Here is a 72,089-nt window from a genome sequence, read left to right on the forward strand (position 1 = left end):
ACTTAACCAGGGGGTTGTGAGATTTCGCTGGTCGGCTGATGCCGAGGAGGCCTTCTGTCTGCTGAAACAGCGACTGTGTAGTGCGCCAATTCTCGCAAACACAAGGCTGGACAAGCACTTCGTTGTGGACACAGACACGAGTGACCATGGGCGGTGCTATCACAGGTGCAGGATGGGGTTGAGCGTGTCATCTCATACTTCAGCCAGCGTCTGGATAAGGCAAAACGTAACTACTGCATTACCCGCAGGGAATTGTTAGATGTGGTTGTGGGCCTAGAATTTTTCCGTCCCTATGTGGATGGTTAGCACCCTTTTTGCTGCGTTCCGACCACGTGTCGTTGCAACGGCCCATGCATTTTCACGAACCAGAGGGCCAGCTTGCGAGGTGGTTGGCCAGGCTACAGGAGTTTGACTTCCAGATCATACACCACCTAGGGTGCGGTCATAGCAACCCCACTGCTAAGACGCTGTGGTCCAATTGGGGGAATTTGAAGCTCGTGCACGGCATTCTATGTCGGGTTTGGGAAGACCCAGCGGGCCAGAGCAGTGTTACCCAGTGTGTGGTCCCTCATGAGTTTGCACACTGTTCATGGGGGGCCGGGCGCGGGACATTTCAGCATTACAAAAATGTTACGGAGGTTGCGCCAGTGAATCTATTGTCTGGGTTGTCGTATGGATGTAGAGTTATTTGTGCATTGCTGTGAAATCTGCACCACAAAGAAGGGTCCGGCAAAGCGAGAGAGAGCACCGCTTATGCCGCTGCAGTCCGGCAGCCCAATGGAGTGGGTGGCAGTCAAAGTATTGGGACCATTCCCTGTAACTGACGCAGGCAATCGCTTTGTCCTGGTCGCGGTGGATTATTTCACAAAGTGGCCAGAGGTGAAGGCTGTACCTGACCAAAGCACGGTCACTACAGCTGACACACTGGTGTCTTGAGTTCTAAAGGTTTTGGGGTTCCCGAGGAACTGCACAGCGATCAGGGTAGAAACTATCAATCGGAGATCATGGGTGAGGTCGGTTGGGTTTTGGGCATGTGCAAGACCAGGAACACTCCACTTCATCCTCAGTGCGACGGGCTGGTGGAATGGTTAAATCACACACTGGCCACCAGTGTTGTATAAAGTATTCGAGACCCATACTTGAGTAAAAGTACAAGTACTCTATCAAAAAATTGACTTAAGTAGAAGTTGAAGTGTTCTTTAAAAAATTTACTTAAGTAGAAGTACAGAAGTATTCAGCATTTTTTGTACTTAAGAATTGCAAGTAGTTTAGTCTAAAATTTATTACTCACGTACTGAAAGTAAAAAGAACAAGTATTGTGTTTTGAATTAATTACAGAAAGCCATTAAAGTTTGATTATAAATTGTTTTTATATATCACTTACAAATCAAAGATGTCAAAGATCACAAATACAAGTGTTCTGTATGTACTTAAAAAACTGGGGTTAACACTTCGTACACAAAAAACAGATAACCTATGTCCCGCTACGTCGTAGGTTTGACGCAGAAGTACAAATTCGCCTTCATTTAGCTGAGAAAATGAGGTGTATTTTGGACGTAAAATCCATCCGTCAGATTCTAAGGGTGAGCCTACTGCCCTGCGTTTACCCTCATTAAATGCCCTTACCCTATAAAAACACTACACTATAAAAATGGACACATGATTAGTCAGCACGTCGCCTTTATTGCCAGCTAATATTAAGTGAATTCTGCAGCACGCCATGAACATAATTAGGTTAGTTAGCTAAGATATCTAACCTAAGTCGTGCTTACTGCGCTCTTCTGCTGTTACCAAACACTGTACCATCTCTTTTAATGAGATAGGCTAAAAAGAGAATTATTTGGAATAATTTCGAATATATGTGTATTTGTATAAATATGTAAATCAAGCTGAAGGTGCTGGAAAATACTGAAAATGGATCTTCAAAGTGCCGCACAAGTGCATAAATTCCACCTTGTAACTTCGCACGCACAAAAATCGAGAGGTGCACGACCTCGCGACGCGACCGCGCGCGTGGCCAACGCGCATTGGCGGAGCCAGCGCGATTGCATCATTTTTTCCGCGTGGACCCTTGCGGCAGTCACGACGTGTCAAGTGAACCTAGATTACGAAGCTCATGTGTTCAGCGAAGGCAGCAGCAGACAGAGTAAACGAGACGAGACCGTAGCATGCGCAGTTTTCTCATAAGACAGCCTGCTCGCTTAACCCGGTGACAGCGCCAGTTAACATGTTTATAATTGTAACGAGTAACTATACAGCACGTAAAAAATATATTGGAGTAAAAGTATAAAACTGATGGAAAATATGTAGTGAAGTAAAAGTGGAAGTAGGAGAAAAAAATAATACTCCAGTAAAGTACAGATACAGCATTTTAGTACTTAAGTACAGTAGCGAAGTAGTTCTACTTCGTTACTATACAACTCTGCTGGCCACACAACTTGCGATGGTCACAAGCACACACCAGCGCATCTGGGACAAGCACCTGCCTGCCATTCTGTTAGCGTGCCACTCCGCTGTGCAGACAACAGGGTTTACACTGGCGCTGCTGATGTTTGGCCATGAGCTGAGCACTCCCGGGGACCTGATATTCAGTGTGCCTCAGAACAAGTGTGGGGTCCGGGCTGAAGTTTGTCACCGACCTGCTGTCCAAGCTGCACTGGGTACCCAAGTTGATCAGGGCGAACCAGAAGGGGACTAGCGCGAAACAGAAGTGTGTGTGGCACATTGTGTGGGGGAGCTGCTGGGGGTCGGCGGGAACATGTGGCTCTTTAACCCACAGCACAGGCAGGGACTCTGCCTGAAGCTGCAGTCTGCGTGGGTGGGGTCATGTACAGTTCTATCACAACTGGGGAAGGTGGTGTACAGGATCTGTTTGGGCAGGCAGCGCCTGGTCATTCACCGTGATCGTCTTGCCCCCTAAGCTGCCCCCGTCTTTCCCTCTAATGCCAGGTTCACACTACACAACTTTTCAGTCGTCAGGTTTTTGTGCCGTTTTGTGCCGAAAAAAACTATGTACATGTACTCCACATTTTCGTTATTATTATTTTTTTTTACCATTTAAACACTCCATAGTCCCAAGTTGCTAGAATTATTTCATCTCTCCGTTGCAGTGAACATAGATATAATCAATCGCACTATTTCTCCAGTGCTGTCACAATAACTTAAACAGTGTTGTAGTAAAGTTGTAAGAAAGGTGAGGATTTTTTGTGTTTGCTGGGTTACTGTTTTGAAATCATTCTTGAAAGTTTTTTACATTCTTCAGAGATATCTTCAGCGGTGCCGCGGTTCTCTCTCCGCGTTCCCATTGGCTGTAGCTAGACGCTGCTGTTGACTCACAGTCGCCGACTGGGCTAGATATTAAACATGCTAGATATCTGCCGGTCGTCTGTGATGAGTCGGCGTCCACTCAGCGATGGCTCGGCGAGCGTCTTTCAGCAGTTCACACTACACGACTGAGCGAGTGCCGAGTGATCGCCGATTTGCCTCCGACCAGTTTCTGTCGGCGATCTACAAAAAACAGTCGGCGACTGAAAAACCAGCCTAAAATCGTGTAGTGTGAACCTGGCTTAAGTGGCCGGGCACCAGAAAAGATTTTTATTCATCATTTACAGCCTCCCAATGGAAGTAGGTACACCTATGTATCAACTGCACAAATGTAATATTATTTGTTATATATTTGTTAAATACATCCAAGCCAGGTAATTATTGCCTGGCCCACGTTTAACATAAACAAGGTGTTGGGAAACACTGCAGTACCTTATGAAAAGAAACCTCAGAAAAGGCCTCTATAAGCACAATGAAAACACATATGTGATGTCAGAGATGGTGATCAGTGTAGGGTCCAGGATTTGGGAGGCCAGGACCCGGCTCCTCTCCTCAGGACCGTAGCCCTGCCAGTCCACCAGGCACTGTAGCACGGCTAAAATGGCGGCTGGTACCCTAGTACACATTCAGTGTTGAGAAGTAACGGATTACATGTAACGGCGTTACGTAATCAGATTACAAATTATGAGTAACTGTAATCCGTTACAGTTACTGCTTCAGAAAGTGGTAATCAGATTACAGTTACTCTGCTAAAATAAAGGGATTACATCGCGGTACTTTCCTATTTTTGGTCTTCCAATCCAACACTGACAAAACGCAATCACATTCACATAAATCACGACATCAGAATATCAGACCCTCCAGAAATTTCGCGATGTTGCGATTTGCAACTTCAAGCAAACCCCGCAAATTCAGGGCGGTGTTGCAACTTCAGCCAATCACCGCAACTTTCCCGCAAATTTGACCAATCATCGATGTCATCTTGATGTGACGTCGACAAACTCCCGCCTTACTTCCGTGTATACGTTCAAGAGGAGCAGACTGAAAGCAGCATGAGCGAGGCGAACGTTTCACACTTGCCGACGAAAATAACGGCAAATGATTGGGAAAAGCAGTATCCTGGTACACTACATGAAAGCGGGGTAAACTGTTTTTTTTTCTCAGTGTTTTATTGTTTCACAACGATGGGTTCATACATGTATTTCCAACAAGTTTAACATTTCTAGCACCAGCCCATCCACTCCAAGTGATATTTCATAGTCTTTAAGAGACGGAAAGTCAATTTCTGCCACCGAGCTGTTGCACTTCGAGGGATCATTTCAAGAAAGTGAGAGGGATCATTGTGCATTCTCTGTCCCAACACCTGTGTTTCAGGGGGCGGGGCATACAAAAACTTGAGAGGGATCATTCCTGCCCAAGCTATTTCATACCACATAGAGTAAGAGAAATAAAATCATTGCTTGAATTGTTAAAACCAGGGGTAAAACACAGGATAAGAAGCATAATACCCATAGGGAGATCCAAATAAATAAATAAATGGACAATCAATACATGGGTAAATAACAGGGTTGCCAACTCTCAGGCATTGGCCGTGAGACACACACATTTGACATCTCAGGCATTGGCCGTGAGACACACACATTTGACAGTACACACACACACACACACACAACAGTACACACACACACACACAAGATAATCAAAGAGTAAGTCGGTGCACATTGCCATGATTCACCATCATGCCCCACCTAAGCGAGCCTGCATTGACTTGACCTGTTCGTATGTTTTTTTTTCTTTATTTTGTCTCCACCTGACTAGAAGTGCTTCATAAAATTGTTTCATAAAATGGTTTCATAAGTATTTTAATAGGGTGATTGAAAAGGCTGTTTTATGTGTTAATCTATTTGTTCACTGGAAAGAAAAATAAAACAATATGCATTATGTGGTTGCTACATTCATTCAGGCTTAAAAAAATGACAATATTATAAGTAATCCAAAGTAATCAGATTACAGTTACTCACTTGAAGTAATGTAACTGATTACGTTACAAATTACATTTTGAGTGATGTAATCAGTAATCTGTAAGGGATTACATTTTAAAAGTAACCTTCCTAATACTGTACACATTCAAAGGAGGTCAGTTCAGATCCTTCATCAGCCCTGCGTGATGTAACCCATTAAGTCCAACTCCGTGAGATGAAACTTGCAATATAGGTGATTGTGTAGCAGAGTGCTCAGGACTGCTTGCACGTCATGCACATGTGCATGCACATCAATATATGCATGATTTATATATGCATATAACAGATTTACTCTTGTTAATAAATGCGGGGCTGTGGCTAGTCCATACGGCAGCACAAGGTACTCATAATGCCCTGTTCCACTCATCCCCTTTATGCATGCAATGAAGCTGTAGTCGCTCTACTTTAGTGAAGTACTGAGTCTCTCTCAATAGCTTCAGTGCCACTACCACGACTGGAAGAAGATAGGGGTAATCCATGCAAGGCCTCAAACCCCGTCTTTCTTCTTAATGAAGAAGACGCTGGCTGAGGTGGGTGAGGTGGATGAGCGGATGTAGCCCTGAGCTATATGATGTATCGCTCCATGAACACCTCCTTTAGCTCTCTGTATGGCTTTGGTACTCGGCCGTATTTCCTTACATAGGGGGTCTCCACTGAAATGGACTGGGTGGGCACACCCAGGGGAAGGGGAGACTGGGATGGGATGGTGTGGGTGCTCCAAGGATATGCGAGGATTGTGTGTCTGTAACCATGGCAGCCCTAACGTGACTGCATACTTCATGGCAGGGAGAATGTTAAAGGTTACACCCTCTCAGAGGGCCTAAAATATTCTTAAAACATAAATATATATAATTTATCCAATTTTATTTTATCTACAGTGGGGAAAATAAGTATTTAGTCAGTCACCAATTGTGCAAGTTCTCCCACTTAAAAAGATGAGAGGCCTGTAATTGACATCATAGGTAGACCTCAATTATGAGAGACAAAATGTTAAAAAAAATTGAGAAAATCATTTTGTCTGACTTTTAAAGAATTTATTTGCAAATAATGGTGGAAAATAAGTATTTGGTCACCTACAAACAAGCAAGATTTCTGGCTGTCACAGACCTGTAACTTCTTTTTTAAGAGGCTCCTCTTTCCCCCACTCATTACCTGTAATAATGGCACCTGTTTGAAGTCGTTAACAGTATAAGGGCGTACTCACACTAGGCTCTGTGATCCGGGCCCAGGCACGGTTGCCTGCCGAAGCACGGTTCGTTTGGCTAGTGTGAGCGCTCCAACCGTGCCCGGGCCCGCTTGAAGAGGTGGGCCAGGGCACGATTCATGTGGACTCGGGCACGGTTCGCTTCTAGAGTGAGCGCTATCTGTGCCCGGGCCCGCTTGGTGCCTCGTGTGATTGGTTCATTTCGCTGGAACTCAAACATGACGTCAGTGATGCGACGCTCACGTTAAACAGTCATAGCGGCAAAGCGATTAGCAGACAATCGTTGTGTTAAATTATCGATAAATCTGTGCTTGCACCGTGTTTCTGCACTCCCAAAACGACTCCAAAAATACAATAAAAAGAGAATCGTGAACTCCATAGTTTTGTGCGAGTGCTTTTTTTCCCAAATAAAGCGCCGTTGTGATGACGTAAGCGTGCTCGGGCCGGGTTGATAAAGCCAGTGTGAGTGCAGGCCAGAGGGGGAGTGGGGAGGGGGGATAACCGGGCCCCAGCACGGAACAAGCAAACTGTGCCTAGTGTGAGTACGCCCTAAAAGACACCTGCCCACAACCTCAAACAGTCACACTCCAAACTCCACTATGGTGAAGACGAAAGAGCTGTCGGAGGACACCAGAAACCAAATTGTAGGCTGGGAAGACTGAATCTGCAATAGGCAAGCAGCTTGGTGTGAAGAAATCTACTGTGGGAGCAATAATCAGAAAATGGATGTAACGGTGGTGTACCCGACGGTAGTGAGGGATCCATACGCAGGTGAACAATACGTAGGTTTTATTAAACAAAAGGAACAAGCAGACCCCGTAGGGAAAGCAGGCAGCAGCACAAAAAGGGCAAGGCAAAAAGGAGAGTCAAAAAACCAGGCAGAGAGTCAAAAACCAGAACAAGCCAAAGGCGGCAGGCAGAGGTACAGAAGGGCTAGGCAAACAGGAGTATATCAAGAGGGCAGAGCTCGGATCGATAACCAGGAATCTAGTCAGAGAAGTAAGTAACACGGCTTGGTAGTGCAACACGGGGAGGCAATACTTTGCAAACGGAGTGTGTATACAGCATCCTTAAGTAGGGTGTGGTGAGTGTTTCATTGGATTCAGGTGTGCTGGTTAATATTCCGGCGATGGCTCCCTCTGGCGGTCATGGGCGTGATTGCTGTTCCTGACATCAGCCCCACCTGAACGGGACGGCAGGAGAGACACGGGGACGGCCCCGGGGCCGCGGCGCAGGGCGATCAGGGTGAGCAGCGTGGAACTCACGGAGCATGGTGGGGTCCAGGACTTTGTGAGCATCAACCCAGCTGCGTTCCTCCGGTCCGTACCCCGCCCAGTCCACCAAATATTGCAACACACGACCCCGTCTGCGCGAGTCCAAGAGCTCGTTCACCCAGTAGGCCGGGCCGCCGTCAATGTCCAGTGGAGGCGGCGGGGACGACTGCAGGTCAGGAGACAAACTGGAGGGCTGTGCAGGCTTAAGCAAAAAGACATGAAAGGTGGACGATATACGGTAAGTAGGAGGCAGTTTTAACTTGTAGGTGATGGGGTTAACCTGAGCCAGGACCTCGAAAGGCCCCACGTAGTGGGGGTTCAACTTCCGGCATGGAGTCTTCAGACGGAGGTCCTTGGAAAGCCACACCATCTGACCGGGTGAGTATGCGGGAGCCGCCTGTCTTTGGCGGTCCACCTGTATTTTCTGGTGGCGGATAGCCATTCGGAGTCTCACATGGGCCGCCTCCCAGGTCCGTTTGCTATGACGAAACCAGTCAGACACCGCAGGGAGATCTGAAGGTTCTCCAGACCAAGGGAACATGGGAGGCTGGAAACCTAGGATACACTAGAAAGGGGTTAGACCGGTGGATGAGTGGGTGAGAGAGTTTTGGGCATACTCTGCCCAGGGCAGGAAATGACTCCACTCCCCCTGCCTGTCACTGCAGTAGGACCTGAGGAAGCGGCTAATCTCCTGGTTAAGATGCTCCACCTGCCCGTTACTCTGGGGATGGTACCCCGACGTCAGGCTCACAGAGATGTTTAACAGCTTACAGAACGACTGCCACACCCGAGATGTGAACTGGGGTCCCCGGTCCGACACAATGTCCTCAGGAAGCCCGTAAAGCCGGAACACATTAGAGAAGATAGCCTCAGCCGTCTCCATGGCAGTGGGAAGCTTAGGCAGGGCAATCAGTCGGCACCCCTTCGAAAACCGATCGATCACCACCAGGATGCAGGTGTTTCCTTGGGACCTGGGGAGATCAGTCACGAAATCGACAGAGAGATGAGACCAGGGCCGTTGAGGGATAGGCAGCGGCACCAACAGCCCTGCTGGTAGGCGTCGGGGGGTCTTACAATGAGCACAAACATCGCATCGGCTTACAGAGTCCTTGACATCCTTCTGGAGCTCAGGCCACCAGTACTTCCTTTGGAGGAGCTCCACGGTCTGTAGGATACCCGGATGCCCGGAGGTTGGGGCTGTGTGTACCCACTGCAACAATTCCTGATGGTGTATTGTAGGAACATAGGTCTTACCCCGGGGACACGCGGTAGGGGCAGGTTCATCACGGTGTGCGGCTCGAATTTGCGTATCCAGGTCCCACTGTACGGGAGCAACCACCATGGAGGCCGGGGTGATCGCCTTGAGAGGCGCCGGAGTGTCACTTCCCTCATAGAGGCGGGAGAGCGCATCTGCCTTAGCGTTCTTCGATCCTGGTCTGAAAGTGATGACATAGTTGAAGCGAGTAAAAAAAAAAGGGCCCACCTTGCCTGGTGTGCGTTCAGCCGCTTTGGCGCCTTGATGTACTCGAGGTTCTTGTGGTCAGTCAGGATCACAAAAGGGTGCGATGCTCCCTCCAACCAATGCCGCCACTCCTCCAATGCAGCTTTCACCACTAACAGCTCTTTGTTTCCCACATCATAATTCCGCTCTGCCAAAGTGAGTTTTCGGGAGAAGAAGGCACAGGGGTGGAGCTTCGGGGGTGACCCATGACATTGCAACAGGATGGCCCCTATGCCGGTGTCCGAAGCATCCACCTCCACTACGAACGGGAGTGTGGGATCAGGGTGTTTCAGGATCGGAGCAGAGCTGAACCTCTGCTTTAACTGTGAAAAGGCACTCTCCGCTGCCGGAGTCCACGGTAACTTCTTAGGAGACCCCCGTAATAAAGATGTGAGAGGCGCAGCAACCAGACTGTAATTACGCATACAACGCCTATAAAAATTGGCAAAACCCAAAAATCTCTGAAGGTCTTTAACCGACCGAGGGTGCGGCCAATCACGCACTGCTCCCACCTTGCCCATGTCCATAGCCACCCCCTGACGACCAATGCGATAGCCCAAAAAGTGCACTTCTGTAGTATGAAAGGCACATTTTTCCAGTTTGGCATACAAGTGATTTTCTCTAAGGAGCTGCAATGCTCTCATGACATGCATGACGTGGTCCTCCGGGGTTTCTGAATAGATTAAGACAGTGGTTCCCAAAGTGGGGGGCTCGCCCCCTAGGTGGGGCGCGGAGCTATTGCAGGGGGGGCGCGGAGCTTGAAAGTAAAACGTGCACATGTGTCAATATTAGGGATGCACCGATTCCGATATTAATATCTGAAAAAATTCTAGATCGGGTATCGGGGACAATGTGACCGATCCATAAAAACAGATCTATTCACTCTAATTATATGCTTGTATTGCTTGCTTTTCGGAGTTAGTTCAACCCTAATACTCGCGCTGGTGGTATTCCACTTAGTCCGTTTATTTGCTGGTTGACCAAAATAAACCTGGGCTCCAGCAATACTTCACTGTTCATACATGAACTGGTGAGTTGTCCAAAGCTCATTTAATGCGTTACTTACAGAAATAAATTAAAGAGCAGTGGTCTGACTCGGTCTACGGCGGAAAGCTAAAAAAACAATATTCCATACGCACGCTCAACTCGCTCCCTTAAAGAGACAGTACACATATTTCTGGCCGTTACATGCTTTGTGCTCTGCGTGATGTCTGCGCTTGCAAACTAGCCGCATATGTATTGCTGTTTCTCTTATTTCATCTCCTTATTTATTTTAAATTACATTTAGAATTCTTGAACCATTTAAAATGTTTCTTGCAGTTAATTTTTTTCATGTTTGACCAAAGTTGTGAACCTATTGTTTTTGTAAGTTTTCAACACATCCCTAGTCAATATGGGGGGGGGGGGGGTGTAGGGGGGGCGCAAAAATATTCTCATCTACTAAAGGGGGGCACGGCAGAAAAAGTTTGGGAACCACTGGATTAAGATATCGTCTATATAAACAATAACACAGCGATTCAGCAGTTCTCTGAACACGTCATTCATAAACGCTTGGAAAACGGAGGGGGCGTTAGCCAAACTGTATGGCATAACCAGGTATTCGTAGTGTCACCTGCACCAGCCCGTGTGCTGCAGGTGACACAGAGGAGCGTATGTAGCCCAGTTTCAATGTTTCCTCTACGTATTCCTCCATGGCCCTTGTCTCGGGGATCGACAAGGGATAAGCCCGCCCTTTGGGGGGAATCGCACCGGGCATCAACTCAATCGCGCAATCAGAGGGACGATGAGGGGGCAGAGTCGCAGCGTTTGCTTTGCTAAAAACATCGGCGTAATCAGTGTACTCAGAAGGGAGACTAGCAGTAGTTTGGACGACAGGACTTTCTATGTTCGTTGTTCTGACCGCAGTGTGTAGGCAACACTCATGGCACTGTTTGCTCCATTTAACCAGTTCTCCTGATGAGCATGAAATCGTGGGGTTATGTTGAGCTAACCAGAGAAACCCCAATACTAGGGGATGTTCTGGGGAGTGTATGACGTGGAAAGACACTGTTTCGGTGTGTAGCAGACCCACTCGCATGCCGACAGGAATGGTGCGTTCGGTGACTACACCTGAACCGACGGGTTTGCCGTCGATCCCTTTGATGTGGAGAGTAGTGCACGGGATCAGGGGAACAGACAGATGGGTCGCGAACTGATGGTCGATAAAATTCCCCGCTGCTCCCGAATCTACCAGGGCTGCAACAACAGGCGTAGAAACACCCCCATTACATTTACAGGCAGAGTCATCTTTCGTATGTCGAAGGGTAGAGAGACAACAGGACTCACCCTTCGAGTAGTCTCTCTGCCACTCAACGCGGGGCAGCTTGCTCTAAAATGACCTGATTCACCACAGTATAAGCAGAGTCTTTCCTGGACGCGTCGTTGTCTTTCAGTTTGTGACAGGCGAGCGCGTCCCACTTCCATGGGTTCAGACTGGGTAGACGAGGGGGATACTGGGGCTGTGGTGGCTCCGGCCAACCATCTCCGTGACCGGATGAGATTGTCTAGCCTGATGGACAGATGTATTAAGTCGTCTAATGACAAGTTGTCGTCTTTACAAGCCAGTTCAGCTCGGAGCGTATCTGTCAAGCTCTGGCGATACACCGTAAGCAGGGCTCTCTCATCCCAGCCGCTGGCTGCGGCGAGGGTGCGGAACTGCAGGGAGTGTTCAGTGGCAGACGACCGACCCTGGCGGAGACGCAGAAGCTGCTCCCGTGGGTCTCTACCCGTCTCTGAGTGGTCAAAGACTTCTTTAAATCTGAGTTCAAATGCCGCATAGGTCTGACCCGTTGTGGCAGTACCCCCAACTGCCGTAGCCCACTTGAGGGCTCTCCCAGTAAGCAGTGACATGACGAAAGCTATCTTCGCGGCTTCAGAGGGAAAAGCTGTAGGCAACATGCTGAAGTACAACGAGCATTGCAACAGAAACCCCTGACAGAGACCTGGAGACCCATCGTACTTATCGGGGATAGCTAGACGTACAGGGGCGGAGGGCCCCAGACTAGGGTCTGAAACAGGTGGAGAGGGAACAGGTGGCGGTGAGGGCTGGGCACAGCCGGCTGGGCAGGAGAAAGGGACAGACCTTGTAACGTGCGAGACAGGCCATCAACTGCGGACACTAGTTGGTTGAGTAGCTGTTCATGGTTTCCCAGCATGAGTCCCTGGTTCATCACCGCGGCTTGGAGCGCTGGCAGTCCTGCTGAATCCGGTGATGGCGAAGTATTCTGTAACGGTGGCGTACCCGACGGTAGTGAGGGATCCATACGCAGGTGAACAATACGTAGGTTTTAATAAACAAAAGGAACAAGCAGACCCCGTAGGGAAAGCAGGCAGCAGCACAAAAAGGGCAAGGCAAAAAGGAGAGTCAAAAAACTAGGCAGAGAGTCAAAAACCAGAACAATCCAAAGGCGGCAGGCAGAGGTACAGAAGGGCTAGGCAAACGGGAGTATATCAAGATAACCAGGAATCTAGTCAGAGAAGTAAGTAACACGGCTTGGTAGTGTAACACGGGGAGGCAATACTTCGCAAATGGAGTGTGTATACAGCATCCTTAAGTAGGGTGTGGTGAGTGTTTCATTGGATTCAGGTGTGCTGGTTAATATTCCGGCGATGGCTCCCTCTGGCGGTCACGGGCGTGATTGCTGTTCCTGACAATGGAAGACCTACAAGACCACTACTAATCTCCCTCGATCTGGGGCTCCATGCAAGATCTCAGCCCGTGGGCTCAAAATGATCACAAGAACGGTGAGGAAAAATCCCAGAACCACAAGGGGGGATCTAGTGAATGACCTGCAGAAAGCTGGGACCAACGTTACAAAGGCTACCATCAGCAACACACTACGACGCCAGGGACTCAGATCTTGCAGTGCCAGACGTGTCCCCCTGCTTAAGCCAGTCCATATCCAGGCACGTCTGAAGTTTGCTAGAGAGCATTTGGATGTTCCAGAAGAGTATTGGGAAAATGTCATATGCATCAGATGAAACCAAAGTAGAACTATTTGGTAAAAACACAACTCGTCATGTTTGGAGGACAGTGAATGCTGAGTTGCATCCAAAGAACACCATACCAACTGTCAAGCATGGGGGTGGCAACATCATGCTTTGAGGCTGTTCCTCTGCAAAGGGACCAGGTCGACTGGTCCGTGTACATGAAAGAATGAATGGGGCCATGTATTGTGAGATTTTGGGTGCAAACCTCCTTCCATCAGCAAGGGCAATGAAGATGAAATGTGGCTGGGTCTTTCAGCATGACAATGATCCCAAGCACACTGCCAGGGCAACAAAGGAGTGGCTTTGTAAGAAACATTTCAAAGTCCTGGAGTGGCCTAGCCAGTCTCCCGATCTCAACCCCATCGAAAACCTCTGGAGGGAGTTAAAAGTCAGTGTTGCCCGCCGACAGCCCCAAAACATCACTGCTCTATAGGAGATCTGCATGGAGGAATGGGCCAACATACCAGCAACAGTGTGTGCCAACCTTGTGAAGACTTACAGAAAACGTTTGACCTCTGTCATTGCCAACAGAGGATATACAACAAAGTATTGAGATGAACTTTTGTTATTGACCAAATACTTATCTTCCACCATTATTTGCAAATAAATTCTTTAAAAGTCAGACAAAATGATTTTCTCACATTTTGTCTCTCATAGTTGAGGTATACCTATGATGTCAATTACAGGCCTCTCTCATCTTTTTAAGTGGGAGAACTTGCACAATTGGTGACTGACTAAATATTTATTTTCCCCACTGTACTTACAGTTTGACAATCGACATCTAAATAATTACAAAAATATAAGCAAATAAATTATTCAACCGTGTCTTTTCAATCTGTGTTGGAAGGAGGGGTTAAGTTAAGTGGAAGCCTGTGAACCTGTGTCTCCCTTTATCAGGACTGTGATGCCTCCACAGAATGTTGGTAATTGGTGGGCCCGCTGTTCATTTACAGAGGGCCAGGCAGTTATAATTTGGTGCAATACCAGTTTCAAATGACAGTAAAATTGACCAATCATATCTTCCCTCTTAGTGGGCGGGCTTAACTGTATGATGATTTCTGCCCGCTGTGGCGATGCTAGCTAGCGTTAGCGTACCACCGCTAGCTAGTTTTGATTCATTCCTTTGATGCCCTCGTGTGCGTTGTTTACATATTCCGCACTCGAGGAACACGGATCTGTGGAAGTTATCTAGTACAGATGTTATTGTTTATTGCGTGTCTAAAGCTGTACTGTCGTCTCAATTTTTTTCTTTATTGCAGTTAATTAGAAGAGGAAACAATTTTTTGGGGGGGGGGGGGATGGGAGCGGGCCCAGGTTTAATGGTTACGGTTCTCTACTGTTAAAGGTAAGGTGCTCAGTGTGGTTCTGGATATTGAGAAGGGTACGGGTGGTGTGGTGTGTGATCATGCGGACACATGACGTGGCTTTGCCAGGGCAACAAGCCTCATCCCTCATTCCCAGGTCCTCTGCGCAACTCTGGCTCATGAAGGTGCTGGCAGCCCCGAGTCCACTAGAGGACAAGAAGAAGGCAAGAGTCATAAGAAACTTCCCGGTGGGGTGAGAAATTTCCATGTGGGCTCGTCACTTACCTGGCCGCTTCCCCTGGGCTTGCAGGGGGCAGCTGGAGTTGTAGGGATCTGGGATAGTGGAAACAGCCGTCAAGACAGGAACCAGCACCATGGGCACCTTAGCAGTCTGCTGCAAAGTGGTCCCTCTCTCTCTAAACAGATGGTCGTATGTGATTGCCATTCTGGCAACTCAGTTGAGTGCAGTACTCTCTTGCTGAGAAGCCAGCTCTGCTTGCAGTTCGGCTTTGAGTCCATGCACAAACGCATCAATGAGGGCTGGACATCCGGGCAGCAAGTATCCAGAACTCTGGCTCTCCCCTTAAGTAGTGAGATGACATGCACTACCCAGGCCTGGTTGGACAACTGGGGCTGGTAAGCGAAGTACAGCTTGCACTGTATGAGAAATCCCTTGCATTCTTTGGTGTCCCCAGCGTAAACCTCTGACCTGGCTAAGGGACTAGTGATGTTACCTCACTGGGGATCTCCTCCAGTGGAGAGAACCTGGATGCAGCAGGTGAGACTCTCTATATATGACCGCAGTTCGCCTAATTCTTGTTGCTGCTGTCCTAGGGCGGCTTGTTGCGACATCAGAATCTGGAGCAGTTCAGTGGTTCAGAGCAGTTCAGAGGAATGTGCAGCACTGGATTGTACCTGCAGGACTTAAAAGGGGCAGTGGCAGATTAGGTGCAGGTGCTATGCAATATTACACTGGTGATTGTGAATGAGGGAGTGATGAAAGAGGGGTGTTTTGTGAAGTGGGCGTCTCCCCAGAGGATCTGGGCCAGCCTACCATGACAACATACATACACACACAAATAATTACAGGAACAAACTTTGTGAAAGAATTCTGTCTAATTAAATGGCTTTAAGTCTCATGTAATAAACAAGGCAGAAACACAAAATAGGGTTTAGTGTTACATGGTTTTAGGATTATTTGAACTGAAGAGAGAGAAACCTGAAGAACTGAGAGAGAGGAACCTGAAGAACTGAGAGAGAGGAACCTGAAGAGCTTAGTGTGCTCAGATGTACAGACCTTCCAGGGTTTAAAAAACTGAAAATTACACAAACCTGATACACCAGTCCCTACAGTCCTTTCCCCCTCTTCTGTTGTCACTCCTCACATACACTATATTACCAAAAGCATTCTCTCACCTTTCTTTAGTTACATATGAGCTTAAGTGACCCATTCCTAATCCATAGGGTTCAGTATGACGTTGGTCCACCTTTTGCAGCTAGAACAGCTTCAACTCTTCTGGGAAGACTGTCCACAAGGTTTAGGAGTGGGTTTATGGGGATTTTAGCCCATTCTTCTAGAACCGCATTTGTGAGGTCACATACTGATGTTGGACGAGAAGGCCTGGCTCTCAGTCTCCTCTGTAATTCATCCCAAAGGTGTTCTATTGGGTTGAGATCAGGACTCTGTGCAGGCCAGTCACATTCATCCACACCAGACTGCTATCCATGTCTTTATGGACCTTGGATGCACAATCATGTTGGAAAAGGAAAGGAACAGCTCCAAATTGTTTGCACAAAGTTGGGAACATGGAATTGTCCAAACTGTCTTGGTGTGCTGAAGCATTCAGAATTCCTTTCACTGGAACTAAGGGGCCAATCCGAGCTCCAGAAAAACAACCCCACACCATAATCACCCCTTCGCCAAACTCTACATTTGGCACAATGGAGTCAGACAAGTATCATTCTCCTGGCAACCGCCAAACCCAGACTCGTCCATCAGATTGCCAGATGGAGAAGTGTGATTTGACACTCCAGAGAATGTGCCTCCACTGCTCTAGAGTCCAGTGGCGGCATCACTGGACACCACTGCATCCAACGCTTTGCACTTGGTGATGTATGGTTTGGATGTAACGCGGGGTGTACAGACCGGTACACACCGCGTAAGAAAGTGCAGGGAGAATTGAACCCAAATGCAGTTAGAAACAAATAGGGAGAAGTGCTTATCACTGTGTGTATGGAATAAACACACGTGAACAAACAGAAAGCACAACAGAAAACATTCTGCATACACGCAGTAGCAAAAATTAAACTCAAAAGGACGCGGAAAACTTCAACGCGTAAAAAGGCAAAACTAAAGCCGTATAGAAACGGGAGGAAAATAACAAAGGCAACTGAAAGAACGCGGAAAAAGTCAATGCGTGAAACGAACTAAGGAAGCCAGGGAAAGTGACTGGCCACAGGCGAACGCCGTAACAAAACAAAATCCTTCCCAAAAATAAAAGAGTAACTGACAGGAAGAGATAAGGCTGGAGGAAAACTTGAGATGGGCCAGAAGTGGCGCAGGAGGTAGACACTCGAATAAGTAAAAGGCTAGTGAAAGCGAGAGTAAGGTGGCGAGACACCTTAACACTGCAACGCAACTTTGGGAGGAGACACGAGAGAGAGAGAAGGCTGAGAACATGACAGCATGAGACCAAAATGAATCAGCAGTGATCCGTTTCACCAAGCTTCCTTAAGAAGCCTTGGAAACAGCTGAAACGGATCACCTCTGAAACGGATCGCTTGCGCCCAGCGAGTCTAGGACTGACTCGGGTGCCTCTTGTGGAGGTAGAAGGCGTGGCATCCGAGCCAGCCCTGTCATTGGATGCAGCTACTTGACCATGGAAACCCATTCCATGAAGCTCTCTGCGCACTGTTCTTGAGCTAATCTGAAGGCCACATGAAGTTTGGATGTCTGTAGTGATTGACTCTGCAGAAAGTTGGCGACATCTTCACACTATGCGCTTCAGCATGCGCTGACCCCATTCCATCAGTTTACATGGCCTACCGCTTCATGCCTGAGTTGCTGTAGTTCCCAAACACTTCCATTTTCTTATAAGACAGCTGACAGTTGACTGTGGAATATTTAGGAGCGAGGACATTTCATGACTGGATTTGTTGCACAGGTTACATCCTATCACAGTTCCACATTAGAATTCACTGACCTCCTGAGATCTTCCCATTCTTTCACAAATGTTTGTACAAACACCTTCATGTAGGTGTTTAATTTTATACAACTGTGATGATGGAAGTGATTCTGATCATTTGGATCGGTGTGCAAATACTTTTGGCAACATGGTGTATTTTGTTGGGTTGTTCTTGTGAAATACTGCCCTCGATTGGAACGTCATCTATGTTTTCTTTCTCGCCATCCTCTTTATCTGGATTTTCTTCCCAGTAAGATTTTGGGTGCTTAGTAATTTGAGTGAATTATTTGTGCATTCAGATTAGTATTAATTAATCTGGAAGCTTCTCCACAAGAAGATGTTATTTGTCAGTTATTTTTCCCTGTGTAAACAGAAAAGAAAGGGATGCTACACATTAAGCATGTATATATCTGGAATGGAATGTGTGAATGGTGTAGGATTGGAAGCTGAACTCCAATTATGTGGAAACAGTTAACAAGAAGTATGAAATAAAAATTGCAGATTTAGGATTGTAATAAACAATTCCATTGTGTGTGTATGTGTGGGCAGTTTGATAAACACTACAAACAGATCAGGACAAAGGCTATGGAGAAGACCCTGTGTGTGTGCTCTTCAAATACTTACAGGGTTGCCTGTGAGTGGGGCCAGTGGGAGAGCCGAGACACTCAGTGAGACTCCCTGGATTCCACGTTGTTCTCCACAGAGATTTAAAGACACTTGTTTAGTAATTTACGTGTGTTGTGGTTTTTTGTAGTTAATGGGGCACTATTTATACCAGCTGTTTTATGGGAGCCTGCATGTTGCGAAAGTTCAGAGGTTTTTCTCAGCTTTATGCAAAGGAGAATTGAGTTTCGATGGACGGCAGCCAATCAGGATTTTACAGGTTCAAACTAATCACCAGATTTAACTAAAGCTGTGGAGTAACACAGTAACAAACTACATTAGAATTCAACAAGCATAACTTACTCGTATTATTCCCTTTTATGGCTCTATTTCAGCGCACGGTTATCATAACTTTTTGCACTGGCATAGCACCAATTATTAAATTTAGCCTGCTATTTATTTATTTTTAAAACAGCCTATGCGTTTGTGAGATATTTCTTTCAAATCTCGTAAGGGTTTTTTTAACCAAACAACTTACAGCGTCAGCGCTAATGATTGTGAACACAGAAATTTGGGTCATGCGGACACGAGATTTGTTTTTCGTATTTTTTTACACGTTAAACGATGTAAATGTTAAACGATGTTAATGTTTTAGATTTTCTTGAAGATAAATCCATAATGAAAAAGTAACGGAAAGTAATCAAATTACGTTAGATTAATATAGGCTACAAATGATTTGGATGAGATTTTACATGTTTTAATGTAACCTCAATCATGCTTTAATTTGTGGTTTAAATATAATCTGACATGTGTCACGCTTGGCTCCGCCCTCCTCCTGTCTGCCACACCTTCTTTGTATTAATCCTGCCTTTATTTGCCTTCTCACCTGTTTCTTGTTTGTTTCATTATTGTTCTGGTATTTATTTCCTGGTTTTCTGTGTTCTCATTGTGGGTTATTGTGTGTGGGTTCATTCTTAGTTTATTCCTGGTGTTTGCTTTGATCTGTTACGTTGTCTAACTCTGTCTGTCTTAGCGTTCGTGTCTTCTTAGTCTAAGCTTCTGTGTTTTTGATTCTAGTCCCCGATGGTTTTCCCCTGTGTATAAGTATTAGTGGTCTGGCGTATTTGGTCGTTGTGGTTATCTTGTTTACTTTAGTCTCTGCTGTGTTTCTCTGTACCTTGTATTATTTCAGAATTCTTATTTACATAAACGTATTTTCCTTTCATAGTCGCTGTGGTTCGTTGTATTCATTCGTTAGTGTTTCAGTTTAGTTTGGTATGCCTCGTCGCGAACTCTCCGTGTGAGCGCGGTTTCTTTAGAGGAGACTAGCTCCTTCAGTCCACTCTTCACCGCAAATGTGTCCAACCCCGACTCCCACCGCGTTACAACATGACATTACATTTCTTGCTTAAAGCCTATTTGGCCTATACGGTGTTTATGATACAGTCGTATAAAGAGTGAAAGGAAAAACTAACATTTGGAAAGTCGCACGTTCATGCAGTCATTACTCGGATGTATTTGGTGCGGTTAGTGAGTTTAGAATAGTCTTGGATGATTATGAGAATTGAGAGATTATGGCGGTGTTTGTCGTGTCGTGAAACTGGTAGTGAATATCAGACGGGGCGGTCCACAGTCTGTGACTGATGGAGGAGGGAGAGAAAGAGGGAAAACTGTACAGTACATAAGCTACGAGGAAGGAAGTCGAGAGAGGGGAAGCGTGAGAGAAATCAGAAGAGACAAGCGCAAGAAAACAGTCACAGACCAAAGACGGGAGTTCAGAAGAGGAATCTACACCCTTTGTTTCGAGTATTTCATTATGGAAGGAATCGATTTTCCTTCGGTGAGGCAGCTGCAGTTTTTTCCTTCCAATGCCGTTAACGATCATACATAAATGTATTTTAAATGGTTCAAATCTGCTTTTTAAATTTTATGTTCAAAAACTAAAATAGACGTATGATTAAAGTTTCGAAGATATAGAGTTCGTGGTTTCCTTTAACATTGCCGTTCTGGCAGCAGTACAACAATGGCAACATTTACGTAGTACAAGCCGATCGGAATGAGAGAAACGTAATAACGAAAAGGAAATGTTGAATTTGGTTCATCCATCTCTGTAAAAGCAAACACGCCTCATTAACACTTTTTATGAATAAGGAACCAAGTTCAATCTCCGAGTAAGAAGCTGCGAACAAGTAACCAAATCGGAAGCTGCGAAGAAGTAATGAACTTAGTTACTTCGTCACAGATTCCGATTCGTTTGGTTACTTGATTTAGGCTACTTTTGATTTAGAATCAAGAAAATCCCTAAAACATGATACATGGGGGAGGAGAACTTTGTGGAGAGGTCGAACTCTGTTGGCCAGAGGTGGTGTTGCCAGAACCGGTGTAACAGATTCCATGCGTTATCATTAATTACTCCACCAATGTTAATTTGATTTCAATTTCAATTCAGTCCAATTGTAATTCCAGCTGGGCCCATCGATTTAAGGATGGATTTAAAGCAGTGGCCCACGTTTAAGTACAGAAAGCAGTTCTGATGAAGCCAGCAACGTATTGTCGTCATTTAATATTTCATAGCACCAAAGAAATGGCCTTTATAAGTTAATCATTAATATATTATAATTTTTTTTACTTACATTGAAGATGTACAGACCGGAAATGTTTGAGTTTGAAGGCATCCCTATGATCCACTACGTTACGGACAACTGGGAGAATGTTCAGAACTTCAAGGCGAGACCAGATGACATCCTCATCGCCACTTATCCCAAAGCCGGTATGCTTTCCTTAATGGCTTATCTGATCAAGTGTTATTGTGGCTAAAATAAATGAATGACTTGCAAAGCAAAGTGCTACACAGCCCACAAAATGTCAAAATCATAGAAGTGATTAAATGTATTACTCAATAGTGAAAATAAAACTAGGGCAAACATGTCAGTACCCAGACAATGATCAGTGCACATTCATCAGATACATGTTAGAAAGAAGTTAAGGACGAGGAGTCAGACCAGGATGACATCTGGACCCAATCAAGGAAAGAATGGTAATTAATTGGGGACATCCAATTACAGAGATGGAGCCAATGCAGTGGATGGAATTATAGTCAAACACATCTAGGTTTATGCAAGATATGTAGATATGTTTGTATCTATACAAACATGCATGTTAAATTCACCCTTTAGCTGTTTTAATGGCAGATGTCTATATTAGTGATGGGCCAATCCAGTGTTTTTCAGTTCCGATCCGAGACCGATATATAACTGGCAATACCGATACCGATATAAGGGCTCTTTAGTTCAGGGGTTCTCAGCCCAGGACCCCCATTTTCTTATTGTCATTAAATCGTGACCAGTTTTATACAGTACAAATATTATAACTAATTAAAAGGGTAAATTGGTGGTTACCATGGCAACAAGATTGGTTTGCATGCTGGGCTCCAGACAAAAAGATTACTCAAGGAGCCAGTCGGTCCTAAAAGAAAAAAATCAGGCGACTTTTTCTAGGCTCCATAATAAAATACAAACTAACAAGCATTGCAACACACATCAGATCAGCTGTTGTTTAGGATCTGTCGTCCAACATGTCTGGTGTCTTTCTCTTCCCTGTAACTGTGGTTAAGTTGGTTTCATGTTTGCATATTCGGAATTAGACATGTTATTTTAAATGTACTACTGTTCTTAACATTACCATGTTAATTACCTTAACATGGACGGTGGTCGTAAAGTCCCCAGAGCACGGGGCACTCTGTTTTTCTGAAATAATTTAAATATTTTTAAATGATCCTTCATGAGATAAAAACAAGTTGTATACATATTAAGTGCGCATTTTGTCAAATATTTCAATAGCTTTTAAAATGTCATAGGACAGTACAACCTTGGTTTGTGGACTTATAATGGACCGTTTAAAAGCTATTGAAATATTTGAAAAAACTGACCACCACAAATTAGTGCAAGGTATAAATACCAACCTTTTAGTTGTAGGTTATTTAGGATGCACTTAAATTTCTTTGGTGGTCTTAGATGGACTGTTTAAAAGCTATTGAAATTATTGCAAATTATTAAAATGATTGCCTTTACGACCACCACTTGCATCCATATTAAGGTCATTTGTAGACAATGCCTTAGATGTTGGAGTGGTCTTCTTTCGGCAATTCCCGTTTAGGGGTGGCCAGGTGACAGGAGTACATTTAAATTAACATGTTTTTTAAAATATATCTATTCCTGATGTAAACAAAGTTGTAGATGTTTGTCTTGATTGCCAGAAATAAGAATTTGCATATTTTGGTACTTTTAAATTAAAGTTATTGTAGAAAGAATTCCGAATATGTGAACGTGAAACAAACTTTACCAAGTTTCCTAGTATGCATATGAGGGACTTTTGATCCCATTAAAATTAACTTAAAACTATGTACAGTTAAAGGAGTGTGTCCTCTTATAGTCCGACAGAGATGTAGACTTTGTGGAAAAAATCCGATATTTTTGTCTTCACTATTTTCAACAAGCTAACGCTTAGCGCTAAAGTGTCAGCTCGGCTTCGCTGCTTCGCGAGTCATGTGGTCGGATTCCCGCCTTTGTTGATGGGCACAGACTAAGATGTGAGTGGGAGCTACATCGTTTAACTTTTAAAATTCAAACTCAAAAGAAAATGGTGGATATTTTTCCAATAACAATCCTCACCCATAAAAAAATAATGCTGTTATCACCTGTCGCCACTGGCGAGTGAAATAATTATATTACTCGCAAATTAATATTTATGGTCGCGATTGCGTCCATTTTAGTCGCAGTCTGGAGTCCTTTATTCAAGATAAAAGACAAGTACAAAATTAGAAGAGTAGACTATTAATTTTTTTACAAGCTGATCGCAACCCACCCAGAATGAGTCCACAACCCACTAGTTGAGAATCAATGTTTTAGTTCATCACATTTCTCAGCCAGCTACAGACTGAAGCTGCTGGGGGTTGAAGGTAAACTGTGGAATCCGGATCACTGGTGCGTTTCGTGTTAACGTTACGGCGCGTTTATTGTCCAGCTCAAACAGCGGACTGGAAAATGGATCGGTAAGTGGATCGGCCACATTTGCCCAATATCCGATACACTAAATTGTGTCAATATCGGCCCCAATACCGATAATGTATAGGATCGGTCCCATCTCTAACTTTAAAAACGCCAAATTTACGAGTGTTTCGCCATGTGGGCCAATATTGGGGTCAATGTGAGCTTCAGGTGGGCCCCGTATGAGCAATGATCCACTGGCCCTACATGGGCCCCTTGTTTGTGTGGGATAATGATGGGGCCAAGGTGGGCAACAAGTAGTACCCTTATGGTTAACTGCAGACACCCACTTTAGCCCCATTAGGGGCCCATATGGGTCCCATGGGCAAATCTTTATAAGGCCCACATGGGTTGTGCAAAGGGGGCCCAAATATCAGCCCATCACTACCATGGGGCTCACAAGAATGTCAGCTCACATCACGTTTTCTGTGTAATTCAGTTTTCTGTTCTCTCTGTGTTAATTAGTTCAGAATGTTAAACATTTATGATTTAACACACGATTAACAGGTTAACTAGCTCAGCTAGTTAAATAACTCTGGATCACAAGTTTAACTGAAACAGCATGCACGTTATGCCATTAAAAATAGCATTAGGCATATTTAATGCCACTTCTGTTTAGGACATGACTTACTATTAACTGTAAAAATGAATCACTTAATAACTAACAGTACAATTTTTTACCAAAGCCTTTAGCAAACATTCTCTAAACCTAACTAACCAATTAGTGAGCTAACCTAGGTGACTACTGAGTAGTCTAGTGTTTGCTATGGTAGGTTAACTCACTAGCTTAGGCTAGCTAGCCTAGCAACATCGAAAAAGTGCACTTATAGTAACTGATCTGGGTTACTATAGATGATTATCTACAGTTAGGAAAACTACAGTTAACCATATCTAGGTTAGTTACGTCGAAAATGTGTAAATGTAATGTTTAACATGTGTTAATGTACATTTTTCGCTGATTATTCATTTTAGCCATTACAAATGAACTGCTCGTGGTCTACCTTTCAAAACTAACGGCTAACGGTTGTTTTTGCTATTAGCAAGGTAGCTAGCTAGCTTAGTTAGTTTTGAATTAAAGATAATGTTAGGCATCATATCCTCAATTATTTTTGTAAATTTGTTCTTGTACACATAAATAGCAAATATACAGAATCTGGAACAGACTTACCTCAGTGTGTGATGTCTCGAACGCCGTTAAAAATCTTACTTTCTGTCACAGCGGGAGAATGTTCTAGACTTTCATGGGGGAGGGGCCACACAAGGTGAGGTGTATTGGGACAACGGTTAATTCCACAAATCAGATACAGGTAAATTAACCTTTTATAACTAACATTTTGAATGAGTTTAGTTATTAAAATTGCTTCACAAGTTAAACTGAAACAGCATGCAATTCATTTGTGTGCCCAAGAAATATGCAGTTCTGCCATTCTTTTGCATGAGCTGAGGTATAAAATTATGTAAATGTCAGTTTGATTTGTAGCTCAAATAAAAAAATTTGGATATGTTTTAAAAAATAATGCCCATGTGGGACAGAAGTCAGAAAGGAGAGGGCTAAGACTGGTGGAGGTCAAAAGCTCTCTTACTGTTGAGGAGGAGAAGGCACTGGGGATACTAGGGCCCACAGCTACTGAAGGGATACTGGGGGATTTGATACAGGAGAATATAGCTTCAGAGTTGATACCCACTGTCAGCTAGGGTTGCCATCTAGGTCTGACAAAACAAGGACACACAGGGTGGCGAGTGTAATCTGTTGAGCGGGGGGGGGGGGGGGGGGGGGTGAAAGTGTGCAGAAACAGCCTGAGTCGTGGTTTGAACTAACCTAGTTTTTTCTCAGCTAGTACTTGTCCACCATCAAATGCACCGTCCCTTGCCATCTGACACACTCCAGAATTGGCCCAGATGAAGGAGTCATGAGTACTCCCAGGACACTTGGCCACAATGTCCATAAAGAGGCCTTGGTGATTGTATATTCAAAGCAGAGAAGCCTTTACGCCAGATGTAGACTGCGCTCAAGGCTGGGAGGCTGGGAGTGTGTATAGGGATCAGAGTGCCGTCCACTGCAACAACTTCAAGAATGTTTACAATTGCCTGAAACCCAATTTTGGTTTTATGTAATGCATGCCTAATCCTTGAATTGGAGATGACTGAAGAGGCTACGCTGGTGGATGGGAAATTTAAATATAAGAAACTTCCAAATGGAAGTACAAACACAAATAGTGTTATTTGCACTTTATGTAGGAAGGAGTTCGCTTATCACAGGAGCACTTCCACCCTTCGTTACCACCTCAACGCAAAACATATTGGGGCTAACGCGCAGGTCAGTAATGATAACTTGGCTGCTAAATGTATTCCTAGTACGAGCAAACAGTGTCGCCAGTCAACACTCGACCACATGTCGGGGTTCAAGTTAAGAAACAAAATGTCAAAGTCCACATCAGACAAATTGACCAATTCACTGGCGAGATGGATTGCTGTGGACTGTAGACCGCGTCCGCCGTTCGTGGAGGTTCGTGTGAGGTGGTCGGAGTCGCACGCTACGGTCACTCGCCAAAGTATAATCCAGGCTTTACGAGAAGTGCTGCAAATTGTGTCAGCTGATGCAAGTTACGAACTGCCATCCAGAAAGACAATGTCAAAGAAAATCCAGCAGCTGTATGATGAGGAAAGGGAAGTAAAACAGGTTATTGTGGCTCTGACTGGGGATCACTGGACCTCTGTTAGCAACAAGAATTATCTTGACAGCTCATATTATAGATGATGAATGGAAGATCCAGTCATTTGCTTTGAGCATGGATCTAAAATGGTATTAAAAATCATCTGATTTACTTCAGTTTTTCTTATTCTTCCAATATCCTGAGCAAAGCTCCCAAAAAAAAAAAATCTTTGGTCAGAATTTCCAGTGTTCTGTTTACTCTGTTTTCTGCACTCATCTATTGGTCTATGTAGTAGACTGGTGGAAAAATAAACAAGATGTTGAAGTTTATGCTTATGTTCATTGATTCATTCATCATTCAAACTTAAATTAATATTTCTCATGTTAAATATTAAAATGCGATTAATTTTGATTAATTACAAGGCTTGTAATTAATTTGATTAATTTTTATCGCGTCATATATATTAGTGCTTTAGTAACAGTAATATATATATTATTTATATATATATATATATATATATATATATATAAATTACTGTTACTAAAGCACTGCATGATAAAGAAAGCAGTGCTTTAGTAACAGCCAGTGGCGGACCTAGCAATTTGGGGGCTCAAGGTGAATTTAGCTAGGGGGCCCATCAACATTAATATGCGAGAAATGTTGGCTAGTCAGGGGGCTCCTACAGTGGGCTGCAGTGCAGTGCCTCTGGTAACAGCATGCACACATTTAGATACATCATCTTTGCTTAGTCCATGGGCATCACAAACAGTCTGCAGCAACCCACTTGTGGCATAAAATTGGAGGGCTGCATCGTGGGGCTAATAGGCCAACTTGTAGCCATTTCTTTGCAAAGAATACATAAATTGTGAAAGTCTGAAACGCTATTAACTGCATGATGATGAACGGAGAGATTTAATTAAATATTGGGAACATATCAGCTAATGCTAAATAATTCAATGTAGTAGGCTACATTTGATTTTTATTGACACGTAGTGTGGTATATGCGATGTAAAGAAAACGGGCTACTAGGCTAATTATACACATAAACGCAAATGTTGTAATGCTGTGCTTAAAATCAGCTCGAGTGAAATTAGCAGCCACTATCCCTTTTGAGGTAGAACTGCACGTGAGCTTTGAGTTAATGAATTTGAGTTATGAATGGGTCCAAATATTCTTAAGTTACGAACGACTATAAGTACGACGCAAGTTACAAAGAGTTTTGGGAAATTTAAGAATATTCGTAAGTACGAGGTTACGAAGTATTTAGAGTTATGAACGTTTTGGAAAACGCACCGCTGATCAGTCACTGATCAGTTAAAATACATGAAGTGGTACCTGCCTACTTCCCTGAATGGAGATAAACAGCAGCAACATTACAAAACAAAACTATAAATCCTTGAGAGGATGTTCTTTATACTGACCCTGTCCTTACCATCTAAAAAGGAACAAAACTTCAGATGATATTTCTCATTTCAAAACAAAGATGTTACTTGCCAGAGGCACCTGTGTGCCATGCAGGTACTTGGCCCCAAACTGTTATGAATTCAATAGTGATGAGTCTGTGTTGAGACTGTACTGCTCTTCAGGTTCCTGGTGGCCGGGCAGTCATGGCCGGGCGGTTAGGGAACTGGTCTTGTGACCGGAGGGTCGCAGGTTCGATTCCAAGACCTGAGGCCATGACTGAGGTGCTCCTGAGCAAGGCCCTAACCCTCAATTGCTCACTTGTATAAAAATGAGATAAAAATGTAAGTCGCTTTGGATAAGGGCGTCTGCCAAATGCCATAAATGTAAATGTTTAATTGTGTGTGTAAAAATATCTTTAGATTTTTCAGCATGGGGGCACTAATCTAACATCAGCCAGTCCAGTCTAACTGAAATGGGTAAAAGTCAGTCCTAAGCAGAGGGAGCAAGAGAATGAAAGAATGAGAGAAGAGAGACAGATAAGGTGCGATAAGCCCTGGAGCCCTCGGCTCTGTCACAGCGATGGGTAGGCAGGATGATGAAGGCCGATGCTCAGTAGACTTTATTTCAAGACAGCTGAGCAGTTAGCACTTAGCACATGAAACACGTATAACATACGTAGTAGTATGTAGTAGTGAGACTAAACAGTAAGTGGACTCAACAAAGACGAGCATGGAACACAGTCTAGACACACATTAAATACCTGACACATAAGATCCCAAGTGTGACACATTACAATAACAAATGAACACACATACGCATGACCACATCCACAGGAAATACATAAATGGATACAAACGGATGCAAACTATGCATACGCATGCCTGAAGGGAGTGGTCTGGGGCTGGAGCGTGACATCGTCCTCACGTTCTACAGATGCATCCTGTGCACATCCCACCACAACACAGAAAACAATCACGGAGACATTCAGAATGGTGGTCTCATAAACCTATGCTTTCCCCCTCTCTTCCTCTCCCCTGGTCTTTTCTGACAGGCACTACCTGGGTGTCCTACATGCTGGACCTGCTTTACTTTGGCAACACGGCACCAGAGCGTCAGACCTCTCTGCCCATCTACATGCGAGTACCGTTCCTGGAGTCGGCCTTCCCTGTGATCCCTACAGGTCTGTGGCCCCACTTTCGGTGGGGCCATTAGAAATGTAAAGAGTAGAGGTAACCTGGCTGACTCGGGTGGTTGAGGCTGGACACAAATGCAAGTTTTCATGTTGTTTATTACAAAAGCCAAAAAGACAACTACAATTAAGAAAACATCCAACACAGATAAACTGAGCAAGACTAAAGACAACAACCATGTAATACAAACTGCAACTACAAACACATCAATGAACAATGACATGGACATTTTAAATATACTCCAACATAGGCAAATAGAGGCACAAACAAACAAACATGCATACTTACAAACCATAAAGTGACTAGACAAACACAAAGCAAAGAACAAGACAGGTAACTGATGCCTCTACAGTACTGAACAGACAGATAACCCTAGGGCTGCGTTTCTCAAAGTGTGGGGCGCATGGGTATTGCAGGTGGGGCGCAAGCAATTGAGAGAAATGAACCTTTTTAAGCCTGTCGTTTACATTCCTGTTCGGTTTTCATAAGCCCCCGATGTTTAAAATGTCTGCGGAACAGTGTGAACCAGGGCTAGATTCGGCCCTTTAATGAATTTGTACCGCCGCCCCTCCGGTTAACAAATGATCAAAACAGAAGTAGGGTTTATTTAGGGTTTATTGACAAGAGTATAGCCACGCAGAACAAGGGTAAAAACCAGGTAGAGGGATAAAAGATGTAATCCAATAGCAAGCTCAAACATTCCAGCACAGCACAACAGCAGCACAGGTCAGGCAAAAGAGTGTTACCAAAGAGGTAATCCAAGAGATGAAAAACCAAACAAACTGGTTTTAACCATGAAGACAAACTGCAATCAGACAAAATGTTTGGTATGCTTACAAAAAAAAAAACACAATATGCAAGGTGTATGGGGAAAGTTCGGGTATTTATTGGAAGTGTAATAAGAAACAAGTGGGAGCTAATACTGAGGGGAATGGGACAGTCAATAGAGGGAATTCTGGGAGTTGCAGTCTCCTTGGTTTAGCTGCACGACAGGAACAAGAAAATATATGTACATTTTTTACGTAGTGTGATGCAATCAGTATCTAGTTCTATTATTATTTTTTTACTTCATGCAGGAGTGGAACTGGCAGACAATCTGCCCACCACACCACGCCTTATCAAAACTCATCTACCTGTTCAGTTGGTGCCCAAGTCCTTCTGGGAACAGAACTGCAGGGTACTGTATGGACACCGTATAGACTTGCAGTGTGAACATTTACCATCATAGAAGACTAATTGATATTTGATATCATCTATCTTGGTTATCTGTGTGTGTGTATGGTATATGTGTGTAATGGTTAATCAATGATAATAGTCTCTTCCAAACTCGCCAGGTTGTCTACATAGCACGCAATGCCAAAGACAATGCTGTGTCCTATTTTCACTTTAATCGAATGAACATGGGACAACCAGAACCAGGAGACTGGAGCACTTTTCTGAAGAATTACATGGATGGAAAGAGTGAGTGAGTGAGTGAGTGAGTTACTGCTTCTACAGGGACCTGTGCATCTGAACTTTTAAAAAGCTGAAATAACTCTCATTTATATATAAGTAATGCTTCATCTTCCATTTAAACTTTTTTTTAGGTGTTTATGGTCCTTGGTATGACCATGTGTGTGGATACTGGGAGAAGACGACGTACTCAAACATTCACTATATGTTCTTTGAGGACATGGTGGAGGTAAAGTATCACATGCAGGTTTTTCCAGGTGATGGTTACATCTAGGATGAAGATAAGCTGATCTTTACATCAGCTGCACCATTTGAGTTTGGTGTTCATTAGTGTGGTTCAGGATCTGACAGTCTGGTCCCTGTTTGTCTAGAACACTGGACGTGAGGTGGAGCACTTATGTTCCTTCCTCGGTTTATCTACTCCATCAGAGGAGAAGGAGAGAATCACCAAATTCATTCACTTTGACTCCATGAAGGAAAACAATATGACCAACTACTCAGACGTCAAAGTCATGGACTTCAAGATCTCACCATTTATGCGCAAAGGTTAATATGCTATGAACCCCTGTGGGCTGCTGAGTAAATAATTTGTGCATTTAGATTAGTTTTAATTAATCTGGAAGCTTCTCCACAAGATGTTCTTTCCTGCCTGTCAGTAATTTTAACCTATGTAAACAGAACAGAAAGGAATGCTACACACTAAGCATGTATATATCTGGAATGGAATGTGTGAAGGGTGCAGGTGTCACGGCCCACCACTGACTCCTCCCTTGGTTCTGTGTCTTTGTGCATGAGTGTGGTTTGTGTCACTATAGCCCATAGCCGCGGGAAGGTATTTTGCTTAGGGGGTGCTGAAAGGGGGGGGGGGGGGGTGTCACAGCAAATATGCAAATACAAGCCCTATACTCTGAGTTTGACAGCAAGTACAGCACACAAGATACCTATATACCAGCTATTTAACAGAGAAATGCACCCCGCACAGCGACAGGACAAACCACTGTCCTACATTCTTTCTGCAGCTGCGCCCAGGTGTCTCATAAACCCCAAACGTAGCCTTTCTCTCAGGGTTGGCGCTAATGAAAGTCTTCATTAAAGCGTGAATGTCCAAACTCTCCAAAATGTGACTGCACATGCATTTGTCAAACCAGCTAGAGTTAAATGATCGAGAAACTTTCCTTGCCAAAATGTCTTGCAGGAAAACTGAAATTAGCTGGCTGGTGGGGCTTTTCAGCCAAGGCTAAGTTAGCTGACCTTGTTGTGCTAGCTTCTTACTCCCGGCCGTTTAGCTCTGCTGGAGTGGGCCTAACATTTCTTATATTCAAGCTAGAATGAGCTAAGCTTAAATCAGCAGGTCCACTTTCTGACATTTCGCTGCCTGAAAATTTTTTGTTTTGTCCTGTGTTCATTAACACTCCATAGTCCCAAGTTGCCAGAATGATTTCATCTATCCATTGCAGTGAACATGGATATAATCAATCGCACTATTTCTGCTGTCACAATAACTTAAATACAGTGTTGTAGTAAAGTTGTAAGAAAGGTGAGGATTTTGTGTGTTTGCTGGGTTACTGTTTTGAAAGACTCGCAATTACTGCACAACCAGTCTTGTAGTGCGAATGGCACAAAAACCTGATGACTGAAAAGTCGTGTAGTGTGAACCTGGCATTAGTGCCACCTCTATGAAGGTAAATCTGTTGCAAAACTTGAGTGTGAAGGACATGATTTGAGCTACAGTTAAGGAGCTAGTTTATTTTTGTTAACCATCTGTTTCGTTTCCCTTCACATTTTCTTAGATAGGCCAACTCTATTATAATAGCTAAGATAAAGTAATAACGACATTAAAACTCAAGCTTTCATCAAGTGACTTTCTCCATCATATTTTAATATTGATGACAATGCCGTTTGCTGTCTTTCCTGTATTAGCAAAATTGTGCATAAAATAAATTGATTGATGACGATTTGTGGCCCACAGCAAGGCCCCCCCCCCCCCCCGTACACGACAACATATGTGTTGCAAAATCAAGGCGGGCACATTTGAAGTGTAAACTTTAGATTACAAGTTGTCGAAAAAAAGCTTTCAATTTTTTTGAAATTTTACAAATACAAATTCTCAAATCATATCCTTCATGCTCTCATCTTTTGCAACAGATTTACCTTAATACAACTGTCCTTTATTTCTGTAATGCTCAGGACCCTATTTCTCCCCTTAAATAGTTCTCCTGTTCACTTTCTGCTTGCGAAGTATTGCCTCTTCATGTGGATTATTAAGCTTTTCTGTTTACTCTGATCTCTTGTTTACCCACGTGACTTTTGTCCCCAGGCTTAGCCTCCTGTCTAACCCCTGGATACCAGTTGAACTCTGCCCTCTTGATACAGACTTCGACTGTTTGACCACACCTTCGCTGAATGTGCCCTATTCTGTCTAAGCGTCTATCTGTGCTCCACGCTTGGGAACACTGATCTGGCTTCTAGCATTCAATTTTCAAATAAAACTTTAGTATTTGTATCCTTGTCTCGGAGAAATATTGCATTCTGTGTGTCTCAATTTGTCGCACCTGTCGTTTGTCTCGTTACCATTACGTGTTGCACTTGTTCCTTGTTTATGTAAAGTATTTAATGTGTGTCGACGTTGTGCTTGTCTCATCTTTGTTGTAGCCCAGTCCCTGTTAGGTGTGCTATGTGTTTGTTCAGTCTAGCTGTGTTCATTTTTGCTAAGCACCAACACGCTGTCATTAAATAAACATTCTGTGTAAACCGACGCCTCCACCTCGGCCTCCTGCCTCCCTCACGTCACAGTAGGATTGGGGGCTGGACTCCAAATGTCTGGCAGCAGTAAACAAGAAGTATGAAATCATTATAGCAGATTATGGGTTGTGATGGAATCACTGTGTGTGTGTGTGTGGGGCAGGGGGAATTAAAGTAGCTTCACTTTGCTTCTTTCAGATATTTTTTTTTCTCTCCATTTTTGTTTCCTCAGGGAAAGTTGGTGACTGGAAGAATCACTTCACGGTAGCCCAGAATGAGCAGTTTGATGAACTCTACAAACAGAAGATGAAGAACACCACTCTACAGTTCAGGACAGAAGTTTAGAGCACCCTGAAACATTCATATTTCATCACTTACATGGTGACTTTATTCAAGGACTCATTTATATGTATGTTTGTATATATGTCTGTATAGATAGATAGATAGATAGATAGATAGATGACACACACTATAAAATATGGTCATGGTGAGCGAGTCTTGCTGACTAGGGGAGATGCCCGCACACCCCTCCACACACACCTACAGCCACACCTTCTCTCTTAATCAATAGAGTACTGACCTCATCAGGTTATGTACCTGTGTCTTGTTGACCCTGCACTATTTAAGCCCACATGTCCTGCTCATCAGCGCTGCATATTATATGGAAACCCAGAGGGAGAGTATGAGTACAAGAGTGCATGACATCTCATATGTCGTCCACTCCCAGCGTGTTCCTGTTCTCTTGTGTGTATGTTTAGCACTACTGCGCATCGAAAGTGTTAATTGAGATGGACAATAAAGATGCAGCATTACCTCCTTTGCCTCCTTCATTACAAATATAATCTCTTTTAAAGCCGAGTTTAAAAGAGTACAGAATTTACAGTTAATTAACTAACTTGCTAGTTTATTATAGTATTTAGCTACATATATATATGTGACAAGAATCAAAAACACATCTACTTCACACACATTTTCTACTTCACACACAGATTATGTAACGATGGATGTACGGACACCTACAAACTGCGTTTGAAAACAGAAGGAAAGATGGACCCAAGTGCCAGTAGAGCAGACAAATCCCACGGCGATTAAACAAATCAGCGCAAAAATAAAATGCCCAAAAACAGAGGCAGAAAACTAAACACAAAAGAGGCCGAAAACTCAATGCGTGATGGGCAAACTCAACTACAGAGGCACGGGAGGAAAATAACCAAGGCAACTCAAAAGACGTGGAAAAAACTCAACGAATGAAAAAGATACCAAGGATGCCAGGGGAAGTAACTGGTAGCAGGAAAACGTTGCAACAAACAAAAAACCCTTCCCAAAAAAAAGTATAATGGATAGGAAGAGAAATAGTTGGAGGAAAACTTGGAGGGCCAGAGAGCAGTGCAGGAGATAAATACTCAAATAAGTAGGGAGACACAGAGAAAAAGAGAAAGTAAGGTGGTGAGACACTTTTCAACAAGAACACAACGTACGAGGCAGAGAAAGCAGAAAAGGCTGAGAACGTGTCGGCAAGCCAAAACGATTCAGCAGTGATCTGTCACAACAAGCTTCCTTAAGTAGCCAGGGAGACAGGTGTGACGGATCACGGCTGATTGAGCTTATTGAGTCTGGGACTGACTCGGGAGCCTCCAGTGACGGCTGGAGGAGCGACATCCATGCCAGCCCTGACAGAGCCCCCCTCGGGCCCGAGAACCCGTGGGCCCAGGGTGATGGCCCTGCTGCAGTGCAAGTCGCGGATAAGGGTATGGTCGACGATGCGCTAGGCAGGGACCCAGGAGCGCTCCTCGGGGCCATAACCTTTCCAGTTCACGAGGTATTGGTCCCGGCCCCTAACACAATGTGGGCCAATTTCTTGGTCCCGCCATGGACTGGCAAGTCCCTGGTGGAAAGCCAGACAAGCTGCCGGGATCGGAAGCACAAGGCCGGGAGACGATGCTTGTCAGCACTGCGGCGATACCCGGCCGAGGCTGACAATAGGGGTTTACGGGCCCTACGTCACGCCAACCGTCATCACCACACCAAGGCACGAGCTCCCAGAACATAGGAGGGGCCTACCCATAGAGACACTCAAAGGGCAACATGTCGAGGGCCGAGTGCCACAGGGAGCTGGTCGGCCCAGGAGGAGGGATTAGACGATGGCAGACACCTGAGTGCCTGTTCGAAGTCTTGATTCATCCTCTCCGCCTGACTGTTAGTCTGGAGGTGAAACCCTGAAGAGAGAGTGTCCTTGGCACCCAATAGACCCAAAAAAGCTCCCCAGAACCAACTCGTGAACTGTGGCCCCCTATCGGACACCATGTCAGTAGGAAACCCGTGGAATCTAACAATGTTATGTAGGAACAGGGAGGCCATGTCATGGGTGGAGGGGAGCTTAGGCAGTGCCAGGAATCTAGCCGTCTTCGAAAACCAATCCACAATGACCAAGATGGTGGTGCTACCCCGAGAGGGAGGTAACCCAGTGACAAAATCAAGGGCCACAATAGGGACGCAATAGGGAGAGGACGTAGCAGGCCAGGCGGCTTGGTGTGAGAGACCTTATTATGGGCACACGTCCCACAGGCCCGGCCAGCTCGGGTGGTGACTCCCACTGACAGGAGAGCGCGTCAGGTTTGGCGTCCTTAGTGCCTGGTCGATAGGATAGAGTGAAACCGAAGCGGCTAAAATAGAGCGACCGCCTAGCCTATCTAGGATTCAGGCGTCTGGCCTGCTGGAGATATGCCAGAGTTTTATGATCCGTCCAAACCCGAAATGGATGCTTGGCCCCCTCCAGTCAGTGCCTTCATTCCTCTAACGCCAACTTAACGGCAAGTAACTCTTTGTCGCCAACATCGTAATTGTGCTCAGCGGGTGTCATGCGATGAGAAAAGTAGGTGCATGGGATTGTTGTCACGGTGACCAGCATCGGCCAAAGGAGGATGAATTCCCCCCCTGAGTCTCGGTTCCTCTCAAAGGTTTCTTCCTCATGCCCATAGGAAGTTTTTCTATGCCCTTGGCTCACTTGGACACTTGTAAAGCTGCTTTGTGACAACAACTGTTGTAAAAAGCGCTATATAAATAAAATTTCATTGATGTATTGAAGTTTCTGGGTGGTACCCGACCATTGGGACAGTACAGCACCCACAAAGGGTAGGTCAGGATCGGGCATACGTAGGATAGGTTCAGGCGTGAACTGTTTCTTGAGACTGTCAAATGACTTTTGGGCCTCGGGAGACCATACAAAAGGGCCTGGGGTGAGGTTGATGAGTGGAGCAGCCAGGGTATTGAAACCTTTGATAAATCAGCAATAAAAGTTAGCAAACCCCAGGAACCGCTGGACTTGGCATAGGGAGTTGGGAGTCGGCCACTGAGCAACAGCTCGAATTTTGGACGGTTCATAGCTAAGGTGTTAGGAGCTACCCTGTATCCTAAAAATGCCTCTTCCCAGACATGGAAGAGTGACTTCTCCAACTTTACGTATAGATTATTCTGTAGAAGGAGCTGGAGGACTCGTCTAACGTGCTTAATGTGTTCTGACCCCGAGTGACTGTAAATAAGAATGTCGTTCAAGTAAACAAAAGTGTATCTGTCTAAGGTTTCTTTATAAGCATCTTGTTTATAAAACATTGAAAAACCAAAATAGCACTGTGACCAGGGAAACCCCAGGATAAGATGCATTTGGGGAGCGCTAATGACATAGAGCATAGGCTTGTCAAGGTCAGTCAAGGGTATTCCCAATTCCTTAAGTCGCCCTGTGTCTGTTTATGTAGTTATACTGTTGTAGTCACTCCAACCATGTGTGTGTAATGTCATTCCATTATTACCATTCACTCATGTTTCATGTCTAAGTTAAGTCTGTTCTGTGTAATCACGGCTTCATGAGTCATTACGTTGCTGAGGCAATTTGAATAATTGCAATGAATCTGTTTGCTGCCTCTCCTTTGCTGCGGTCCACGACTGGCCCACACCCCGCACGGTGCACCAGTTGCGCAGTTTTTTGGGTTTTGCATCGTAATACAGGCATTTTGTGAAAGGCTTCGCAAAGATTGCCGCACCGTTCGACAAGTGGCGGCGGTGCCAAATTCCGTTGGTCTGACAAGGAGATAGGGCTTTAAGCTGTGTTTTGTGTTAGGGACTAAGAATTGTATTGTTTTATTTTAGGTTATTTATAATGTTTTTTTCTAAGGGGGAGGGGGGGTTTTTGTGTGATTACGTGGCTGAGGGAATTTGAATAAAAAAGCCTTGTTGCATTTCAATGGATCTGTTTGCTGCCTCTCCTTCCTACACCACGCCACAATTGGTGTCAGAAGTGGTCCTACAAGACGAGATGAGACGCATCTCTGAGGAACTTGAACGGCTGAGGAGGGAGACGGAGAAACCGAGCGGCGCAACGAGGAAGAGGCAACAGCTGGATGGGCCAAGTGACAGTGGCCCACCGCTATCGGCTCAACGGACGACAGCGAGAAGGAGCGTGACGGCAACAGAGATGACGGCGACGGCGGCTAGCATGACACATCAGCTTAGCCTCCCATGCTACAACGGCCAGAGGTGTCAGAAGTATTCACATTCATTACTCAGGTAGAAGTACAGATACTAGGGTTTAAAAGTACTTCTGTAGAAGTGGAAGTATCAACTCAAGCTTTTTACTCAAGTAAAAGTGTTAAAGTACTGCTTTCAAAACTACTTAAAGTATAAAAGTAAAAGTAATGTAAGGAAAAAAAGCCATTAAGGACAAAAGCTTAGGTCGCACCACAGGCGTCTATAGTGCACTAGCCCACAAAGGTGTTTTTTTACATCTACAGTCATGGCCAAGTTTTGAGAATGACACAAATATCATATTTTCACATGATCTGCTGCCCTCTGGTTTTTATGTGTTTGTCAGATGTTTTTATCACATACAGAAATATAATTGCAGTCATATTATGAGTAACAAAAGCTTTTATTGACAGTTAGAATGAGTTAATGCAGCAAGTCAATATTTGCAGTGTTGACCCTTCTTATTCAGGACCTTCTCTGTGGCATGCTCTCAATCAACTTCTGGACCAAATCCTGACTGATAGCAGTCCATTCTTGCACAATCAATGCTTGCATTTTGTCAGAATGTGTAGGTTTTTGTTTGTCCACCTGTCTCTTGATGATTGACCACAAGTTCTCAATGGGATTAAGATCTGGGGAGTTTCCAGGCCATGGACCCAAAATGTCTATGTTTTGTTCTCTGAGCCATTTAGTTATCACCTTTGCTTTATGGCACGTTGCTCCATCATGCTGGAAAAGGCATTGTTGATCACCAAACTGCTCTTGGATGGTTGGGAGAAATTGCTCTCGGAGGATATTCTGGTACCATTCTTTATTCATGGCTGTGTTTTTAGGGAAGACTGTGAGAGAGCCGATTCTCTTGGCTGAGAAGCAACCCCACACATGAATGGTTTCAGGATGCTTTACAGTTGGCATGAGACAAGACTGGTGGTAGCGCTCACGTCGTCTTCTCCGAACAAGCTGTTTTCCAGATGTCCCAAACAATCGGAAAGGGGATTCATCAGAGAAAATGACTTTACTTTGTTGCCCTCCTTGAGATCAGGCCTTGCTCCAAGAGTATCCGCCTCACAGTGCGTGCAAATGCACTCTCACCTGCCTGCTGCCATTCCTGAGCAAGCTCTGCACTGCTGTTAGCCCGATCCCGCAGCTGAAACACTTTTAAGAGACAGTCCTGGCGCTTGCTGGTCTTTCTTGGGCGCCCTGGAGCTTTTTGGCAACAATGGAACCTCTCTCCTTGAAGTTATTGATGATGCAATAGATTGTTAACTGAGGTGCAATCTTTCTAGCTGCGATACTCTTACCTGTTAGGCAATTTTTGTGCAGTGCAATGATGACTGCACGTGTTTCTTTAGAGATAACCATGGTTAACAGAAGAGAAACAATGATGCCAAGCACCAGCCTCCTTTTAAAATGTCCAGTGGTGTCATTCTTACTTAATCATGACAGATTGATCTCCAGCCCTGTCCTCATCAACACCCACACCTGTGTTAATGGAGCAATCACTGAAACGATGTTAGCTGGTCCTTTTAAAGCAGGGCTGCAATGAAGTTGAAATGTGGTTTCGGGAATAAAGTTCATTTTCTATGCAAATATTGACTTTGCAATTAATTGCATTCTGGAGTATATGCAAATTGCCATTATAAAAACTGAAGCAGTAGACTTTGTAAAAATTAATATTTGTATCATTCTCAAAACTTTTGGCCATGACTGTACACTTGATCTGCAATTTGACAGCACAGATTCCGTGACTGTTTAACATTGACATTGGAAAACAAAGAATATATTCAAACCCAAATGAACACAAACAAGCGACAGCTGAAACCAATAAGACAAAACAAGAGGCGGAACTAAACAGAAGACCAGGGGAGCAGGAGCCGGGAAGACAGAGAGGGAGGGGGTGGAGCCAGGCGTGACAGAACCCCCCCTCTAAAGCGCCACTCCGGGGCACTTAAAACCATACCAGAAAACAAAAAACAAGTCACGCAGAAACCGGGGCAAAACCAGGACGAACAACATGGAAACCTGGGAACAAGACAGGAGACATGGGGGCAGGACCAGAGGCTGGGCGGCTGGCGTAGGCGTAGGCTGGGCGGCTGGCGTAGGTGTAGGCTGGGCGACTGGCGTAGGCGTAGGCTGGCCGGCTGGCGCAGGCGTAGGCTGGCCGGCTGGCGCAGGCGTAGGCTGGGCGGCTGGCGTAGCTTGGAGGAACCGTTCAGCCCTACGGGCTGCTACAACCTCTGGGTCGGACCAATCGTGTGTCCAATACTCTGCATTATACCTCCCAAAGCGAGCTCTAAGCATAGTGAAAAATCCCTCCAGAGTCTCCATCTCCTGGGCTCTCCGTGACATGAAGAGATCAGCCCATTGTAGGGCCTTCCCCTCAAGGTATTGTAAGAGGTATCTCACCTTAAGAAATTCGGGAGGTTGTGGGCCGAGCAAACAGTCAAAAAACAATCTGCTCTGGAGAATAAACCCTTCTAGGGGAACTTCCCCATTAAACTCATGTGGGGGACTGAGGGCTTCAGGAATTCGACTACACAGCTGAGCACCATCCAGGTCGTAGCCATGGGAACACCGACACTTTATCCTGTCGTCCGTGCGCCAAGTCGAACTGCATGCACTGGGCAGAAGGCAGAAGTGCGCATACGACGAAAAAAATGACTGTGCCCCAATCTTCAGTCGACTTGGGTTGGGCCGTGCAAGGTCCTTTCACAGCTTGGGAAGGTATACAGGATCCGATGGTGCCGGCTGCGTCTCGTGGTGCACCACGACCGCTTGGCCCCATACAGGCCAAAGCTAGTGGGCGCCGGACGTCTCCCGGACTCTCCTACCCCGTTCCCCCCAGTGCTTCCCGTGTTGTTTCCCCCGTAGCCGGATCGGCCAGACCGCAGCGCACGCGGAGTTTACCGCGTCGCCTGCAGGACTACGTGTGAGTAACTACTGTATTTCATGTTGTGTACAGGTTTGGAATTGTTATGTGGATGTTTGATGTGTTTTACAATGTCCTGCATTTTTGGATGTTTAAAAAATATATATATTAAATAAAACAGATGTTGTTGATTCTCTGTGTGCTGGGCCTCCTGACATTGTACCTGCTTAGAATCATGCTGTATGACCTGTTATGCTGTGATGACATTCTGTGCCCTTGTGTGGTCGCCGGGGACAGACCTCTTCCTGTTTGCTGCCTCTCCTTCCTACACCAAGCCACATTACTATTACTTTTTTTAATTCAGCACACAGTTATAACTTCACACTGGAATAGCACCAAACATCGAATGTAGCCTGTCATTTATTTACAGCAGGGGTCAGCAACCTATGGCATGCGTGCCACTGTTGGCACGCCAAGGCATAATCACTGGCACGCGCCACGCTGGACCAGCATCAGCAAAAAAAATTAATAATAAAAAATCTCAGACAGAGAGCACGATCCTCCAATCGAAATCGCTCCTCAACGCTCTGCACTCAGCTCAGCCACAGACCCATGTTTAAATTTAGCCTAATACAAATCAGTTAGCCTACCTGAAAGCATTACGAGATGACAGAGCCTCCGGTTAAAAAAAAAAACAAAGCGAGGGCATTTTAACCCTGAACGGAAGACAATGGTTTGGTGTATGTCAAAGATCATGCTGTGTGTACACTGTGCTATGACAACATTGCGTGCCGAACTTCCAGCATTAAGAAGCATTTCGAGACAAAACACGACTAGACGTATAAAGACCCCGCCGAAAGAGTCGAAGCCGTTAAACGTGCTGTGGCAAACAGTCCAGCTCTCTTAAAGTAGGGTGACTAAACGTCCGTATTTCCCGGGACATGTCCGTATTTCACGTCCTGTCCCGGGCGTCCCGGAGTTTTTCTAAGCGAGGAAATGTCCTGGTTTTTAAATTACCTTCATTGGACCATTAAAATTTAAATTTACAGGCACTACGGCCGCATGGCGCAGCGTGTGACGTAATCCCTGAGCAGCGTCAAGGCTGGATTATTTATGGATTATACTTTCGCGAGTGACCGTAGCGCGCGACTTCGCACACCTTCGCACACCTTGCACACTCCACGTCTCAGGTTGCCGACCCCTGATTTACAGTTTTAAAACAGCTTATGTGTTTGTGAGATATTTCTTTCATATGTCAGCGTTTTTTAACCAAACAACAGCGTCAGCGCTAATTATTGTGAACACAGGCCCTGTGACAGGGATTTGGGTCATGCGGACACGACATTTGTTTATCGCACTTTAAACACGTTAAACGATGTTTTGAATGTTTTTAGTAGTAGATAAATCCATACTGAAAAAGTAACGAAAAGTTACTTTACATTAATATAGGCCTACTAATCATTTGGATGAGATTTTACATGTTTAAATGTAACCTCAATCATGCTCTAATTTGTGGTTTAAATGACATAACATTGCTTGCTTTAAATCAATTTGGCCTAGGCTATACGGTGTATATATGTGCATGGTACAGTCATATAAAGAGTGAAAGGAAAAACTAACATTTGGAAAATCACACCGTTCATGCAGTCATCACTGGGATGTATTTGGTGCGGTTAGTGAGGTCAGAATAGTCTTGGATGATTATGAAAATTAAGAGATTATGGCGGTGTTTGTCATGTTTAGGAGCGGTTGAGACTAGTGAATATCAGACGGGGCGGTCCACAGTCTATGACTGATAGAGGAGGGAGAGAAAGAGGGAAAACTGTACAGTACATAACTCAGAGCTACGAGGAAGGAAGTCGAGAGAGAGGAAGCGTGAGAGAAATCAGAAGAGACAAGCGCAAGAAAACAGTCACAGACCAAAGACGGGAGTTCAGAAGAGGAATCTGCACCCTTTGTTACGTATTTCATTATGGAAGGAATCGATTTTCCTTCGGTGAGTCAGCTGCAGTTGTTTCCTTCCAAGGCCGTTAATTAAGGTGACCAAACGTCCGTATTTCACGTCCTGTCCCGGGTTTTTTTAGTGAGGAAATGTCCTGGTTTTTAAATTACCTTCATTGGACTGATTAAACTTGAGGTGTCCTGTTTTTCCCAAATGAAAATATGGTCACCCTACCGTTAATGATCATTTTAGAAGTATTGATACATCACGTGTGCGTTAACAATGTTAACGGATTAATATGTTTTGTGAATTAAGATAAAAACCAGAAAAAAGTACAAAACATTTTGTAACGTGGAAGTTCTGAGAGATTTAAATATGCTGTTTGTCTTTAACAAGTACTGCACACAGTTATCAAAGCTGTGCAACAAGACTGTCAAATGTCTGCAAATAAAGAAATTAGATGCAAAGTTAAAGTTAATTAAATGTATTTTTAGATGGTATTTTTTGCTTTAGTTAAAAAACTAAAATAGACGTATGATTAAAGTTTCGAAGATATAGAGTTCGTGGTTTCCTTTAACATTGCCGTTCTGGCAGCAGTACAACAATGGCAACATTTACGTAGTACAAGCCGATCGGAATGAGAGAAACGTAATAACGAAAAGGAAATGTTGAATAACGAAAAGGAAATGTTGAATTTGGTTCATCCATCTCTGTAAAAGCAAACACGCCTCATTAACACTTTTTATGAATAAGGAACCAAGTTCAATCTCCGAGTAAGAAGCTGCGAACAAGTAACCAAATCGGAAGCTGCGAAGAAGTAATGAACTTAGTTACTTCGTCACAGATTCCGATTCGTTTGGTTACTTGATTTAGGCTACTTTTGATTTAGAATCAAGAAAATCCCTAAAACATGATACATGGGGGAGGAGAACTTTGTGGAGAGGTCGAACTCTGTTGGCCAGAGGTGGTGTTGCCAGAACCGGTGTAACAGATTCCATGCGTTATCATCAGGGCCGGCGCCAGAACATATACAGTGAGGGGGCGTCAGAAAATTTCGGGGGGGCGAACTTAAGTTGTTGAGCCGGGGGGGGGGGGGGGTGGCGAACGTGTGCGTGTAACGATTGTCGAGTGGCCGAGGGGGCACCATGTGGCGATTGTTGTAAAATAAATGGGTCTTATTTTTTACATTAAGGGGGCGGGACACCTCGCCTGAGGGGGCGACGCCCCCATTCGCCCCCCCCGTGGCGCCGGCCCTGGTTATCATTAATTACTCCACTAATGTTACTTTGATTTCCATTTAATTGTGTTGACAAATTATGTTCATTCAGTCCAATTGTAATTCCAGCTTGGCCCATCGATTTAAGGATGGATTTAAAGCAGTGGCCCACGTTTAAGTACAGAAAGCAGTTCTGATGAAGCCAGCAACGTATTGTCATCATTTAATATTTCATAGCACCAAAGAAATAGCCTTAATAGGTTAATCATTAATATATTATTATTTTTACATACTTACATTGAAGATGCACAGTCGACCGGAAATGTTTGAGTTTGAAGGCATCCCTATGGTCCACTACTTCACGGACAACTGGGAGAATATTCAGAACTTCAAGGCGAGACCAGATGACATCCTCATCGCCACTTATCCCAAAGCTGGTATGCTGTGTTTCCTTAAACGTATTACTCAATAGTGAGAATAAAACTAGGGCAAACATGTCAGTACCCAGACATTGATCAGTGCACATTCATCAGATACATGTTAGAAAGAAGCTTTGGACAAGAAGTCAGACCAGGATGACATCATCATTTGAGTAGTTTGACAATTAACTTTTCTTTTTTTTTTTACAATTAACAAGCTAGCAGTGCTGGCTTGGAGGTCAGTGCATACTATGCTTCTAAACCATTAATATTTTATTGCCTGAGGACATAGTTTTAATAAACATGTGTTTTAATAAACTGCTTACTAACTTAATAAAGATGCATGTGTGAGGTTTCTTTCCTCCTTTAAATACATGCATGCGGAAAAAAAGTAACCTCCCAAACCAACCACCCAAAATATAATGAAAATATACATTAGTGAAAACACTCACACTCCTGCTGTACTACAGTTTGCCACCCTGGTTGTATGGTGGAAAAACACAAGCCAGACTCAATTTCCACAAACCAAATACAAGTTTACTTGCTCAAGTCACAAATACATACAGCAGTGTTTTGTCTAACACTGGGGAGACAGCACAGGCAGTACCAAGAAAACAAAATAACCAAATTATTTAAGAAACTGAAGCAAATGTTTAGGTAACTAAACTGATAGTCAGAATACATGTGCTACCTGCCAACTTACCTAAGGTGTCTGGACAGGCGAAATCCTGTGTGGTGTTTTGTACAGACATGTTTAGGCTTCAGTACCCAATTCTTGCTCAAAAGGGTACAATGCTTTCAACCCTTTCGCACTTGATGGTCTCAGGGAATAAAATCAACAGGGAAAGAAAAAGACAACAGCACGTAAGATCATTCAGTGTCGTGTATATTTAGAAGAGCACATGCACTTGTTTGACGTAATCAACAGCACGGAAGAGGCTTCATGACTGAGAGTGAGAGCTCCCAGGAGATAGACTCTGTTTCCAAAAGGAGAGTCTTCCTTCTCCAGGCGGTCGGCATCTTCGACCCCTGCACCAGTGAACTTAAGGGCGTAAGTGCTCAGTGCTCGGTTTAAAATGTGAACTTCTCGAACAGACAACATGCTGCCTGTTGTTTTCACCATGGTGCTTATGCTCCTTAACAGCTGATGATTGTTAACAACAAATAACACATTAGTAGAGAAATGCATTTAACTCATATTTGAATATTCACTAATAAGCATTACCATTAGTAAGCACTACAAAGCCATTCTGTATTCATGTCTATTTTGTGTTTTGATCTTAGCTCGAGGTTTCTTTTTATCTCTGCCCTCTGTCTTGACCCTGTTTATGTCTTCTTACAATATCCATTTCCTTTGTCCCTATTAATAGACATTTACCTGTAATGGAGCCCTCTCGAGTCTTTGAGACTCACTCATGACAGAATCTGTTCTTTCCATATCAGGACAGTCGAAGTAGGCAAAGCAGCAGTGTGACCCATCTTGTCTGAAATGTTACAGTGACGATCTACTGTCTTCTCACAAGTTCATCTATGAACTTATATTATATTTAAGGGTGGGCATAGATGATTTTTTTAGATCTAGATTAATCTCACTGAAATCTTAAAATTAATCTAGATTAATCTAGATCAGGGGTACTCAACTGGCGGACCGCGGTCCGGATCCGGACCCGAACGCAGTCCTGTCCGGACCCAATCTCATTCCTGATTAACTGGATACGGACCAAAACAAAACCGTAGCATTTATTTCAGGGCTATTGACAAAACACTCCGTCACGAGTGTTACGTTTGTCACCCCCGCTCAACAATTTATGTTCGCCACCCCGCTCAACAACAAGCCTGCCTGGTTGACGCTTCGCGAGCGGCGCGAGGGTCCGCGCGGCAAAAATTACGTAATCGCTGTGGCTCCGCGTGTGCGCGAGTGCCTCGCGCGCTGTCGGTTCGAGAGGTCGTGCACCTCCCGAATTTTGTAACTTCGCGCCGCGCTTCAGCGCAATGAACAAAGTCACGTTTTCAGGGTTCATACACCTTTATAAGGTGGAATTAAAGCACTTGTACGTCACTTTCAAGGTCCATTTCAATATTTCCCAGCATGTTAAACATAATTACGTTAAATATTTATACATATACTCGAAATAATTCGCTTTTTATCACATTATTTAATGGTTGTTTATTTAAAAAACGCCCAATCTTCACGTCTTCACGTTCTCTCATGTTTCGTCCTGGAATTACAAGAGGCTCGTATTTGTTAACGTAATACAAGAGAACTATTCAGTCAGACAGCTATTTGTTGTGAAACCAAGTAGTTACAATTTCAAGCATTTTAAAGTACTTTAACCTAAATTCCAGCACTTTTCAAACCCGAAACATATAGCAACATTAAAATTGGTCAGGTAAATGTTAATTCCCCTGTTTTGAGGGGTGTTTCTACCACATATCGTTTCGGACAAAACGCCTATCATTTCGGAGAACACTGCAGTAACGCTCGCGAAAGTATAAACGCCTCCACCGTTCGCACCCCCCCCCCCCCCCCCGCCCCCTCCCCCGCTCAACAACTTACGTTCGCCACCCCCGCCACACCGGACCTCAGGTCACAGGTATCTGCCAAAATTGGACCGCGGACAAATTTAGTTGAGTACGCCTGATCTAGATTAAAATGGCTCATTCAGAATATGCGTGCTACCCAAGTAATTACAAAAAGTCAGTCTTTGAGATAGGGTTTCTTAATACAGAGACATACAATACATCATACAATACAATACATTAGACCAGGGGCTCATCTCCTGTTTCCAAAATGCATCAATGACTGCTTGAGGAAGCTGTTCTACTTTGATACTTGAAGAAAAAAAAAATGCTCAATAAAATGTAGGATACTCATGTTCAACGGTTTATTCAGTTAAACATGAAAATAGTACTGTAAGACTAGATACTTTAAGAGGGCATATTCAGTCAAACATGAATTTGTAAGCCTACATACTGTACATTAAAAAGGGTTGATAACATGTTTATTCAGCTAAACATGAGATTTGAAATGTAAGCCAACATTTAGTACATTTAACGTGTTTTTTCGGCGGCGGTGACTCTTCCCCTGGACTGCATCAGTGCTTGACCCAGTGTCAGCAGCATTAGCAAACGGGTGCTTTGCGTTTAAATGGTACTTCAGACTGGTAAAACTCCTACAATAAACTAATTCCGCGTTGCATAAGGTGCAAACAACTTTAGTCTTGTCAATGTCTCCATTAGGAAGCTTCCTAAAAATGAATTTTACATTAAGCAAACCTGGTGGCTTCGTGGCTGCATCCATCTAAGCACATGTGCGATTTGTTGTGGTAATTCACAGGTTTGAAAACTTGTTCTCGCCCCCTACTGTGCAATTTGGTTAGGAATACACCCGAGCTAAACTATCAAGGTGAAAGTCCTCATAGTTTACTTACCTATTTTGACCCAGTTCCCAACTGTTACGTTCTATCTCCCCCCTCCTTGACGAGCCACACCTCCGTGGTTGCTAGGGTCGGCCCCTTTTTGATTTCCTTGTTTATTTTGGTGGTTATGTCTTCGGTTCTTCGCTCCGCCCCTATTGATTAATGTACAGCTGTTCCTAGGGGTTTTCTTGATTAGTTAGGCTTATAATTCTCTTGGGTTTAGTTCTTCGTTGTAAGTCATTAAGTGTCCATGTTTCATGTTGGTTCTGCAGTTGGGTTGTGTTTCCATGTATAGCATTTCTCCGCGATGTTCGCATTCCTGTGCTTCTAGGTTTATAGCGAGTGTCAGTTTTGTGGGTCGTGTTTATGAATCGTACTTTGGATGGTCTATCAGCTTGTATTCGGGTTTTCTACATAGTTGTGTATGTTAATCAAACGTCCGTTTTCGTATGTGTAGTTTGATCTTGAATGAGTGATCGTTGCTGTGGTCGTTGCATTTAAAGTAATGTCTCTGTAGTCAATTTGTGTGTTCTTTCGTGTTTGCATTTGTAGTAAAATGGTTAGGTTAGTGGAAGAACTAAGTTAACCTGGTCACTGTCATTTTTGTGTTGCTCGTGTATGTTGTATGTGTGTAAGTTTATTTCAGCCTTTGTTGCTGTTAGTTCTACTGTTTTGTATTACCCAGTTTTTCATGCACTGTGTTGTGTATCTCTATGTATCAAAGTGCTTCAGCCTTCGTTGCTGTGTGAGTTTTACTGCTGTGTATAAACCAGTCTTTCATGCATTGTGTAGAAGACCAACATGCCGCGTCGATCTCGTACAATACGAATCGGCGTTACCGCGATTCAACCAGTCTCGCTCTCGGTTCAAAATAAAACACACTCTGTATCGCATTTGTGTCCGCCCCCTTGTCATGAGTCGTTACACCAACCCAACTTTAAGAATAGATTAATGGCGATAATTTTTATATCGCCCGATAAGAGTATCACATTATCGAACGCCGTTAACGCTGATAATGGCCCACCACTAATTATATTATACTTATATTAGAGTGTGACCTACCAGCTATACTTAGATGCTATAAATGCTCAATATAGATGTCATAGATAATAAATGCTCAGATATAGAGGAGAGACAAATTAATTCCTCTGGTTGGTTCAGTGTCTTGCAGTCAAAACCCCCACATCAACATACTGGTTGTAGGACCTCCGTTAAAACAACAATGTTCAAAATCATTAAACTTCATGTGGTATTTTTTTCTTTTGTCCAGCAAAAAGAACAAATGACCATTATGTGATACCATTCAAAAAAGTCATAAATACTGACTATGTGATCTCATAAACCACTTCTTTCCCCCTCTCTTCCTCTCCCCTGGTCTTTTCTGACAGGCACTACCTGGGTGTCCTACATGCTGGACCTGCTTTACTTTGGCAACACGGCACCAGAGCGTCAGACCTCTCTGCCCATCTACATGCGAGTACCATTCCTGGAGTCGGCCTTCCCTGTGATCCCTACAGGTCTGTGGCCCCGCCTTCTGAGGCCGTGAGGTGTGAATACAAATGGGCCTGTAGCCACTGTATATAATTTATTAGTGGATTAATGGGATCATGTGCCTGTCATGTGCCCAGTCTTGTAAATGGCAATACTTATATACTATATATATATAATGCAACTATACTACACTATACTATACTACTTACATACAATCTGTGGATTCAGTGTAAACTGCTGTGACCTTTAAGTGCCATAATTCCATTGTCCAATAATGCAATCAGTATAAAGTTCTGTTTTTTAAGTTTTTTGGTAGATTTTTTTTTTTTTTTGGACTTTATGCAGGAGTGGAATTGGCAGATAATCTGCCCACCACGCCGCGCCTTATCAAAACTCATCTACCTGTTCAGTTGGTGCCCAAGTCCTTCTGGGAACAGAACTGCAGGGTACTGTATGTGGGATTTATTCTCTGTATGTTTTTGTCCAATTTGAACATGAAAATGTATGTACATAACGATTTTTACAACACATGTTGTCACAAATCAGCTTTACAATCGCATGGGTCCAGATCCCTAATGAACAAACCAGACAGTGGCAAGGAAAACCCCCCTAGTTCCCCCTAAACATGGCTTTACTTTTTACATATCTGTGTAAATATGTGTATGTATGATGCAGAGAAAGTGGGTTATTCTCTAATGTGCTTAACTTCTATAACAGCTTTCACAATTTTAACAATGTCTTTCCTGTACAACAGGAGCACATTCTGCTCTTTTAAACATCTTACAATTAGTCAGTAAGCCCTTACTTTAACTTATGAAGGCAAAGGTCGCCCGAATTAATGAAATATGAGCAAGCGTTTCTGTGCTGAGCACATTCTTCACATTTTGAAAGTGTAACCGATGCTCTGAGCCAAATCACATCCTGCACACAAGTCCACTTCCCGTACTGAGAAAGGCATGCCTGCATCCTAACCAGAAACACAATTTTACGACAATAGATAAGGTGTGTCTAATTTTGTCTATAGTAGGTTACCAGTGAAATTAACAGTCACTCTTTCTCTCCAGGTTGTCTACATAGCACGCAATGCCAAAGACAATGCTGTGTCCTATTTTCACTTTGATCGAATGAATTATGTGCAACCAGAACCAGGAGATTGGAGCACTTTTCTGAAGAACTACATGGATGGAAAGAGTGAGTGAGTTACTGCCTCTACAGGGATCTGTGGCAGTGGTGCAAAAAGTATGCAGCCTATAGGGGCGCTGCACCAGAGGGGGCGCCAAATCGATGCCAGAAAATTATTTGCCGAGTTGATCGGGGGTGGGGGTGAAGTGTGGGGGGCGCCGATAGTATGTTTGCATACACCTCAGAAAGTATGTAGTTGCAACCCTGATCTGTGGTAATGGACTTTTCAATTTGAGTGATTTTTAAAAGCTGAAACAGTTGGAACAGCGAAGTAATGTATCGTCTTCCATTTTAACGTTTTTTTTTTTTTAGATGTTTTTGGTCCTTGGTATGACCATGTGTGTGGTTACTGGGAGAAGAAGAATGCGTACTCAAACATTCACTATATGTTCTTTGAGGACATGGTGGAGGTAAAGTATCACATATGCAGGTTTTTCCAGGTGATGGTTACTGCTGGGATGAAGATAAGCTGATCTTTACATCAGCTGCACCATTTGAGTTTGGTGTTCATTAGTGTGGTTCTAATCTGACAGTCTGGTCCCTGTTTGTCTAGGACACTGGACGTGAGGTGGAGCGCTTATGTTCCTTCCTCGGTTTATCTACTCCATCAGAGGAGAAGGAGAGAATCACCAAATCCGTTCACTTTGACTCCATGAAGCAGAACAATATGACCAACTACTCCAGCCTCCCAGTCATGGACTTCAAGATCTCACCGTTCATGCGGAAAGGTAAATATTCCCAGGAAAGGTCCTTCCCTTCCTGTCGGTTACTTTGCCTAAATACACAAACCAGAGGAGTACGTTGAGCATTAGGACTGCATGTCTTCTGGGGGCTGGACTTCTATTCTCCTTTTTTGTTTGCTTGTTCAGGAAAGGTTGGTGACTGGAGGAATCACTTCACAGTAGCCCAGAATGAGCAGTTTGATGAACACTACAAAGAGAAGATGAAGAACACCACTCTACAGTTCAGGACAGAAGTTTAGAGCGCCCTATTTTATAGTTTATAATGTATTGTGGTGTGGTGTGGAAGGGAGAGGCAGCAGACAGGTCCATGTCAACTTGAACACAAGCTTTATTCTCACCTCAATAGTGCAATTGCATCAGGAAGGAGCAACCACACAGAACTAGACTTGACTTACACACGAAACACGAGGGCATAGCATCAATATAACAACATTACACAGACATGGTGGGAGAACTCATAATTGTACACATACATGAATTAATACGGGAGCGACTTAACCTAACAACATGCTTGACTAAAAGTAACATAAACACCAATATTACAGGCATAAACTTTAAAACATACTAGAACATTGCCGGGGGGTCGTGGGTGCTTATGGGTTGTGATGTTGTCCTAAAGTCTAAGTCAAAGTCACATTTATTTATATAGCGCTTTTCACAACACATGTCACAAAGCAGCTTTACAATCGTATGGGTTCAGATCCCTAATGAGCAAGCCAAAGGCGACAGTGGCAAGGAAAAACTCCCTATGATGGTGGGGATTAGGAAGAAACCTCAGGAGGACCAAGACTCTAAAGGGAACCCATCCTCCATTGGGCGGCCTGTTAGCACAAGTCCGTGGTACGCAGGGTGGTTCTACAGTTAAAGTTAAGGTTCTTGTTCCCCGGGCCAAGTGGTCACAGTCCTTTCGGTGTAGATGGTGAGCCTCAGGTAGGAGCTAGCATCAGCATGTCCTCTTGCGGAAATGGCACATCCAACCCCGGCATCAGTACATCCACCGGCAAGCCAGACCAGCTCCCAGATGCTTGTAGGTGCTTGCATGCAATCGTCTTGGGTAGAAGCATGCAAAAAGATAGACAATACAGACTGAGTGTGTGAACATCAATTTAAACCACCATTGATTTAAACGTACATAGCTCACGTGCTAGTGATTAGCATTTAGATCCGGCAGGCTAATCTATAGCAGGGAGGGGTTCGGAGGTGACCACAGTCATGAGGGCTCACTGAGACATTGCTTTCCAGTCAAGTCATTGTCACAACTTTGAATTTCGCCATTTACGCTCCAGGATCCGCGCGGCTTGTTTGAAACTACGTGTGTGCTTGTTGTACCATGGTGCTATTTTTCTCTCAGTGGCTCTCATATCGTAATGGCGCGACCTTGTCTAAAGCTGTCCTACACTACCCCTATTGGACCGATGCTACAGTATTTTATATACATGTTAATCCAGTTTATTCTAGGATGTATTTTGGTCTACATATATTGTTTTATTGACCACACATTATAAAATGTAAATAAATGATTTTTCATGCATATTCAAATCATTTTAAACTGTTTAGTGTGTCCGTTTACATCTGGAATTGTTGCATAGATGAAAACAGACGTCATGGGTGGTGGAACTGACATGTGAGTCAAATAAAATCATATTACAGTCAAGGAGGGCATTGTGGAGATATAAAGTTGGACATAATCAGCGTGGCAGTAAAAGTTGAGGTGTGAAATGATACTCCTAACAGAAGGTATTTAAGGACATAAATACGTCACATTTGTTCAGGTCGAGAAGGGAGTTGCTCTTCCACTGTTGCTGTCAGTGTGGGTTCACGACAGCAGTGCTGGACGATGCGTACATGGCTAAAGGCAAACAACCGCATGAATTAGCATCTGACTGTTCTCATTCATGTCACATGATGAGGAATCGCAAGGCAAAAAGATCTGGTCTGAGTTACTTCAGCCTTGTAATATAATATGTAATATAAACATGAGATTTGTAATGTAAACACTGCAAATGTTGCTGTTCTATCCCACAGGCGTATTAATATGACATGGCATAGATTCATAAAATCCACTCAGATTGCATTTGCCTGTCTTGACGTCACGGGTGTTGCCATGAGGCAACTGCTTGGGTCCCCAGGTCAGTGGAAGACCCCTGAGGACCAACAAACTTTAAACTACAGCAGTGGCAGTATACAAAGCTTGCAGTGAGACCTGAATTCCTTAAGGGGGCCTCATGAATTTTTGTCTGGATCCCCAAAAGAGTCTGCAATCACCGCCGTTGATGGTTGACGTTAAAAACTGCAAGTGAACTGTATCTGTCTGTAATGTGAATGCATCTGTGCTCTCAAACAGCACATATGCACACATTGATACGTTTTCACACAAATCACCTGTCACAACCAACAAAAGTCATATGACATAATTCATGGTATCAAAACCAGCAAAACAGACACACAAGTACCTCATGTATGTTGTTCTCCTCCACTGTGTTACGATAGCACTAAGTGCATGTGTACTGGCAAAAATAATAATAAAATCTAATCTGACTATTCTCATGTGAGTAACATGACTGTGAATCGAATACCACACACAAAAGTGAGTAAAAAATTATTAAAAGATGGGATTTGATTTATGTCACAAAAAGTGGATTTGAGTCACTATATGTTTGTAATGTGAACATCCTGGAACTTTGCATATGTGCACAGTATAGACTATGCTATATTCTGACACACTATAACCCTGTACAGACCGAACCACAAAAAACAAAGAATGGAAGGTGATACAAAGGATGAGTGCAATCAACAACCAGCTGTTTGTGGAGCCTTAGAGCATCAGAACCCACATGGGTGTCAAAATGGTGCCACCCAGTAGATGGCACCCTAAATACCAGCTTATATTATCTGTACGTACACTCACCGGCCACTTTATTAGGTTCACCTGTCCAACTGCACATTAACGGAAATGTCGAATCAATCACATGGCAACATCTCAACGCATTTAGGCATGTACACATGGCCAAGTCAATGGGATTTTCATGCACAACCATCTCTAGGGTTTACAGGGAATGGTGCAAAAAAGAGGACACTGAGGCTACAATTGGTACAGGCTAAAATTGGATGATAGAATATTGGAAAAACATTGCCTGGTCTGATGAGTTTAAATTTCTGCTTGATGACATTCAGATGTTATGGTCAGAATTTAGAGTCAACAACATGAAAGCATGGATCCATCCTGCCTTGTCAACGGTTCAGGGTGGTGGTGGTGGTGGTGCAATGGTGTGGGATATATTTTCCTGGTACATTTTGGGCCCATTAGTACCAAATGAGCATTGTGCCAATGCCACAGCCTACTTGAGTATTGTTGCTGACCATGTCCATCCCTTTATGACCATAGTGTACCCATCTTCTGATGGCTACTTCCAGCAAGATATTGCACCATGTCATAAAGCGCAAATCATCTCAGACTGGTTTCTTGAACCACGAGTTCACTGTATTCGAATGGCCTCCACAGTCACACAATCCAATAGAGCACCTTTGGGATGTGGTGGAACGGGAGATTCACATCATGGATGTGCAGCTGACAAATCTGCAGCAACTGCGTGATGTTATCATATGAATATGGACCAGACTCTCTGAGGAATGTTTCCAGTACCTTGTTGAATCTATGCCACGAAGGATTAAGGCAATTCTGATGGCAACAGGGGGTCCAACCCGGTACTAGCAAGGTGTACCTAATAAATTGGCTGGTGAGTGTATAGAGAAGTATGATAGAATGTGGGGCAAGCAATGTAAAGCAACCTGTAGAAATGAAACAAACAAAAAATATTGTGAGAGCAATCCATGTGTAAATAATAATCTAAAAAATATTATTAGTATTATCAGTAATCTGTAATGGAATACATTTGGGAGCCCTACTTGAAAGAATCTTATCAAACCACCAAACCATTTTTTCTGTAATGTACCTGTCATGGTACAGAGGCCCCTGCTGGCCGCCTACTTCAGCAGCAGCAGTATTTCATGTTATCCAATTACAATACAGGCTGAGTATATGGACATCAATTTAAACAACCATTGATTTAAAGATACATGGCTCACGTGCCGGTAATTAGCATGTGGAGTGGTTCAGGAGGGGAAATGGAGGGGTTCAGAGGTGACCACAGTCATGAGGGCTCACTGAGACATTGCTTTCCAGCCAAGTCATTGTCACAACTAGAGTGATGCCATGACACAGCTGGATGACAGCATCAACATCTCAGATTACCAGAACGTCTCAACGTCTAGGGGCCCCCGAGCCCCACACCTTACAAGGGGAATATTAACTGAAGGCTTGATTAAATAGATCAAGCCTAAGTCTAGATCAAAACTAAGTCTAGATTTAAAGACTGGAACTGTGTCAGAATCTCTGATTGGAGCTGGAAGGCTATTCCATAATTGAGGGGCTTTAAAGGAGAAAGCTCTGCCTCCAGCTGTAGTCTTACAAATTTTTGGAACTAGGAGAAATCCAGCATTTTGGGAGCGCAAAGGGCGAGATGGATTGTAGTAAGCAATGAGTTCACTCAGATACTGTGGGGCAAGACCATTTAACGCCTTATAGGTTAACAGAAGAATTTAAAATTCAATTTGATATTTAATCAAAAGCCAGTGTAATGCCGCGAGTAGGGTTGCCACCTGTCCCGGTTTTCCCGGGACTGTCCCGGTTTTCACGTCGCTGTCCCGGTTTTCCTGGGCTGTTTTCTACGAATGATAGTGCCCAGTTGTAGCATATATAATGAAATAATATGGAGCCCAGTACAGATCCTTGTGGGACACTGTATTTTACCTTAGAACGCTCCGAGCATTCATTATTTATTAGTACAAATTGGTAACAATCTGTCAGGTAGGACCTGAACGAGGAGAGTGCTGGACCTCTCATGTCAATGAGTGTCTGCAGCCAATATTATGATCAATGGTGTCAAATGCAGCACTGAGGTCTAGCAGTATGAGAAAAGAAATGTGTCCTTTATCAGAGGATATTAAGAGATCGTTCAGTAGTTTAGTAAGTGCCGTTACAGTGCTGTGATGGAGTCTAAATCCAGACTGAATTAATTCTAAGACATGTTCTGTCTGTAAGAAGGAAGAGAAAATACTTTCTCGAAAATTTTGGATATGAATGACAGATTAGAGATTGACCTATAGTTGCACAGTTCCTGGGGGTTAAGACCAGGTTTTTTAATTAGTGCCTTGATGACTGCAAGTTTAAATGAACTGGGAATGTAGCCCAGGCTCAGAGAATAGTTAATTATAGTAAGCAAAGGTTCTATATTGCTATGCAGTAATTCTTTAAGTAGATGGGTTGGTACTGCATCTAGTATGAATGTGGAGGGCTTAGCAGATTCCACCAATGAAATAAGCTCCTCACGACCAATTAGGGAGATGGACTCTAACAGGGCTATCAAGGTGCATTGGCATGTTGACAGGCTCTGAGATAGGCTCTGAGGTAAATAGTAATTAACATAAACGACTGCGACACTTTATTGGTTGTTAAATATGATACATTTGATACAGTGAGGATGAGAGATTTGAAGCTGAATTTTTGAGAAATGCCTATATTGGAGTCATATATTGACTATATACCACCTCCTCGACCATTTGGATGGGGGTTATGAACATATCTATAGCCAGAGGGACAAGCTTTGTTTAGGGCCATATAGTTGTCTGGTCGGGTCCAGGTTTCCGTCAAGCAAAGCATACATAGATTATGATTGGTAATCATTTCATTAACAAGCAATGCTTTGGATGACAGGGATCAAATATTTAGCAGTCCTAGTTTCAGATTTAAACTACTCTCTGAGGGAGCGTAATTAAATTTAACATTGATTAAATTTTGTGTACTAACTTTGCGAGAAATTTTTGGTAGGTGACATCTCTTTGCAGCTAGCAAACAGTCGGTTTAGCCTGTGTGTCTGTTGCCTGGCCTCGGCTCTGGTTTGTCAATCCCCATTAACTACTCCTACACTACCATTATTAAGCCTAGCAGGGTGAATGCCGTCTCAATTCAAAAGGCCAGGCCTGCCCTCAAAACATGTCCAATTATCTATATAACCAACTTTGTTTTCTGAGCACCATTTAGACATCCAGCGGTGTAGCGCCCATAACCTGCTGTAGGTCTTGGCGCCATGCCGAACTGGAATGAGACCAGAGCATATTACGGCATCTGACATCGTCCCCGCTAACTCACACACCTCTTCAACATTATCTTTAGTGATCTCAGACTGTCTCAACCCCACATCATTGATGCCAATGTGTATAACTAAAGAGTCTAAACAAGAGTCAATAAATGGTTGGAGAAACAATGCAGAATTTGTGTGGTTCTCTTACTCCAGCTGACACGCCACAATTGGTGCTGTCATTGCTTGCATGCCGGGCTCGTTGTTGCTTAATGGACAAACTGTGGAGTTAATGTGAGGGGCTGGCGCCTGGCGGGAGGGGGCGAAAAAGTCGAACATGATTGATGTATTGAGCATGAGCCCACTGCGAGATCTATGTGAGCATAGCACATGGAACCTCAACTTTTTTCAGGGGGAGAAGCTTTGGGACCTGTTAGAGCGCTTCCAGGGCATTTTTGCTGTTTTGGAGCGGGACTGCATGAGGACAAGTTTGGCTGTGCACAAAATTGTCACAGGCAATGCTAAGCCAGACCATACCGGATGCCGTTCGCAAAGCATGCTGCCACAGAGCACTACACTCCGTGTAGCATCAAGCAGGTACGTAGCTTTCTTGATCTCATGTCATACTACCATCGTTTTTAAAACTGCATCTGCATTACATTACTTAACCAGGGGGTTGTGAGATTTCGCTGGTCGGCTGATGCCGAGGAGGCCTTCTGTCTGCTGAAACAGCGACTGTGTAGTGCGCCAATTCTCGCAAACACAAGGCTGGACAAGCACTTCGTTGTGGACACAGACACGAGTGACCATGGGCGGTGCTATCACAGGTGCAGGATGGGGTTGAGCGTGTCATCTCATACTTCAGCCAGCGTCTGGATAAGGCAAAACGTAACTACTGCATTACCCGCAGGGAATTGTTAGATGTGGTTGTGGGCCTAGAATTTTTCCGTCCCTATGTGGATGGTGCACCCTTTTTGCTGCGTTCCGACCACGTGTCGTTGCAACGGCCCATGCATTTTCACGAACCAGAGGGCCAGCTTGCGAGGTGGTTGGCCAGGCTACAGGAGTTTGACTTCCAGATCATACACCACCTAGGGTGCGGTCATAGCAACCCCACTGCTAAGACGCTGTGGTCCAATTGGGGGAATTTGAAGCTCGTGCACGGCATTCTATGTCGGGTTTGGGAAGACCCAGCGGGCCAGAGCAGTGTTACCCAGTGTGTGGTCCCTCATGAGTTTGCACACTGTTCATGGGGGGCCGGGCGCGGGACATTTCAGCATTACAAAAATGTTACGGAGGTTGCGCCAGTGAATCTATTGTCTGGGTTGTCGTATGGATGTAGAGTTATTTGTGCATTGCTGTGAAATCTGCACCACAAAGAAGGGTCCGGCAAAGCGAGAGAGAGCACCGCTTATGCCGCTGCAGTCCGGCAGCCCAATGGAGTGGGTGGCAGTCAAAGTATTGGGACCATTCCCGGTAACTGACGCAGGCAATCGCTTTGTCCTGGTCGCGGTGGATTATTTCACAAAGTGGCCAGAGGTGAAGGCTGTACCTGACCAAAGCACGGTCACTACAGCTGACACACTGGTGTCTTGAGTTCTAAAGGTTTTGGGGTTCCCGAGGAACTGCACAGCGATCAGGGTAGAAACTATCAATCGGAGATCATGGGTGAGGTCGGTTGGGTTTTGGGCATGTGCAAGACCAGGAACACTCCACTTCATCCTCAGTGCGACGGGCTGGTGGAATGGTTAAATCACACACTGGCCACCAGTGTTGTATAAAGTATTCGAGACCCATACTTGAGTAAAAGTACAAGTACTCTATCAAAAAATTGACTTAAGTAGAAGTTGAAGTGTTCTTTAAAAAATTTACTTAAGTAGAAGTACAGAAGTATTCAGCATTTTTTGTACTTAAGAATTGCAAGTAGTTTAGTCTAAAATTTATTACTCACGTACTGAAAGTAAAAAGAACAAGTATTGTGTTTTGAATTAATTACAGAAAGCCATTAAAGTTTGATTATAAATTGTTTTTATATATCACTTACAAATCAAAGATGTCAAAGATCACAAATACAAGTGTTCTGTATGTACTTAAAAAACTGGGGTTAACACTTCGTACACAAAAAACAGATAACCTATGTCCCGCTACGTCGTAGGTTTGACGCAGAAGTACAAATTCGCCTTCATTTAGCTGAGAAAACGAGGTGTATTTTGGACGTAAAATCCATCCGTCGGATTCTAAGGGTGAGCCTACTGCCCTGCGTTTACCCTCATTAAATGCCCTTACCCTATAAAAACACTACACTATAAAAATGGACACATGATTAGTCAGCACGTCGCCTTTATTGCCAGCTAATATTAAGTGAATTCTGCAGCACGCCATGAACATAATTAGGTTAGTTAGCTAAGATATCTAACCTAAGTCGTGCTTACTGCGCTCTTCTGCTGTTACCAAACACTGTACCATCTCTTTTAATGAGATAGGCTAAAAAGAGAATTATTTGGAATAATTTCGAATAAATGTGTATTTGTATAAATATGTAAATCAAGCTGAAGGTGCTGGAAAATACTGAAAATGGACCTTCAAAGTGCCGCACAAGTGCATAAATTCCACCTTGTAACTTCGCACGCACAAAAATCGAGAGGTGCACGACCTCGCGACGCGACCGCGCGCGTGGCCAACGCGCATTGGCGGAGCCAGCGCGATTGCATCATTTTTTCCGCGTGGACCCTTGCGGCAGTCACGACGTGTCAAGTGAACCTAGATTACGAAGCTCATGTGTTCAGCGAAGGCAGCAGCAGACAGAGTAAACGAGACGAGACCGTAGCATGCGCAGTTTTCTCATAAGACAGCCTGCTCGCTTAACCCGGTGACAGCGCCAGTTAACATGTTTATAATTGTAACGAGTAACTATACAGCACGTAAAAAATATATTGGAGTAAAAGTATTAAACTGATGGAAAATATGTAGTGAAGTAAAAGTGGAAGTAGGAGAAAAAAATAATACTCCAGTAAAGTACAGATACAGCATTTTAGTACTTAAGTACAGTAGCGAAGTAGTTCTACTTCGTTACTATACAACTCTGCTGGCCACACAACTTGCGATGGTCACAAGCACACACCAGCGCATCTGGGACAAGCACCTGCCTGCCATTCTGTTAGCGTGCCACTCCGCTGTGCAGACAACAGGGTTTACACTGGCGCTGCTGATGTTTGGCCATGAGCTGAGCACTCCCGGGGACCTGATATTCAGTGTGCCTCAGAACAAGTGTGGGGGCCGGGCTGAAGTTTGTCACTGACCTGCTGTCCAAGCTGCACTGGGTACCCAAGTTGACCAGGGCGAACCAGAAGGGAGCTAGCGTGAAATAGAAGTGTGTGTATGAGGCACATTGTGTGGGGGAACTGCTGGGGGTCGGCGGGAACATGTGGCTCTTTAACCCACAGCACAGGCAGGGACTCTGCCTGAAGCTGCAGTCTGCGTGGGTGGGGCCATGAACAGTTATATCACAACTGGGGAAGGTGGTGTACAGGATCTGTTTGGGCAGGCAGCGCCTGGTCATTCACCGTGATCGTCTTGACCCCTAAGCTGCCCCCGTCTTTCCCTCTAATGCCAGGTTCACACTACACAACTTTTCAGTCGTCAGGTTTTTGTGCCGTTTTGTGCCGAAAAAAACTATGTACATGTACTCCACATTTTCGTTATTATTATTTTTTTTTACCATTTAAACACTCCATAGTCCCAAGTTGCTAGAATTATTTCATCTCTCCGTTGCAGTGAACATAGATATAATCAATCACACTATTTCTCCAGTGCTGTCACAATAACTTAAACAGTGTTGTAGTAAAGTTGTAAGAAAGGTGAGGATTTTTTGTGTTTGCTGGGTTACTGTTTTGAAATCATTCTTGAAAGTTTTTTACATTCTTCAGAGATATCTTCAGCGGTGCCGCGGTTCTCTCTCCGCGTTCCCATTGGCTGTAGCTAGACGCTGCTGTTGACTCACAGTCGCCGACTGGGCTAGATATTAAACATGCTAGATATCTGCCGGTCGTCTGTGATGAGTCGGCGTCCACTCAGCGATGACTCGGCGAGCGTCTTTCAGCAGTTCACACTACACGACTGAGCGAGTGCCGAGTGATCGCCGATTTGCCTCCGACCAGTTTCTGTCGGCGATCTACAAAAAACAGTCGGCGACTGAAAAACCAGCCTAAAATCGTGTAGTGTGAACCTGGCTTAAGTGGCCGGGCGCCAGAAAAGATTTTTATTCATCATTTACAGCCTCCCAATGGAAGTAGGTACACCTATGTATCAACTGCACAAATGTAATATTATTTGTTATATATTTGTTAAATACATCCAAGCCAGGTAATTATTGCCTGGCCCACGTTTAACATAAACAAGGTGTTGGGAAACACTGCAGTACCTTATGAAAAGAAACCTCAGAAAAGGCCTCTATAAGCACAATGAAAACACATATGTGATGTCAGAGATGGTGATCAGTGTAGGGTCCAGGATTTGGGAGGCCAGGACCCGGCTCCTCTCCTCAGGACCGTAGCCCTGCCAGTCCACCAGGCACTGTAGCACGGCTAAAATGGCGGCTGGTACCCTATAGTACACATTCAGTGTTGAGAAGTAACGGATTACATGTAATGGCGTTACGTAATCAGATTACAAATTATGAGTAACTGTAATCCGTTACAGTTACTGCTTCAGAAAGTGGTAATCAGATTACAGTTACTCTGCTAAAATAAAGGGATTACATCGCGGTACTTTCCTATTTTTGGTCTTCCAATCCAACACTGACAAAACGCAATCACATTCACATAAATCACGACATCAGAATATCAGACCCTCCAGAAATTCGCGATGTTGCGATTTGCAACTTCAAGCAAACCCCGCAAATTCAGGGCGGTGTTGCAACTTCAGCCAATCACCGCAACTTTCCCGCAAATTTGACCAATCATCGATGTCATCTTGATGTGACGTCGACAAACTCCCACCTTACTTCCGTGTATACGTTCAAGAGGAGCAGACTGAAAGCAGCATGAGCGAGGCGAACGTTTCACACTTGCCGACGAAAATAACGGCAAAAGATTGGGAAAAGCAGTATCCTGGTACACTACATGAAAGCGGGGTAAACTGTTTTTTTTTCTCAGTGTTTTATTGTTTCACAACGATGGGTTCATACATGTATTTCCAACAAGTTTAACATTTCTAGCACCAGCCCATCCACTCCAAGTGATATTTCATAGTCTTTAAGAGACGGAAAGTCAATTTCTGCCACCGAGCTGTTGCACTTCGAGGGATCATTTCAAGAAAGTGAGAGGGATCATTGTGCATTCTCTGTCCCAACACCTGTGTTTCAGGGGGCGGGGCATACAAAAACTTGAGAGGGATCATTCCTGCCCAAGCTATTTCATACCACATAGAGTAAGAGAAATAAAATCATTGCTTGAATTGTTAAAACCAGGGGTAAAACACAGGATAAGAAGCATAATACCCATAGGGAGATCCAAATAAATAAATAAATGGACAATAAATACATGGGTAAATAACAGGGTTGCCAACTCTCAGGCATTGGCCGTGAGACACACACATTTGACATCTCAGGCATTGGCCGTGAGACACACACATTTGACAGTACACACACACACACACACACACACACACACACACACACAACAGTACACACACACACACACACAAGATAATCAAAGAGTAAGTCGGTGCACATTGCCATGATTCACCATCATGCCCCACCTAAGCGAGCCTGCAGCATTGACTTGACCTGTTCATATGTTTTTTTTTCTTTATTTTGTCTCCACCTGACTAGAAGTGCTTCATAAAATTGTTTCATAAAATGGTTTCATAAGTATTTTAATAGGGTGATTGAAAAGGCTGTTTTATGTGTTAATCTATTTGTTCACTGGAAAGAAAAATAAAACAATATGCATTATGTGGTTGCTACATTCATTCAGGCTTAAAAAAATGACAATATTATAAGTAATCCAAAGTAATCAGATTACAGTTACTCACTTGAAGTAATGTAACTGATTACGTTACAAATTACATTTTGAGTGATGTAATCAGTAATCTGTAAGGGATTACATTTTAAAAGTAACCTTCCTAATACTGTACACATTCAAAGGAGGTCAGTTCAGATCCTTCATCAGCCCTGCGTGATGTAACCCATTAAGTCCAACTCCGTGAGATGAAACTTGCAATATAGGTGATTGTGTAGCAGAGTGCTCAGGACTGCTTGCACGTCATGCACATGTGCATGCACATCAATATATGCATGATTTATATATGCATATAACAGATTTACTCTTGTTAATAAATGTGGGGCTGTGGCTAGTCCATACGGCAGCACAAGGTACTCATAATGCCCTGTTCCACTCATCCCCTTTATGCATGCAATGAAGCTGTAGTCGCTCTACTTTAGTGAAGTACTGAGTCTCTCTCAATAGCTTCAGTGCCACTACCACGACTGGAAGAAGATAGGGGTAATCCATGCAAGGCCTCAAACCCCGTCTTTCTTCTTAATGAAGAAGATGCTGGCTGAGGTGGGTGAGGTGGATGAGCGGATGTAGCCCTGAGCTATATGATGTATCGCTCCATGAACAACTCCTTTAGCTCTCTGTATGGCTTTGGTACTCGGCCGTATTTCCTCACATAGGGGGTCTCCACTGAAATGGACTGGGTGGGCACACCCAGGGGAAGGGGAGACTGGGATGGGATGGTGTGGGTGCTCCAAGGATATGCGAGGATTGTGTGTCTGTAACCATGGCAGCCCTAACGTGACTGCATACTTCATGGCAGGAAGAATGTTAAAGGTTACACCCTCTCAGAGGGCCTAAAATATTCTTAAAACATAAATATATATAATTTATCCAATTTTATTTTATCTACAGTGGGGAAAATAAGTATTTAGTCAGTCACCAATTGTGCAAGTTCTCCCACTTAAAAAGATGAGAGGCCTGTAATTGACATCATAGGTAGACCTCAATTATGAGAGACAAAATGTTAAAAAAAAAATGAGAAAATCATTTTGTCTGACTTTTAAAGAATTTATTTGCAAATAATGGTGGAAAATAAGTATTTGGTCACCTACAAACAAGCAAGATTTCTGGCTGTCACAGACCTGTAACTTCTTTTTTAAGAGGCTCCTCTTTCCCCCACTCATTACCTGTAATAATGGCACCTGTTTGAAGTCGTTAACAGTATAGGGGCGTACTCACACTTGGCTCTGTGATCCGGGCCCAGGCACGGTTGCCTGCCGAAGCACGGTTCGTTTGGCTAGTGTGAGCGCTCCAACCGTGCCCGGGCCCGCTTGAAGAGGTGGGCCAGGGCACGATTCATGTGGACTCGGGCACGGTTCGCTTCTAGTGTGAGCGCTATCTGTGCCCGGGCCCGCTTGGTGCCTCGTGTGATTGGTTCATTTCGCTGGAACTCAAACATGACGTCAGTGATGCGACGCTCACGTTAAACAGTCATAGCGGCAAAGCGATTAGCAGACAATCGTTGTGATAAATTATCGATAAATCTGTGCTTGCACCGTGTTTCTGCACTCCCAAAACGACTCCAAAAATACAATAAAAAGAGAATCGTGAACTCCATAGTTTTGTGCGAGTGCTTTTTTTCCCAAATAAAGCGCCGTTGTGATGACGTAAGCGTGCTCGGGCCGGGTTGATAAAGCCAGTGTGAGTGCAGGCCAGAGGGGGAGTGGGGAGGGGGGATAACCGGGCCCCAGCACGGAACAAGCAAACTGTGCCTAGTGTGAGTACACCCTAAAAGACACCTGCCCACAACCTCAAACAGTCACACTCCAAACTCCACTATGGTGAAGACGAAAGAGCTGTCGGAGGACACCAGAAACCAAATTGTAGGCTGGGAAGACTGAATCTGCAATAGGCAAGCAGCTTGGTGTGAAGAAATCTACTGTGGGAGCAATAATCAGAAAATGCCCGACAGTACCCGACAGTAGTGAGGGATCCATACGCAGGTGAACAATACGTAGGTTTTATTAAACAAAAGGAACAAGCAGACCCCGTAGGGAAAGCAGGCAGCAGCACAAAAAGGGCAAGGCAAAAAGGAGAGTCAAAAAACCAGGCAGAGAGTCAAAAACCAGAACAATCCAAAGGCGGCAGGCAGAGGTACAGAAGGGCTAGGCAAACGGGAGTATATCAAGATAACCAGGAATCTAGTCAGAGAAGTAAGTAACACGGCTTGGTAGTGTAACACGGGGAGGCAATACTTCGCAAATGGAATGTGTATACAGCATCCTTAAGTAGGGTGTGGTGAGTGTTTCATTGGATTCAGGTGTGCTGGTTAATATTCCGGCGATGGCTCCCTCTGGCGGTCACGGGCGTGATTGCTGTTCCTGACAATGGAAGACCTACAAGACCACTACTAATCTCCCTCGATCTGGGGCTCCATGCAAGATCTCAGCCCGTGGGCTCAAAATGATCACAAGAACGGTGAGGAAAAATCCCAGAACCACAAGGGGGGATCTAGTGAATGACCTGCAGAAAGCTGGGACCAACGTTACAAAGGCTACCATCAGCAACACACTACGACGCCAGGGACTCAGATCTTGCAGTGCCAGACGTGTCCCCCTGCTTAAGCCAGTCCATATCCAGGCACGTCTGAAGTTTGCTAGAGAGCATTTGGATGTTCCAAAAGAGTATTGGGAAAATGTCATATGCATCAGATGAAACCAAAGTAGAACTATTTGGTAAAAACACAACTCGTCATGTTTGGAGGACAGTGAATGCTGAGTTGCATCCAAAGAACACCATACCAACTGTCAAGCATGGGGGTGGCAACATCATGCTTTGAGGCTGTTCCTCTGCAAAGGGACCAGGTCGACTGGTCCGTGTACATGAAAGAATGAATGGGGCCATGTATTGTGAGATTTTGGGTGCAAACCTCCTTCCATCAGCAAGGGCAATGAAGATGAAATGTGGCTGGGTCTTTCAGCATGACAATGATCCCAAGCACACTGCCAGGGCAACAAAGGAGTGGCTTTGTAAGAAACATTTCAAAGTCCTGGAGTGGCCTAGCCAGTCTCCCGATCTCAACCCCATCGAAAACCTCTGGAGGGAGTTAAAAGTCAGTGTTGCCCGCCGACAGCCCCAAAACATCACTGCTCTATAGGAGATCTGCATGGAGGAATGGGCCAACATACCAGCAACAGTGTGTGCCAACCTTGTGAAGACTTACAGAAAACGTTTGACCTCTGTCATTGCCAACAGAGGATATACAACAAAGTATTGAGATGAACTTTTGTTATTGACCAAATACTTATCTTCCACCATTATTTGCAAATAAATTCTTTAAAAGTCAGACAAAATGATTTTCTCACATTTTGTCTCTCATAATTGAGGTATACCTATGATGTCAATTACAGGCCTCTCTCATCTTTTTAAGTGGGAGAACTTGCACAATTGGTGACTGACTAAATATTTATTTTCCCCACTGTACTTACAGTTTGACAATCGACATCTAAATAATTACAAAAATATAAGCAAATAAATTATTCAACCGTGTCTTTTCAATCTGTGTTGGAAGGAGGGGTTAAGTTAAGTGGAAGCCTGTGAACCTGTGTCTCCCTTTATCAGGACTGTGATGCCTCCACAGAATGTTGGTAATTGGTGGGCCCGCTGTTCATTTACAGAGGGCCAGGCAGTTATAATTTGGTGCAATACCAGTTTCAAATGACAGTAAAATTGACCAATCATATCTTCCCTCTTAGTGGGCGGGCTTAACTGTATGATGATTTCTGCCCGCTGTGGCGATGCTAGCTAGCGTTAGCGTACCACCGCTAGCTAGTTTTGATTCATTCCTTTGATGCCCTCGTGTGCGTTGTTTACATATTCCGCACTCGAGGAACACGGATCTGTGGAAGTTATCTAGTACAGATGTTATTGTTTATTGCGTGTCTAAAGCTGTACTGTCGTCTCAATTTTTTTCTTTATTGCAGTTAATTAGAAGAGGAAACAATTTTTTGGGGGGGGGGGATGGGAGCGGGCCCAGGTTTAATGGTTACGGTTCTCTACTGTTAAAGGTAAGGTGCTCAGTGTGGTTCTGGATATTGAGAAGGGTACGGGTGGTGTGGTGTGTGATCATGCGGACACATGACGTGGCTTTGCCAGGGCAACAAGCCTCATCCCTCATTCCCAGGTCCTCTGCGCAACTCTGGCTCATGAAGGTGCTGACAGCCCCGAGTCCACTAGAGGACAAGAAGAAGGCAAGAGTCATAAGAAACTTCCCGGTGGGGTGAGAAATTTCCATGTGGGCTCGTCACTTACCTGGCCGCTTCCCCTGGGCTTGCAGGGGGCAGCTGGAGTTGTAGGGATCTGGGATAGTGGAAACAGCCGTCAAGACAGGAACCAGCACCATGGGCACCTTAGCAGTCTGCTGCAAAGTGGTCCCTCTCTCTCTAAACAGATGGTCGTATGTGATTGCCATTCTGGCAACTCAGTTGAGTGCAGTACTCTCTTGCTGAGAAGCCAGCTCTGCTTGCAGTTCGGCTTTGAGTCCATGCACAAACGCATCAATGAGGGCTGGACATCCGGGCAGCAAGTATCCAGAACTCTGGCTCTCCCCTTAAGTAGTGAGATGACATGCACTACCCAGGCCTGGTTAGACAACTGGGGCTGGTAAGCGAAGTACAGCTTGTACTGTATGAGAAATCCCTTGCATTCTTTGGTGTCCCCAGCGTAAACCTCTGACCTGGCTAAGGGACTAGTGATGTTACCTCACTGGGGATCTCCTCCAGTGGAGAGAACCTGGATGCAGCAGGTGAGACTCTCTATATATGACCGCAGTTCGCCTAATTCTTGTTGCTGCTGTCCTAGGGCGGCTTGTTGCGACATCAGAATCTGGAGCAGTTCAGTGGTTAAGAGCAGTTCAGAGGAATGTGCAGCACTGGATTGTACCTGCAGGACTTAAAAGGGGCAGTGGCAGATTAGGTGCAGGTGCTATGCAATATTACACTGGTGATTGTGAATGAGGGAGTGATGAAAGAGGGGTGTTTTGTGAAGTGGGCGTCTCCCCAGAGGATCTGGGCCAGCCTACCATGACAACATGCATACACACACAAATAATTACAACAAGAACAAACTTTGTGAAAGAATTCTGTCTAATTAAATGGCTTTAAGTCTCATGTAATAAACAAGGCAGAAACACAAAATAGGGTTTAGTTTTACATGGTTTTAGGATTATTTGAACTGAAGAGAGAGAAACCTGAAGAACTGAGAGAGAGGAACCTGAAGAGCTTAGTGTGCTCAGGCGTACAGACCTTCCAGGGTTTAAAAAACTGAAAATTACACAAACCTGATACACCAGTCCCTACAGTCCTTTCCCCCTCTTCTGTTGTCGCTCCTCACATACACTATATTACCAAAAGCATTCTCTCAACTTTCTTAACTTACATTTGAGTTTAAGTGACATTCCATTCCTAATTCATAGGGTTCAATATGACGTTTACCCTTTGCATCTAGAACAGCTTCAACTCTTCTGGGAAGACTGTCCACAAGGTTTAGGAGTGGGTTTATGGGGATTTTAGCCCATTCTTCTAGAACCGCATTTGTGAGGTCACATACTGATGTTGGACGAGAAGGCCTGGCTCTCAGTCTCCTCTGTAATTCATCCCAAAGGTGTTCTATCGGGTTGAGATCAGGACTCTGTGCAGGCCAGTCACATTCATCCACACCAGACTGCTATCCATGTCTTTATGGAACTTGCTTTGTTCACTGTTGCACAGTCCTGTTGGAAAAGGAAAGGAACAGCTCCAAATTATTCCCAAAAAGTTGGGAGCATGGAATTGTCCAAAATGTCTTGGTATGCTGAAGCATTCAGAATTTCTTTCACTGGAACTAAGGGGCCAATCCGAGCTCCAGAAAAACAACTCCACACCATAATCACCCCTTCGCCAAACTCTACATTTGGCACAATGCAGTCAGACAAGTACCATTCTCCTGGCAACCGCCAAACCCAGACTCGTCCAGCAGATTGCCAGATGGAGAAGTGTGATTTGACACTCCAGAGAATGTGCCTCCACTGCTCTAGAGTCCAGTAGCGGCATGCTTTACACCACTGCATCCAACGCTTGGCACTTGGTGATGTATGGTTTGGATGTAACGCGGGGTGTACAGACCGGTACACACCGCGTAAGAAAGTGCAGGGAGAATTGAACCCAAATGCAGTTAGAAACAAATAGGGAGAAGTGCTTATCACTGTGTGTATGAAATAAACACACGTGAACAAACAGAAAGCACAACAGAAAACATTCTGCATACACGCTGTAGCAAAAATTAAACTCAAAAGGACGCGGAAAACTTCAACGCGTAAAAAGGCAAAACTAAAGCCGTATAGAAACGGGAGGAAAATAACAAAGGCAACTGAAAGAACGCGGAAAAAGTCAATGCGTGAAACGAACTAAGGAAGCCAGGGAAAGTGACTGGCCACAGGCGAACGCCGCAACAAAACTAAATCCTTCCCAAAAATAAAAGAGTAACTGACAGGAAGAGATATGGCTGGAGGAAAACTTGAGTTGGGCCAGAAGTGGCGCAGGAGGTAGACACTCGAATAAGTAAAAGGCTAGTGAAAACGAGAGTAAGGTGGCGAGACACCTTAACACTGCAACGCAACTTAGGGAGGAGACACGAGAGAGAGAGAAGGCTGAGAACATGACAGCATGAGACCAAAATGAATCAGCAGTGATCCGTTTCACCAAGCTTCCTTAAGAAGCTTTGGAAACAGCTGAAACGGATCACCGCTGAAACGGATCGCTTGCGCCCAGCGAGTCTAGGACTGACTCGGGTGCCTCTTGTGGAGGTAGAAGGCGTGGCATCCGAGCCAGCCCTGTCATTGGATGCAGCTACTTGACCATGGAAACCCATTCCACGAAGCTCTCTGCGCACTGTTCTTGAGCTAATCTGAAGGCCACATGAAGTTTGGATGTCTGTAATGATTGACTCTGCAGAAAGTTGGCGACCTCTTCACACTATGCGCTTCAGCATGCGCTGACCCCACTCCATCAGTTTACATGGCCTACCGCTTCATGCCTGAGTTGCTGTAGTTCCCAAACACTTCCATTTTCTTATAAGACAGCTGACGGTTGACTGTGGAATATTTAGGAGCGAGGACATTTCATGACTGGATTTGTTGCACAGGTTACATCCTATCACAGTTCCACATTAGAATTCACTGACCTCCTGAGAGCTTCCCATTCTTTCACAAATGTTTGTAAAAACACCTTCATGTAGGTGTTTAATTTTATACAACTTTGACGATGGAAGTGATTCTGATCATTTGGATCGGTGTGCAAATACTTTTGGCAACATGGTGTATTTTGTTGGGTTGTTCTTGTGAAATACTGCCCTCGATTGGAACGTCATCTATGTTTTCTTTCTCGCCATCCTCTTTATCTGGATTTTCTTCCCAGTAAGATTTTGGGTGCTTAGTAATTTGAGTGAATTATTTGTGCATTCAGATTAGTATTAATTAATCTGGAAGCTTCTCCACAAGAAGATGTTCTTTGTCAGTTATTTTTCCCTGTGTAAACAGAAAAGAAAGGGATGCTACACATTAAGCATGTATATATCTGGAATGGAATGTGTGAATGGTGTAGGATTGGAAGCTGAACTCCAATTATGTGGAAACAGTTAACAAGAAGTATGAAATAAAAATTGCAGATTTAGGATTGTAATAAACAATTCCATTGTGTGTGTATGTGTGGGCAGTTTGATAAACACTACAAACAGATCAGGACAAAGGCTATGGAGAAGACCCTGTGTGTGTGCTCTTCAAATACTTACAGGGTTGCCTGTGAGTGGGGCCAGTGGGAGAGCCGAGACACTCAGTGAGACTCCCTGGATTCCACATTGTTCTCCACAGAGATTTAAAGACACTTGTTTAGTAATTTACGTGTGTTGTGGTTTTTTGTAGTTAATGGGGCACTATTTATACCAGCTGTTTTATGGGAGCCTGCATGTTGCGAAAGTTCAGAGGTTTTTCTCAGCTTTATGCAAAGGAGAATTGAGTTTCGATGGACGGCAGCCAATCAGGATTTTACAGGTTCAAACTAATCACCAGACTTAACTAAAGCTGTGGAGTAACACAGTAACAAACTACATTAGAATTCAACAAGCATAACTTACTCGTATTATTCCCTTTTATGGCTCTATTTCAGCGCACGGTTATCATAACTTTTTGCACTGGCATAGCACCAATTATTAAATTTAGCCTGCTATTTATTTATTTTTAAAACAGCCTATGCGTTTGTGAGATATTTCTTTCAAATCTCGTAAGGGTTTTTTTAACCAAACAACTTACAGCGTCAGCGCTAACGATTGTGAACACAGAAATTTGGGTCATGCGGACACGAGATTTGTTTTTCGTATTTTTTTACACGTTAAACGATGTAAATGTTAAATGATGTTAATGTTTTAGATTTTCTTGAAGATAAATCCATAATGAAAAAGTAACGGAAAGTAATCAAATTACGTTAGATTAATATAGGCTACAAATGATTTGGATGAGATTTTACATGTTTTAATGTAACCTCAATCATGCTTTAATTTGTGGTTTAAATATAATCTGACATGTGTCACGCTTGGCTCCGCCCTCCTCCTGTCTGCCACACCTTCTTTGTATTAATCCTGCCTTTATTTGCCTTCTCACCTGTTTCTTGTTTGTTTCATTATTGTTCTGGTATTTATTTCCTGGTTTTCTGTGTTCTCATTGTGGGTTATTGTGTGTGTGTTTGTGACCTGGTGGTTTAGTTTTTGTTACTCTAATTGTTAGCCCTAGTTTCGTGTGTAAAAGCCTTGTAAGTATTTGCATTTGGTTAGTTTAGTCTCCTTGTCCGTTGTATGTTTTATCGAGAGCGGGTTCAGTCCCTCAGTGGCATCTGGCAGCAGGAAGTGGCAGGTCCGCCGGCCGGAAATGGCATGTACTGGCACCTGCCATTTAGCGAATGGCACCTGCCATTTAGCGAATGGCACCTGCCACTTAGCGAATGGCACCTGCCACTTAGCGAATGGCACCTGCCACTGTTTAGTGGCGCCTGCCACACAGGAACAGCGCATGCCGATCAAAACAGGCACATAGCAACACCTCCGATGACTCCAGCAGTGACTCCTCTGCTAAGCTAACTGCCTGCACATAGCTCCACCATCGGTCTTCGTAACACTGTTTTCATTGCTTGTTTTGTT

The 72,089-nt window shown here is 44.1% G+C and overlaps 2 protein-coding genes across 6 annotated transcripts; both read left to right on the top strand.

Moving 5' to 3' along the window:
• Positions 1 to 19,291: 19,291 nt before the first annotated feature.
• On the top strand, positions 19,292 to 37,100 carry LOC143512615 (cytosolic sulfotransferase 3-like). 5 transcript variants are annotated; one of them, XM_077003159.1, is made up of 9 exons: positions 19,292 to 20,285; positions 21,086 to 21,215; positions 28,600 to 28,728; positions 29,815 to 29,915; positions 30,073 to 30,199; positions 30,325 to 30,419; positions 30,562 to 30,736; positions 33,165 to 33,313; positions 33,922 to 37,100. In XM_077003159.1, exons 1-8 carry the CDS (start codon positions 20,262 to 20,264, stop codon positions 33,275 to 33,277), a joined length of 894 nt encoding a protein of 297 aa, XP_076859274.1. In that variant the 5' UTR covers positions 19,292 to 20,261; the 3' UTR covers positions 33,278 to 33,313; positions 33,922 to 37,100. The 5 variants fall into 5 exon arrangements, with proteins under 5 accessions (XP_076859274.1, XP_076859273.1, XP_076859277.1 ...); XM_077003158.1 differs by lacking the exon at positions 33,922 to 37,100 and having other exon boundaries at positions 19,293 to 20,285; positions 33,165 to 33,744; XM_077003162.1 differs by lacking the exons at positions 19,292 to 20,285; positions 33,922 to 37,100 and adding an exon at positions 24,710 to 24,797 and having other exon boundaries at positions 21,166 to 21,215; positions 33,165 to 33,744.
• A 4,822-nt stretch (positions 37,101 to 41,922) lies between these two features.
• Positions 41,923 to 53,274, top strand: LOC143512616 (cytosolic sulfotransferase 3-like). The gene is made up of 8 exons (XM_077003164.1): positions 41,923 to 42,315; positions 43,782 to 43,914; positions 48,704 to 48,832; positions 49,152 to 49,252; positions 49,871 to 49,997; positions 50,301 to 50,398; positions 50,542 to 50,716; positions 50,858 to 53,274. Exons 1-8 carry the CDS (start codon positions 42,292 to 42,294, stop codon positions 50,968 to 50,970), a joined length of 900 nt encoding a protein of 299 aa, XP_076859279.1. The 5' UTR covers positions 41,923 to 42,291; the 3' UTR covers positions 50,971 to 53,274.
• Positions 53,275 to 72,089: the final 18,815 nt, after the last annotated feature.

This window comes from Brachyhypopomus gauderio, chromosome 4 (assembly GCF_052324685.1).
Source record: "Brachyhypopomus gauderio isolate BG-103 chromosome 4, BGAUD_0.2, whole genome shotgun sequence".
In the NCBI taxonomy this organism is placed as follows: domain Eukaryota; kingdom Metazoa; phylum Chordata; class Actinopteri; order Gymnotiformes; family Hypopomidae; genus Brachyhypopomus; species Brachyhypopomus gauderio.

What these genes read in the sequence shown, in the direction of transcription:
- LOC143512616 (XM_077003164.1), top strand. Translation starts at nt 42,292, where the DNA reads ATGGAAGGAATCGATTTTCCTTCG. An exon ending in AAGGAATCGATTTTCCTTCG is followed by an intron (nt 42,316 to 43,781) that starts GTGAGTCAGCTG and finishes CTTACATTGAAG; the next exon opens with ATGCACAGTCGACCGGAAAT. An exon ending in GAACTACATGGATGGAAAGA is followed by an intron (nt 49,998 to 50,300) that starts GTGAGTGAGTTA and finishes TTTTTTTTTTAG; the next exon opens with ATGTTTTTGGTCCTTGGTAT.
- LOC143512615 (XM_077003159.1), top strand. Translation starts at nt 20,262, where the DNA reads ATGGAAGGAATCGATTTTCCTTCG. An exon ending in AAGGAATCGATTTTCCTTCG is followed by an intron (nt 20,286 to 21,085) that starts GTGAGGCAGCTG and finishes CTTACATTGAAG; the next exon opens with ATGTACAGACCGGAAATGTT. An exon ending in GAATTACATGGATGGAAAGA is followed by an intron (nt 30,200 to 30,324) that starts GTGAGTGAGTGA and finishes ACTTTTTTTTAG; the next exon opens with GTGTTTATGGTCCTTGGTAT.